At 36.9% G+C, this 56,649-nt stretch overlaps 7 protein-coding genes and 1 long non-coding RNA gene across 12 annotated transcripts; 7 read left to right on the top strand and 1 right to left on the bottom strand.

Moving 5' to 3' along the window:
• Nucleotides 1-1,806: 1,806 nt before the first annotated feature.
• On the top strand, nucleotides 1,807-4,248 carry LOC110751426 (Cyclophilin-like peptidyl-prolyl cis-trans isomerase family protein). The gene is made up of 7 exons (XM_021951898.2): nucleotides 1,807-1,999; nucleotides 2,105-2,367; nucleotides 2,465-2,537; nucleotides 2,648-2,737; nucleotides 3,230-3,269; nucleotides 3,789-3,871; nucleotides 3,943-4,248. The coding sequence occupies exons 1-7, from the start codon at nucleotides 1,844-1,846 to the stop codon at nucleotides 3,961-3,963; spliced, it is 726 nt and encodes a 241-aa protein (XP_021807590.1). The 5' UTR covers nucleotides 1,807-1,843; the 3' UTR covers nucleotides 3,964-4,248.
• Nucleotides 4,249-7,975: 3,727 nt separating this feature from the next.
• KDR (basic helix-loop-helix (bHLH) DNA-binding superfamily protein) lies at nucleotides 7,976-9,245 on the top strand. The gene is made up of 2 exons (XM_021951866.2): nucleotides 7,976-8,496; nucleotides 8,814-9,245. Exons 1-2 carry the CDS (start codon nucleotides 8,365-8,367, stop codon nucleotides 8,964-8,966), a joined length of 285 nt encoding a protein of 94 aa, XP_021807558.1. The 5' UTR covers nucleotides 7,976-8,364; the 3' UTR covers nucleotides 8,967-9,245.
• Nucleotides 9,246-11,878: 2,633 nt separating this feature from the next.
• LOC110751444 (RNA-binding (RRM/RBD/RNP motifs) family protein) lies at nucleotides 11,879-14,013 on the top strand. Of its 2 annotated transcripts, none has more exons than XM_021951920.2 (5): nucleotides 11,879-12,034; nucleotides 12,201-12,336; nucleotides 12,461-12,536; nucleotides 13,196-13,303; nucleotides 13,429-14,013. In XM_021951920.2, exons 2-5 carry the CDS (start codon nucleotides 12,221-12,223, stop codon nucleotides 13,855-13,857), a joined length of 729 nt encoding a protein of 242 aa, XP_021807612.1. In that variant the 5' UTR covers nucleotides 11,879-12,034; nucleotides 12,201-12,220; the 3' UTR covers nucleotides 13,858-14,013. The 2 variants fall into 2 exon arrangements, with proteins under 2 accessions (XP_021807612.1, XP_021807611.1); XM_021951919.2 differs by having other exon boundaries at nucleotides 11,880-12,034; nucleotides 12,184-12,336.
• Nucleotides 14,014-14,513: 500 nt separating this feature from the next.
• Nucleotides 14,514-19,956, top strand: SUT2 (sucrose transporter 2). Its single transcript, XM_021951870.2, has 14 exons — nucleotides 14,514-15,061; nucleotides 15,716-15,781; nucleotides 16,382-16,480; nucleotides 16,566-16,630; nucleotides 16,715-16,799; nucleotides 16,945-16,978; nucleotides 17,099-17,198; nucleotides 17,450-17,525; nucleotides 17,848-18,207; nucleotides 18,371-18,514; nucleotides 18,663-18,896; nucleotides 18,986-19,049; nucleotides 19,145-19,188; nucleotides 19,380-19,956. Exons 1-14 carry the CDS (start codon nucleotides 14,774-14,776, stop codon nucleotides 19,548-19,550), a joined length of 1,830 nt encoding a protein of 609 aa, XP_021807562.1. The 5' UTR covers nucleotides 14,514-14,773; the 3' UTR covers nucleotides 19,551-19,956.
• Nucleotides 19,957-24,291: 4,335 nt separating this feature from the next.
• LOC110751388 (homeobox-leucine zipper protein ATHB-13) lies at nucleotides 24,292-26,489 on the top strand. Of its 2 annotated transcripts, XM_021951848.2 has the most exons (4): nucleotides 24,292-24,438; nucleotides 24,566-24,809; nucleotides 24,894-25,270; nucleotides 25,767-26,489. In XM_021951848.2, exons 2-4 carry the CDS (start codon nucleotides 24,680-24,682, stop codon nucleotides 26,130-26,132), a joined length of 873 nt encoding a protein of 290 aa, XP_021807540.1. In that variant the 5' UTR covers nucleotides 24,292-24,438; nucleotides 24,566-24,679; the 3' UTR covers nucleotides 26,133-26,489. The 2 variants fall into 2 exon arrangements, with proteins under 2 accessions (XP_021807540.1, XP_021807539.1); XM_021951847.2 differs by having other exon boundaries at nucleotides 24,302-24,809.
• A 1,905-nt stretch (nucleotides 26,490-28,394) lies between these two features.
• LOC110751251 (NAD(P)-linked oxidoreductase superfamily protein) lies at nucleotides 28,395-29,238 on the top strand. Its single transcript, XM_021951685.2, has one exon. It carries the CDS (start codon nucleotides 28,516-28,518, stop codon nucleotides 29,110-29,112), a length of 597 nt encoding a protein of 198 aa, XP_021807377.2. The 5' UTR covers nucleotides 28,395-28,515; the 3' UTR covers nucleotides 29,113-29,238.
• Nucleotides 29,239-40,231: 10,993 nt separating this feature from the next.
• On the top strand, nucleotides 40,232-45,145 carry LOC110751391 (transcription factor MYB124). 3 transcript variants are annotated; one of them, XM_021951852.2, is made up of 13 exons: nucleotides 40,232-40,418; nucleotides 40,519-40,959; nucleotides 41,096-41,142; nucleotides 41,284-41,340; nucleotides 41,479-41,551; nucleotides 41,856-41,911; nucleotides 41,992-42,171; nucleotides 42,258-42,439; nucleotides 42,713-42,861; nucleotides 43,216-43,358; nucleotides 43,441-43,658; nucleotides 43,775-43,920; nucleotides 44,381-45,145. In XM_021951852.2, exons 2-13 carry the CDS (start codon nucleotides 40,870-40,872, stop codon nucleotides 44,489-44,491), a joined length of 1,452 nt encoding a protein of 483 aa, XP_021807544.1. In that variant the 5' UTR covers nucleotides 40,232-40,418; nucleotides 40,519-40,869; the 3' UTR covers nucleotides 44,492-45,145. The 3 variants fall into 3 exon arrangements, with proteins under 3 accessions (XP_021807544.1, XP_088103229.1, XP_021807545.1); XM_021951853.2 differs by having other exon boundaries at nucleotides 40,235-40,393; XM_088247103.1 differs by having other exon boundaries at nucleotides 40,232-40,959; nucleotides 42,716-42,861.
• Nucleotides 42,061-44,494, bottom strand: LOC148297838 (uncharacterized). The gene is made up of 2 exons (XR_015832945.1): nucleotides 44,357-44,494; nucleotides 42,061-42,390 (listed from the first exon to the last, which is right to left on the bottom strand). It is a non-coding gene; the product is annotated as an uncharacterized LOC148297838 (long non-coding RNA).
• Nucleotides 45,146-56,649: the final 11,504 nt, after the last annotated feature.

The raw sequence follows: 56,649 nt of genomic DNA, 5'->3' as shown, positions 1-56,649 counted from the left end.
CAACTTTAATGCTGAGAAAGTGAAGTACTTGCGTGTGAATAACTGGTGGTTGAAACTTGAAAGTGCCAATTATATATATATATTTATGCGTATAATTTATTTAGGTCTAGGTCATGTCTTTCTCTCTTTCTTTGCTTGCTTTTGTTTGTTTCTGGTTTTTTTAGGTCAATTTAATGGTGTGGATGTTACCAAACTTTTACGTGAGATGGCATCCATTCTAAACGTCTACCTCATTGCAGAAGTGGGGCATCTTCTGCAGTTTCTTGTCACATGGTCCTGATATGATCGGCTATAGCTAGTGTTTTAGTTGATGAGGTTTCAATTTCTTTGATTAGATGCCCTTTTAAATAAGAAATAAACTCTAGTTAGTTGGCTAAGACAATGCACCCGCTCCATTTACTCAAGTTCGATTTTTCTTCCCGAATATGGTTAGTTTAAGTTAGCTCTTCTTTTCAAAGTCTTTGCATCCAATATAGATATTGGATGTGGTTTTGAGAGGTTTGTGTAACTTGTATTAGAAAATTGAGCAGACAATTTTGATTCTGCTTGGACCTCTTCCTCTTCTTGCCTGATTATGTATGCAGAGAGAGAGAGAGAGAGAGCGTTGAATGCTTTTCTTTTCTAGATTCCCATGGATACCTAAGTTTTTTCTGAAATTGTTTATGGTTCAAGAACATGCGTATGGTCGGCAGGCAATATGAAGATTGACATATGAGAAACAGATGATAATATTCATAGGGCGTTTGATGATAATGAATATCTATTATCTATATCCACCAAACACACACACACCAACACAACACAGGCTGTAAGCAATAGGTGTCATGGACGGAGCCGAAATCATGATTATCAAGTGGAAGAAAATAAAAAAGATAGGTCCAATTTCAATATAGACTTTCGCAGTTTGGCTATAGGCCAATAGCTGATAGCTGTGTGTGCTGTGTGTGCTGTGCTTTATTAATTTATTCTTAATTCTTAATTAACTTTTCTTTTCTCATCAGATTAAACAAATGTGAAAAAACAAAAGTGGGCTGGGCTAGAAAACATGCACGACTGCTAGGGCCTAATGATTTTGAACCCATTTTGGAGATTATGAAAGAAATGTAAGGATCGGATTCTGTGGGGGGGATCCAATTCAATTCATTGATTTTGATTGACAGACTAATGATGCAGTTTTTTTTGACGAGAGATCAAGGAGAGGAATCAATTAGCTAAGAGAGAGAGAGAGAGAGAGCTTTTTTTATTTTGTGTGGATATTTTTTGGATACGTGCATGCATGGCATATTGGAACATATATTCATAGAACAAAAAAACCCCAAAAAGAAAAAAAATCGAATGGATGTGAGTGAGAGCCGTCGAAAGAATAAATGCATTCACAAAGGAATTGGTTTGGTCCAATTGATTTCAAGTCGTAAAATTTGACATTTGATCAAAAGTGTTTGAGAGTCCACTACCACTATGGTGAGAGGCATTTGAAACACAAGTTAGGCCTCAAAAGGTAATTGACGACAGATATTCTTCCTGTCTCGTTGTTGTTCCTGCCCTGCGGTGTGGCCCGGATAGTCAATAAGAGAAGCCCATGTGGGTTTTGACCATTTCAAAAGAAGGCTCAGGGCCGTAGACTTGTTGTGCCCATAGCTTTCATCCACTTAAAAAATATATTGATCAAATCCTTGGTTAAAAGCCAGTTATAAATTCACCCATAGACCTGAGATTTTTACCATTAGCCCAGTCCAGCAACACTTGGGTCTAAGCCCAAATTACCCCAAAACTCTGGAAAAATAAAAATAAAAAGAAAAAGAAAAGAGATCCATTTTGTTTTGGTAGTTGACTCTGAAATCCGATGAAGGGCACATTTGGGGGGAAAATGTTGAACCGTAGATCAGCATTGATCGGATTCATCAGTTGCTTTTGTTTTTCTTCCACATTTCTCAGTGGTAGTATTGTTGCTGCTTCATCTCACGACCCATTACTGGGATCCGCTCGCGTTGTTTTTCAGGTACAAAGAACAAAACATTGAAATGAAGCAGAAGCAGTGCAAATGGTCAAAAGAGCTTTGAATTTATCATCACGCACTCAGATTTTGGTTTGTGTGTGTTTGCAGACCAATTATGGAGACATCGAATTCGGGTTCTACCCGAGCGTCGCGCCCAAAACCGTTGAGCACATCTACAAGCTGGTTCGTCTCGGAGGCTATAACACCAACCACTTCTTTAGGGTTGAGAAGGGCTTCGTTGCCCAAGTGGCTGACGTGGCCAGTGGAAGATCGGCTCCCATGAACGAGGAGCAGAGAAGAGAAGCTGAGAAGAAGGTCATTGGTGAGTTCAGTCAAGTTAAGCATGTGAGGGGCATTCTCTCAATGGGAAGGTGATGCTTGCTACTGTTAAAGTTTCTAGCTTTTAAATTCTGTATCAAATTCAATTTCTGGGTTGTGATTATTTGTATTTGCTTTTGTTTTGGGTAGATATGAAGACCCAAATAGTGCCGCATCCTCTTTCTCAATGCTTCTTGGTGATTCCCCTCATCTTGATGGTCAGGTTTGTATGCTAACTACACTTTGCTAGCACAATTCGAGCACACCAATTCAGCATTGCATTTCATTTCACATGATTGCTAATAATGTGTTCACATAATGAATCCTTTCCAGTATGCAATATTTGGGAAAGTTACTAAGGGTGATGAGACCTTGAAAGCGCTTGAGGAACTCCCTACTCGCCGCGAGGGGATTTTTGTGATGGTATGCTCATATGCATGTGCTTTCACCAGTTCCTGTTTTCGATAGTATTGTTTCAGTCCTAGAAACTTTAGAATTATAATTTGTCCTTCAATGGGTAATCTGTAATCATAATGAATTTAATGGAGTCATCTGATTATCATTCTCTGGTGTATGAATGTTTTATCTTCATGCTTGGATAGGATAGGACTGTGTTACTGTTGGATTGTTGTACTTTGACTCTATGCAACAAGGGTAGTGTTCAATAAAGACCAGTGTCTCTGATATTAGTATTTCCTTCCTTATACAGGGTTCTCATTAGTTGCATGTGGTTAATCAGCCTTGCTTCTTGCTCCAGCTTACTGGTCTATTTATGCTTCGAGTTGTGCTTTTATCATATATGCTCTGTGTCTCAACACTTGTACATCATTTTGATGAAGATTTATCATCACTGCAATCTTGGCTTTGAAATGGTTATTATTCTAACTTTATTTCTTTTGTTTTCTTTTTCCCCAGCCTACTGAGCGCATTACAATTCTGTCATCATACTACTATGGTGAGAATCAAGCACTTGTTAATTTTATCTTTGACTGTACTAGTTTCATATGAAATAATTTTGACGGAATGCGGTGCATGAATGATACATATAGGTAACTTTAACCCACATAACCATTTTGTAAAATTGCTTTGTTTAGTACTGTGCTTGAGAAACTTAATGAGGCTTTGAGAAGGGAGTAAAAGTGAAGGGGAGGGAGGTATAGGACTATACAATTGTAAACAAGCCTGGTTTCATTTAAATTTACCTATTTTGGCTATTTCCAGATATGTCTTGGCACTATTACCTTCAATGACTGGATCAAGAAGTATCAGTAGGTTTTTGAATAGTTTGAGACCAAAAATGCTGAACCATGTATATTGCTGAATTTTCTGCTTCATTACTTGTTCCTTGTTAATACATGTCTTACAAGCGCCAAATGAAGACAGATCTGGCGTTTGTTGCATTAGAGATGTTGATTATCACATTTGAATTGGTTGAATTTACATTGTGTTTATGGCTTGGTCATGTAACTTTTAGATACCGAGATGGAGAGTTGTGAACATGAGAGGTCAATTATGAAGCGGAGGCTTGCTGCATCCGCAATTGAAATTGAAAGACAGGTAAAAGGGAGTTCCATTTAACATGATATTTTCAAACATTATACATGGACTTATCCAGTGTGATTTTGCAGAGAATGAAATGTTTCCCATGATATAGCAAGCAAATATGAGCATGAAGAAATGTTGCGGTTGCCTTCAACCAGCCAGATACCCGTTCTACCCGTTCTTGTATTTTGTGAGACAAAAGTTTGGAAATGGTGAGAAAATATTAAAGACCAGTTCGTAGACAAGAACCCAACTATCTTTCATGTGAGTATCTCAGACAACATTTGTGGTGTCACTGAGTAGATTTATACTGGAACTCCTCTGAAACTAACACTGCTTCTGTAAAATGAATCTCGAAAGCTGAGTGAATTATTATACTGGAAGTTGGTAAATGCTCGCGTGTGATTTTTTTTGGAGACTTTCTCCTAATGTTAGCTGTGAAACTACTGAAAGTGTTTTTCGTGCAAGGGTAAGCCCATAATAGATTTAAGATACAAACTAGGTGAGGCTCTTTAGTTTGGACCGTTAAATGAAAGGATCTGTTTTATAATTTTGATTTGTCTCATGTAAACAGTTGATGATTTCCTTTGCGGGCAGTTGGGGCTGGGCTGCTAGGTATCTTTCTATTTGTAATGTAATAACCCAAGAAAGTAGGAGAGTTTTACCACCATCCCCCCAAAAGAAAACCTTAAAAATAGACGTGTTTGAGGGTGGGTACAAATATTTACTGAACTTACCAGTCGTTGGTTTTCACTGTTTGAGTATGGAAAATCTGTTGCCAAACCGAACCAATTGGCCGTAATTTTGAGATAAAACTGATCTAACTCGGACCGTGCCTACCCCTACTTGCAATAGGAAATATGTCAAACTCGTATCTAACGAACTGGAAATACCTTGACGCTTCTAGATTGTAAAAATTATGGTACATCAAGTCAATTTGGTTGCAACAGTGTGTGTGTGGGGGGGGAAGATCCATGAGTGTTCATCTCCCTTTGACCATAAAGACTTAGACGAGAACAAAACATACAGTTGCATTATTCAATTGTCAGTCAATTTGGTTAAAACGTGTCATTGGCCTTACGGACAAGCATGGAGGTCATGAGTCAGCTAAATGCATGGTGAAATTTATCCACCAAAAACAAAACATGGTCAAAAGTTAAAACCTACTTTACCATGCTTGATCAACAACAACATTAGAACGTGACGGGGGATCATCGTCACGTGTCTGAATCTGTTTGGGTCATATCAATTTCCTCCCATCCCATGTGTTCCAAAATTTCAATTTATTGGAAACATAACATGTGCTGCCTGCCGTTGATGAAGCCGAAATAGGATTTAGTACCCTCTAATTAATCAAGGATTAAAAGGTGTTGGTATGAACACAATTAGGAGGACAGAGTTAGAGCACATGGTCAATTTGGTAGCCGCTGTATTCGGTTTCCAGCATTTTAGGGTTGGCATTTAAACGGTGTGCTGTGTTGTGTTGTGTCCCATCCCATCAACTGGGCTGACTTTTGGGGACGACGATGAAGTCTTAGGATGTTTCACAAACATGGCTGTCTTCTTCAACGGATGGACGGAAAACATGCCCACATGGCTATAGACGCCAACACGAGACGAGGCACAGGTCTATGGAACATGGGTCAATCTTTAACCCCATTATGTAATTTTTATGTTTTGGCCCTTTGCTGCTTCGGGTTCTGCCTCCTTCTTCTTGGAATTCACTCGACCTATCACATGGAGAACCAACGTTTTTATGAATTTTGTTTTGTGGTGCCACTGTCCCATATCAATCCAAGTTCTTCCCCAGCTCTCACAATTCAACTACAGTTGAATGAAAACAAAATAAGTTACAATGATTCGAATCGTCTAATTTTCAAATTTTCGTTTATAGATCATTCGTGATAATATTATGAAACAAATAGATGAAGACGAGAGATAATTGATTGAAGTTAAACATCTTTCAAACTGTCTACAATTAATGTATAATTTTGCATTTCATCTAAGTAAATTAAGTGTGAGATAATTAATATGAGTGGAGTGGGGCCACAAATTAGTAGCGAAAGCCCACCACGCTGGTAGATTGCCAACACAAACTCGTTACTGTCCTACAACTTGTCAACCAAATTGCCTTAAATTTTTCTAGAGGCCGGAGCCTTGGTGACCACGCTGCTATTCCGTAGTTTTAGCTTTCTTCTCTTGTTGGTTGGTGCCTTGGCGATGTCTTTGATCATTGCAAGAATGAAAACAATAAATTTTTGGTTGTTTTCAGGCCACAAAGTTGGCGTTACATGAAAATCCAAGCAAAAACTCAGGCGGGTTAAGTAAGATTCGATCCCAAATCACTTATTCATCACCATGTAAATGTAAATGTATGCAGAAAGTATGATGATTGCTGTTTGCTGTTGCAAGAAAAGACATGTGAATGTATCAGGCTTCCAACTTGCCGTCGGCATGCAAATTACTCCGCTCTTATGTTGGCATTGTGTATGAGTTGTTGTTTTGACAAATTGATATTCTAAATTACTTCCAATCCAATGTATGAAATGAAAAACTCAAAACAAAATGGGACATTTGTCAATCGCACAAGGGTTTCCTCATGTCACGTGAAAGTAGAAGTAATTAATTAAGGTAGCAACTGGAGATGGACATACATTAATTATTATATAATCTATATATAAAAGTAGAATTAATTTTATTATATTGAAAGATAGAGACCAGATGTGATGTTGGTACCAGATCTTTTTGGCTCGTAATATTCAAAATTTTCATTAACAAAGAATATTTCTGTTCATATTTAATATTTAATCAATACATAATGCAATAAAATATTAGTTAAATTCGAAAGGTGTAGAAGCCACCAAGACTGGTATGTGGTATATGTGGTATGTGGGGGTCATTAATTTTGGCTGCTCACTATCTACAACTTCTTCACATGCCTGCGCATGACTTGGTTTTCTTTCGCTACTATAATGCTTCTGTTTACCCTTCTTTTCTGTTCATGTTTAAAATAATAATAATAATAATAATAAAAGATTAGGGGTGCAAATTACGTGCAAACAGTTGCAGTAAAAACTGCAATCAGGATTTACAGCGATGATCCCCAAGCCTCTCAGCTAAACATCGATCGACAGAGGAACTTAATTAGCAGGAAGCACGCCATAAAAAAAGTTGAGCACATCCCGATTATTTGTTTCTTGGAAAAGTAGAAAATCCCGCTTAATTGCAGCTTGTGCTGTGAACCCGCCAGGCTCCAGCCATATTATATTGTCGACAATTACGTATTTATACATGATTGTTGATTACTAGTATGGTTAATAACTAATTAAGATAAATAATATTCTGAATATTTGCTAATTACATAAAGGTTTTTAAACGTGTGTAAAAAGCATACTTAACCTTTCACTTTTTTGTTTTGTTCGTTTGTTTGTTTTATAAAAAAAAAATTGGGGTTTCAAATTGATAAGAAGCATGCTAAAGTGTGATAATTAAAGAATGAATTAGAATGAGTAGAGTAGTTAATTAGATAAATTGTAGCCTAGGAATCCGGTTCAATTTGACAGAGACGAGACCACACGTGCCGAAACATGGAACTGGTCAACATTCAACAATGTCACACTTGTTGGAGCTTTCAAACAACAAAGGTAGAGGAGCCTCTCTTTTTCTCTCCTCACCACTCTCCATATGTTGCCACATATATTCAATTATGTGTCTTGTATTGGAACTACTACTTTTACCTATACCTAGTAGCAACGAGTTTATAGTTTAAGTGATTAAAAGTAATTATTTATTTGTATTCGTATTCGAATTCCCCCCTCCTGATAAACGAAATAATTGATTAATGTTAGCTAGTATTATTTTCAAATGACAAACAAGTAAGTAATAAGGATAACATGGGCTTGCGTGCGGGGACTGACACAAAGAGGCCCGCGTAGTAGGGTGATAAACAAGCACATTTCCCTTAACCCACTTGAACTCTAACCCCAGTTTGGGGACACTATGAGAAAAGACAGTATGGCGTATCTCCATCCCCCCTCCCTCCCTCCTCCCTCCCCAACCCCAGCTTTTTTCTTATGTTTTTTCTTTTATGATAATTTTATTCCTTTTCCTCTCTCTCTCTCTCTCTCTCTCTCTCTCTCTCTCTCTCTCTCTCTCCTCCCTCTCTCTCAAACCCTATTAATATCAACCCTTTAGCCCACTTCTTTCTCCCATGCACTTGTCTCCCTCCCTCCTCCTCATTCCTCTCTTCCTTCTGCCCTCCCTCCCCTTATCTGATCTCTCTCAAAAAACACTTGCTACTTTTTTATATAAGTAGAGTTACTGCCTCTCTCTCTATCTCATTATAACTCATTCTCATAACCCATCAGTTTCTCTCTTTACTTCTCTGACATACTATCTAGCTCTCATTTGTCTTTCAGGGTCTTTTTCTTTCCCCTCGTTCTATTCTAGTATTCTCAGTCAATTCAAGTTCCTTCTTCTGACACACCTCAAGCTCCAGTTCATTAACAATGTCAAGCAGAAGATCCTCTCGTTCGCGGCAGTCGGGTACGTCCAGGAATATCAGCGATGAACAGATCACTGATCTCGTATCCAAGTTACAGCAGCTTCTTCCTGAGATTCGCAATAGGCGCTCCGACAAGGTATACATTTATTATTTCTTGTTTTTTTTTTAAAATTTATTTTATTCTCTTTCTCTCTGTATATACTCTGTCAATATTTACATACACAACATATATATATATATATGTGGTCTTTATTTGCTTAGATAATACACACACAGACAGAGGTAGATAAGTCACACTCAAAGCATGCCCTCTCATTTATTCTCTAGCCACAACTTGAGTTGTGGTGTGGGACTCTAAATGTTCCCCATGCCATCCTCACCAGTCCCTCATATATGTTTCAATGTTTTTGACTAAGGCCTTTGCATTTAATTATTATGTATTACTTTGGTCAGGTCTCAGCATCCAAGGTCCTCCAGGAGACTTGCAACTATATCAGAAACTTGCACAGAGAGGTGGATGACCTAAGTGACCGGTTATCGGAGCTTTTGGCTTCAACGGACATGGACAGCGACCAAGCAGCCATTATTAGGAGCTTACTTATGTGATACTTTTGGAGCTTCCTAATTAATCAAATTCAGTAGTTATTAATATTATATTATTATCTTTTTGGCATGAGCCTTTGATCCTTCTGCCTAGCTACCTACCTAGCTAGGGTTTGCTCATTAGGCCAGAAGAAAGACTATATATATATATATATGTTTTATATATATTGCTAGTTTGGAGTTACTCTCCATGTCGATGGTATCGCTTTTTCAGCGACTTGCACTTGTAGCACGTAATTAACTTATATAATAATAAAATGAACTTTTAGAGAGTTCTAATTCTATTTGTGTGATGATTTAATTTACATTTCTGTATATATATATAGCTATTGTCTTTGTCCCTGAATGCGACATTTTTAAGATTATCTATTATTGTTGAATGCGACACCGAATGAAGTCGAAAAGAGAAGAGCTAGCTAGCTACATTGTGATTAATTATTTTTAAAGGATATCGTAATCTCCTTTATTATTTTTCTTGTACTGAAATCTTAGATATATGTGAACCTGTAAAGGCAGCCTTGAGGCTGACAAACATTTGACTTTACCCCACACACCAATTTCTTTTCATCAAACAAAAAGAAAAAAAATTTGGTAACGAGGTTACTCCAAAATGATTCCCCTGAATTCATATTGTACTAATTAATTAGCATGCATTAGGAGGACGACTATCTCATGACTTTACAGGATCTCTGTGTGTTGTCCATTATAACTCTGACTTTCATTGGATTAATATTTGTTTTATTATATTAAGGTCGTCATTACGACAACTCGTTCTTAAAGCATTGTCATGCATGCTTATCCTCAATTATGAAATTTATTCAAAGAGCTTGGCATGGAAGAGATACCTAATTGTTATTATAACTACTTTTAGTTCTATGTGATAAATCTAACCAATTCACATAATCCGTTAGATTTATCGTCTGATCGGACGTTAAATGTTGATGTAGCAATTACGTGACCCACCACATATTGCTGATTGCCCAGTCCAACTAGTCCCGTGAAGGCCATTTATGGAAAGAAAAAACCAGCCCCCAATTAGAGTTTGAAGTTGTTGCCCCCCTTAACCCAACATCAATTCGATAGGAAAATTCTCAAAGCGTGCCCTAACTCCTGTTGCGAAGAAGAAGATGAAGAAATAGTTAGAATCATGGAATGGATGAAGAGGCACCGATGTGTTGGTGTGAAAAGACTACTACAATTCGAACATCTTGGACAAATTCAAATCCTAGAAGGGCATTTTGATACTGCGCACCCAAACCTCAATAGACTAAAATACCATAACAAGTTGTAGTACCATACATAGCCTTATCTTCAGTTTGGTCCACACAATCAAATATTTAAATGGGAGTGTCGAATTCAAGGCCAACTAGAGTGCGGCACTTTAGCCCAAATTTGGCACTTGGTATATATGTTCCTATATGCAATCTGTAATGATGCCTCTCTCTTCCTGTTACAGCATTACAACATCCCTGCAAAAATTATCAATTTGATAACACAACACAAATATGCACGAAAGTTTTAACTCGCAAAACCTGTTAGTGACTCGTTAAGAAATTTTATTCATATCATTTGATTATTTTCTTTAAATATTTCTTAGAGACAATGTTAATTATAATATGAAACATATCGTCGTATTATACCTATTTTTCTGGCAAATTGTGTTCATGTTTAGATTTTTCCATCCATTAACTTAACAAATCATATTTGAATTGAGCTACTTTTCATGAGGCACAACACGAATTCGCAAAACACGTGTACGATTTGCTGAAAATTTCTGTGCTCATGCAAAATGTCGTACAACCAGGTCCAAATTGAAGGCGTCCATGCTCATGATTAATTCCTTTGGTTGTCAACACAAAATGATGAATAAAAGAATCTGGAAAGTTTGATAGCATGAATTGCGTCTTTAACTATTTGGTTAGGCAGTCATTATTAGACTGTTTTCCATTTTCAAGGACCGAATTATGGAATGGTAATATATTTGAAAAACGTGGATAAGACATTACATTCACATGTGTCTTACAACATGCCAAACGTAATTTTTGCAACATAATCAAGGGCGGAACCAGATAGTGAACTGTAGTCCAGTGATGTTTTCTTAGGGAAAAAAAAAAATATTACACCTATATTTTTAGCCATAACTCTCCAATTTTTAAATTAAATTTTTTTGTATTTATTTATTTGTCTCCAAAAGAAAAGCATTCTTTATTATAATGAAATTCACTCTTTTGCGGATAAATATATGGCTCTAATTTCATTGTTCTTTGTGTTAACAACTAATATATGTATGCCAAAGTTAATTATTTATGTTTTTATCTAGGAAGCTTATATGATTGATGCTAATAAATTTTCACGGACTCAACACTACAAAAAAAAGGTGGCAACAATCACCATTATTTGGTGACATTTGATAGGGTGATTAAAGGCTTTAGTCACTAAAACGGCCTTTTTGGTGACTATTTGGTGACTTTTGTCACTTTTTTTTGTAATGCAAACTGCAAAGGTCATATTTAATTCTTATTATGCTAATGGTTAAATTTTTAAATATTTTCATTTTGAATAATGAAAAGTGCTAGGCATGGCATATTGTGTATCATCTCTTTAATCGAGGTGGACCCTATCATATAAAAGCCGCCCATGAATCTTAACAGCCAAAAAATGATAAACTCGTTAACGGATACAAACACGTTCACATTAAATCCCAAATGGGCATGTAATCAACTGGCTCATGATTTAATATGGAGCTAACTTTTAATCTCTTTATTTCCATTTGGTTGAATGGGTTTATGTAGGTTAGTCCAAAACCTACATAGGGCAGGGCCTTGATAATTTTCTAGATTTGGGCTTTATTTGGGATCATTACCTACACTTTTTATTAGGCCCATTTTAACGGGTTTTCTGGGCACAGCATAGAGTCTCTTCTGCTTGGTTGGTTACCTGTTCAAAAATCGGGTACCAGTATGTAACGAGGACACGCAGCACACAGACTCACAACAAATTACTTGGCTTTTTCTACAACCGTAGAACTTCCTCCGCCTTCTCCTCCTTGATAGTTCTTGATCCACAAACAGGTACTGAGCTGCGTCAATCTATGTCCAATTATATATTTGATGAAATGATGTTTGTGTAATAAACCCATGTCCATGATGGAATTGTAAATTGGAAATTTGAAAGAATAGGTTTTTAAAGAGATTTTACTTGGGTGAAATTGCACTAACAGGGTTTCAATCTTATAAGTTTGTGAGATTTTGGCGATCATGAGTTCTGGTGGGTATGCCGTAGAAGTCACGGGCTTGTCTCCCAAAGCAACAGAGAAAGATGTCCATGACTTCTTCGCTTTCTCTGGTTCCATCGACCATGTCGAAATCGTCAGGTTTCATTTCAGTCAATTCTCTAGATAATTATAGTGTTTTTGGTATTTTGTTATGATATGCTTATAATTTGTTTGTTCTGTTTTTTGGGTCAAATTTTTTTGTTCTTGTTGTGGGGAAAAACAGATTCGGTGAATGTGCATGTACTGCCTATGTGACCTTCAAAGATTCGTATTCTCAGGAGACTGCTTGCTTGCTCAGTGTGAGTATTTCTTGGACTCATTGCAACTTTCAATTCCTGCAATCCTTTGTTTCATTATCAAATTCAGATGTAATGCACTCTGCATATCAGCATAATCAACGTAGGTTCAGTCTTAACCTTAGGCGTCTTAGTTGTTTCCTGTCGCGTGTTCTCTTGTTAACATTTGTGTAGAACTTGCCAAATACTTCTGAGGATAATTTATGCTTATATATAGCAAGAGAAAGATAACACCACCCATTCACCTTTTATTTTGTCCGATCGCCACCTTGTGCTCTTGTAGGAATAACTTTGGCAGAAACTAAAGAATTCAGTTATGGGACTTGGATGCTATTCAAATGTAACCTTAGATTTTTAGGCACAGGCTGAATTCGTGGACCTTAACTGAATAGGCTATTGCTTTAATGAAAGATGTTCCAACTTATCATAGTAGCCTGCCCTTGGTTATATCACGTTCTCACCACCTCCTTTGATCTCTAGTTATAAAGTTGTATTGATCATTGTGTGGTTTGGTAATGTAGTTCTTATTGACTTAACCCGTGTACTGCTCATAGTATCGTACTAATGACAAGATGGATAATTGTTCTTTGGTTTCTTAGGGTCTTCATCCTGTTTGATTTGTGAGCTATTCATGCTTTGTCCTTAATCTGTTGTTGTCTCAGGGTGCCACAATTATTGATCAAGCTGTTTGCATAACCCGCTGGGGGCACTATCAAGATGAATTTGATTTTTGGAACAGGCCCAGGCATGAAGAGGAAACTGATTCATCTGTATGCATACTTATCTCTTTCAATTGTCCACAAAATATGGTTGCTGATTTGCACATTTGCGCACACATATAAAACCATTGTTATGAAAAACATTTTGAGAGTAATCCATCCCCATGTCTTGGCAGCATCCACAAGGAAGCCAGAATGTTCCTAGTGCTGGAGAAGTGGTGACTATGGCTCAGGAAGTAGTCAAGACCATGTTGTCCAAGGGATTTGTGCTGGGAAAGGATGCATTGGCCAAGGCAAAATCAATGGACGAGTCTCACCAAGTTTCGGCAACTGCAGCAGCTAGGGTGACTGAACTGAGTCAGAGAATTGGCCTCTCTGATAAGATTTGTGCAGGGGTTGGAGCCGTTAAATCCGTGGATGAGAGGTATCATGTATCAGAGATCACCAAATCGGCCATATCGGAGACGGGAAGAAAAGCTGCAGAAGCTGCAACTGCAGTGGTGAATAGCAGCTACTTTTCTACGGGAGCTCTTTGGGTGTCAGATGCTCTAAGCCGAGCAGCTAAAGCTGCTGCTGATTTGGGCACTCAGAATGTTAGGCAGTGAGGTGTTTGATAGTCATAAACTCTGTTTTTGTAAATATAACAGAAAATTGGAGCCAGTTAATAGTTTGATACCCTTTTGTGCTGATGGATAATGGGTTTACTCAGAAGAAATAGAAAATGTAATGGGGGTAAATATGGTGGTTTGAATTTTTGTTCATTTTTTTCTTTCTTTTAGAGCTTCTGTTTAAATACTTCAATCCAAAAAAAAAACCAAAAGAGCTTCTAGAAGATGACATTATTCTAATACTTAATGCTGAATTTGATTAAACATGTATCGTTTTCTTGAATAATGAATTGGCTTACGTTAATGACATTTACTTGGCAACATACCAAACTCAAGATGAGATTATTATATTGTTTGTCAAACTGAAATTTCAATGTCATTATACGTTTGGAATTATGTCGGCGATCTTAATTTGGACTTAACGTCCAATTAAAGCAACCCAGATTCAAACGGTCCAGATTAAAGCACATCCTTGACGTTCCACCAGCAGAATCCAACGGCCCAGATTCAAAGTCACCTTTCCGTTGATGCTACGCATGGGCTTACTAGAAATATAAACAACTACATGTTTAGGTCCGAATCACCCGGTGGCCCAAAACGTCACTTTTACTGGGCCTTTTTAAGTTGGCGAGGGCCCACGATGTTGATCAACCGAACGCAGGCGCCGAAGTAGGAACCTTCATGGTGCTGCGATGCAACGTAAATCTACCGCTGGAATGCGATCAGAACCATCGCACACCCGCCCAAATTTTTTGACCGACCTGCAAATCTAACACGATCTATCCTTCTCAGTTCCAATGCTGGGGTTCGATCTACATGCGATGACCTAGATCAGCACCGTTTTACAGTTTGATGCGCGGGAAATTGAACTTCTGAGTCGCAGCCATTACTGAGTCACTGAAACCAAGTCGCCATGGCGGGGAAGACGGACTCGGGTTCCATACGGGTGCCGTACAGGAACCTGAGGGAGGTGGAGGTGGAAATGATGGGAACGGACGAGGCTCATCATCGGATCGACCTCAATTCCTCTTCGTCTTCGTCCCCTAGGGTTCTGAATGGGACCGGCGACCTCTCGCCGCCGCCGAGTCAACCCGGACACAAACACAATACTCTCACGACTCTCATTCTCAGCTGTACGGTGGCTGCCGGTGTACAGTTCGGTTGGGCTTTGCAGCTTTCGCTTTTAACTCCGTATATACAGGTTCGATTTTGAATCTGGTTCATGCATACAAATCATTTTTCTGCATTGTGTTGTAATTTTCTTTTTAATTTTAGATTTTAAAGAAAAACGACGCAAAACATTCATCCCATAGTAATTGCAATTAGCTTGGGAAAATTCTATAGGATTGGTAGCGTTTGGTTATAATCGGGGAATTCGAGCCACACGGTAGAACATTTATAGACGAATTTGCATTTTTTGGTTGTTGCTGTGAAGCCTGTAGATGAACATGAAATATATTCATAATCTACATTTGCACAGTGCAGGGGAAGAAAAATGTTCCATTTAATTCACTTTGTAACTCAACTTCATTCAAATTATAAGCTTCATTTTTTGCTAATTAACTTTTAAACATCTCAACTCAATGTAGAAAATAAAAATGAAGTGAAGAATGTAGTGTATGCCGAATATGAATGCATCTTTACTGCTAATGTGCATAGTGTTGTTTGGGGTGATAGTTGTTGTTATAACCAGAATTTCTTTAACTATCAATAATAGCATCATTTATCTTTTCAGTGTGTATTGTTTCTTGCTATTTCATATTGCAATCATGAATTCTTGTGCTAATTTTGGTTTATTTAAAGCTTATGTAACTTCTTTGGGTTAACTATCCTCTGTTTTGACTTATTGTTGCAGACACTTGGAATAGGGCATGCATTTTCTTCATTTATTTGGCTTTGTGGCCCTATAACAGGCCTTGTGGTAAGTGATGGCAGCTAGGACAATTTTGATTGTAACATATATGTCTTAACACTTATGAATCATGCTGGGTTTTTTTTGTTGGGACACAACCGTATCTCCTAATGGGGTGATTCAAAACTTACCTACTATTGGTGCATGCATTCATGAATTTATTGGCTATGGGAATATTTTGTGAGGTTCAGCGATGCTTGGAGATTAGCCTGACCATTAAACTTTTGGGCCTTTTAAATCGTGGCCAGGCCTGCCATGTAAATATTTTTGCTGGCCCACCCAAATGCAAGCGTGGGTCGGTTACTAGTATTATATGAAGAGATATTTAGTTATATACCTATTCTTAGTACTAAAACTATAAATAAATCATACACCATTTAATTTCTATAAACAAAAAAAAAAAAAAAAAAACTCAAACAATCATAGTTGGCCCTATTGAATTTAATTTTGATTATTAAATTACTTTGATGCCCTATTGAGTGTTTTGAGCTTTTTTATGAGGTTTTGGGGTTGTGTTTTGAGCTTTTTTGTGAGGTTCAGGGTTGAAGCTAAATGGATTTATTTAAACATTTTCTTTCCTTATGTTGTATCAACTTCTATTTTCTTAAGGTTCAACCTTGTGTTGGTATTTGGAGTGACAAATGCTCTTTAAAATTTGGAAGAAGGCGCCCCTTCATTCTTGCAGGATCTCTCATGATTTCAGTTTCTGTAAGTACCAAATTTTTGTACTTTTCCCTTATGCCTTTTAATTAATTTCATGCCTTTATTTGCTAAACTAAGTCTTGTAATTTAGGTGGTGTTAATCGGGTTTTCTGCAGACGTTGGATACTTATTAGGAGATACAAAGGAGCATTGCAGGTTTGTGTTGCCTTCTGGTGATTCTTTGTTTTTTATATTACAAATATTCATTTACTGTTAGCCAACTCATTTGAGGAAATGCAGCACATTCAAAGGTACCCGGACAAGGGCAGCGTTTGTATTTATTATTGGGTTTTGGTTGCTGGATCTTGCCAACAATACAGTGCAGGTAAGCCTTCTAAGACTATTAATGTGTGCATTTTCATCACAACGTAAAAAGAGCACACTATTGTTTTCCAATGACGAATAAAATCGTACTGTTATTGTAATGGTCTTTATGTCTGAGCATCAAGTGGACCTTGTAATTTTTGTAGGGACCAGCTCGTGCTCTTCTGGCTGATCTAGCAGGTGACTCTCTCTCCAATCTATTATGGAACTGGTCACATTTATTTCTAAATGTTTTTGAATTTGTGAATCTAAAGTACATGATACTTTCTGTGATTATTATGTTTCACGACTATATTCTAGGCCCTGAACAACGTAACACTGCAAATGCTGTGTTTTGCTCATGGATGGCCGTTGGTAACATCCTAGGATTTTCTGCCGGTGCAAGTGGAAGTTGGCACAGGTGAAACTCCTCAAATATGTTTTTATCTTTTCGTAATTGAATATTTACTTCAATATGATTTTAAGGTCCTCATATATACTTCTGAATACCCTTCCACTAAACCCTGTTTATAACATTTTGCCTTCTGAACCTAATCCAACTTTTAGTTTGCACTCTCAGAAATCTTCTTCTTTTACCAAAATTGTAGACTCACACTTAACAATTCAACTTCTACAGGTGGTTTGTTTGTCTGACTATTTGTTTCTTGACAGATGGTTTCCTTTCTTGTTGAGTAGAGCTTGCTGTGAAGCATGTGGAAATCTTAAAGCCGCATTTCTTATTGCAGTGGTGAGTTATCAGTAAGCACGGAAGTGCACGTATTTACGAAGTCATCTTCTACAGTTTGAATCATACTAATTTCACTCGGATGCTGAATGATTGACAATTCTGACAGTTGCTTTAAGACATGTTTTTTTCTCGATGGTGTCCATACATCAATTCATAAAGTTGCTGAAATTTTCATTTAAACATCTTCTTGATCACGTAGAGTTGTTCATTAGTTCATTTTACTTTCAAATGAGAATTCAAATATTGCAGTTTGGAGCTGGGGGAATTGTGTGGTATAAGCTACTCTATACAACTCTAGATAATACGTCTGATATGTGTGCAGCTCTTTCTCACTTTGTGTACGCTTGTTACCATATATTTTGCTGATGAGGTTCCACTAACTACGCATGAGCCCAACCGTTTATCGGATGCTGCTCCTTTATTGGAGGATCCCCAACAAAATGGCCTTGATCTTTCAAAATTAAAGCCTGATAAGCAAGTTATAGATAATGCAAATCAAAGCAGAACTGTGAATGACTATGAAAGGGATATACATGTAAAGGAGGCCATCTCAAAAGTTGACGAAGATAAGAATGGTGGTTTTAATGACGGACCTGGGGCCGTTTTAGTCAATCTATTGACCAGTTTAAGGCATTTACCACCAGCAATGCATTCAGTGCTCATTGTTATGGCTCTTACCTGGGTACGTGCCAATGTTATTATGATTCCATTTCACCTTTTTAAAATAGCATTTCGCTAATTTCCTGTTTGTTCATATTTGATATTATTAGGATTTCTTAGTGTTGGTTGCCATTGTGAGGTTCTTCTATAAAGACTTTTCGTTGCAATCATAATCTTACATGCAGTTATCCTGGTTTCCATTCTTTCTTTTTGATACGGATTGGATGGGAAGGGAAGTATATCATGGGGATCCAAAAGGGAGCTTGTCCGAAGTACATGCTTATGATCAGGGTGTCAGAGAAGGTGCATTCGGTTTATTATTGAATTCAGTAAGAACTCAAAGTTGGGAACCAGTACTTGACTTCCAAAAGTTTTCTTACCTATTTTAAATTTTAGTAAGGATCTATTTCATTAATGAATGTGCTAATTATCTTGCCACTAACCTTTTGATTTAAGCTTCTCTTTATCCGGGTGTAGGTTGTTCTTGGCATCAGTTCTTTCCTAATTGAGCCAATGTGCAAGCGGATGGGTTCAAGACTAGTGTGGGCATTGAGTAATTTTATTGTGTTTGCCTGCATGGCAGGCACTGCTATCATAAGTTGGATATCTGTTGGAGAATATTCTAAAGGGATTGAACACGTAATTGGGGGGAATAAAAATATCAGGATTGCTTCCCTGGTTGTTTTTGCTCTTCTTGGCTTCCCTCTTGCTGTGAGTATTAGTGTGCTTTTAGTAAATGTCTATTTTCTTGTATTGCTGCCCCAAAAGTATGCAGGCACTCATTTGGTTGTGTGTTACAGATTACCTACAGCGTTCCCTTTTCGGTTACAGCAGAGTTGACTGCGGAGGCAGGTGGTGGCCAAGGTTTGTATTGTTTTTAGTTTGGATCTAGCATCTCCTTTCTCTGTGTTACTGAACTTAGGTGATTAAGATTCTCAAGTATTTTTACTGTTGTGCAGGACTGGCTATTGGAGTGCTTAATCTTGCAATTGTGGTTCCACAGGTAGTTAGGATGAATTATTACTGTTTTATCCCTATTTAGTTTAGCACAATTTTGTAATGCCGCAACTTATTCTCTGTTTGATTTTTTCTTTCTTTTGTGCGATCACTTTGGTCAGTTCATAGCGTTTTTCCCTTTTTCTTTTAATTTGATGATGAGTGCTGATTTCATGTGTTTTTTGTTGAATTGTTCAGATGATTGTGTCTCTTGGTGCGGGGCCATGGGATGCTTTATTTGGGGGAGGAAATATTCCTGCCTTTGTCTTGGCTTCCTTTGCTGCCCTTGCTGGTGGCGTTTTCGCAGTTCGCAGGCTACCAAACCTTTCGAGCAATTCTTTCAAGTCAACTGGTTTTCATTTTGGCTAATGACAAAAGCAGCTCATCTGTTTGGCAAATGACAAGAGGAGCACATCAGATGATGACCACCCCGGGTGCCGTATACGATTCATACCAACCAGACAGGAGGATTTGCTCTCTGAGGGATGGCTCTGGCATTTTGCGTATGTTCACTTACCAACAGAATTACTCCTTCCGTATTCAAATTCATTCATTTTTTTTCCCCACTTCTTGTGGGTATCTGTATTCTGTACCCTATGTAGAGTGTATATTGTCGGTTACTAGGAAAAGGATATACATGCAAATAATGCTAAAGTTTAATGGTCACTATAAAAAAAATTGTTCATCCCTGCGTCGTCGTCGATGTACTAGAACTGATTTAAGTATCAACATATTTTAGCTTACTGGGTTAAGAGGCTCTTAGCCATTTTCAAAATTGTATATAATTTCATGTGCATGGTTGTTTTTAAATTTTGGGGTATATTATTTAAACCTAGTTCCTCTCATGCACGTAAATTATTATGTTAAGTTAACGTAATTAATTGTTGATATATTGTCCACACGTTCCGGACTATACAATTGATATATTGTCGCTCTCAGCCTGTCTCACCTTGCGGTTTACATTCTGCTGTTTTTGGACAATTTGGGACGTTGCAGGAAGCTCTGTTTAAATACTTTTGTCATGACATTTTTATAAACATGGCCTATGGCTGGCTATGGGTTCCATTGGTACCCAATATTGCTATAGATTATAATAAACTAGAGCATTTTTCATAAGTAGCACTAATTGTTCCAAAAGAGGTACCATTTGATTTATGATATATACAAGAATTAGAAGGAAATAAATCCGATTATATGATAATTATAATAAAAACTAGATGTAGGTAGGTCGGTATTAGTCAAATCACCCTCACTCTCACCCTTCCACTTCTGTTGAAGATCCTCGCGCTGGAGAAAGAAAGATCAACAGAGTGCTGGACTGCGGCCGCAAATGCACATCGTTGTCCATGCAGTCTCTCATATCTCATATCATATTCTTGCGTCTCAAACCCACTCAGTTATATGTTTCTCCTTATTATATGGGGTTTTCAATTTAGTAGTGGTATTAATTAATTATTGTTTAAATAATAACTAAACCTAGCTAGGCTTTTCTGTGCATGCATGCATTCATGCAATGGCAAATTGAATAAAGATAAATCGCTGTGCGCCATGCCCAAAATCGGTTGGCCTGTCTAAATCATGCCCTTACATCTTTTACACTCTAGCTAGCTAAGTACAGTTTAATTCAATTAATTTCTTTTATTTATTTATTTATTTATTTTTGGTGAAAACCAAGGTATTCCCCGTGCGATTGCGGGGACTAACCCTCGAGGTACTGTCGGGCGCAAAGCGGGGACCCCTCCCAACAAAGTCTGCTCTATTCGCAAGCGCATGTGATCGAATCCAGGACCTCTTGTTTAAAGGATCCAACCCCCTTTCACTTGGACCAACTCCTCCTGTTGGTCTTTTATTTATTTATTTATATACAAGAAATAGGTGGGATTTATTTGTTTCTTTGTTTCTCTTTTTCCGCACCATCTTTGCCCCCTCCAATTTAACTCTCACGTCAGCATCATCAGCCTATATCAGTTCAGTGTATCACTTACGAAATTCCAGATGATGGGTCCTGCAGCAACGGATGGCTCCGATGAATCATGGGAGGCCCCACCTCACCTCACTCACTATATCAGAAAGATAAAGCCTAAACATGTCCACTCCACGACCTACCATCGAGCTGGGAGGTAAATAAATAAATTATTTCAACAAAATAAATATAAATATCGATGTTGTTTTTTTATATAAAAATATAACTGAAGCATGAGTGGTTGATGAATCACTATCAACGCATATCTCCTTGCCCAAAAGCAAATCCCTGAAAAACAATAACAAATTCAACAAAATTTTAAAAAATAGAAAGAAAAAACCTCTCAATTTTAAACAGTTAAGAAAGATTTTTATAATTGGAGTGAGTGACGTGAAGCAATGCAAGGAAGGGCACATGAACACACCAGAAGCCATGAGCGCATGTGGAGAGGAGAAGATTCAGCTCATTTTTTTAATCAACACTCACCAAGTTTGTTATTATTATTTTTTTCTTTCATTCTTTTCTGTGAATTAAAAAATATATATGAAAAAAAAGGAAAAACAAAAATGGGCAACAGATAGATATAGCTAATGTCCTGAGCCTAAGGAGTGAGAAAGGAACATGGATCCACCCCATTCCATTGGATTTGGGGGCACACAGCACACTCTGCACAACTAAATGCTAATAGAAGGCATGTGATTCAGCTTAAACCCTCTTGTCTTTGCCAAATGTTAAAGCTGTGTATATGGTATTAGTGGGACCTCCCCGTGTCCCTTCATCACCAATATTCTACAATACCAGACGCTCTTAATTTTATGTGATTTTCAACCGTTGATGCATTATAAATTCTACATGCACCAACGGTTGCTCACGTGTAAACAACTATATTCATATTTGTTCCAACGGTAAACGACTATATTCATATATAATATATATATATGAGTGATTTTCAACCGTTCATGTGCGCAACAGTTGCTCATGTGTAGACGAAATCCTATATCAGAATTCAAACTGATCCCCTAACAGAAAAAGGCTGCTGGTGATTTCTTCATCCAAAGCTCCGCTTGACAACTTCACACACCTCTCCACCATTCTATCAAATTAAATAAACAGCCGCCTCGGATATACCTTACCTCCATATCTCCATAACTCCATCTCCATCTCCATCTCCATGCGTGTAATCTACTGTTTTATTAATAGCTAGCAAAGCAAGCAAACTACTTTGAGAAGTACTTTTTTTTTATTCTTAGTTGCAGATGAAGATTACCAATGAAAAGTCGGGGTTGTATGATTGCACCCATGAATAGGTACCAAAAATCATGTCATTTAATCACTTGAATGACGTGTGATCGGACAATTGTGAAGCAATTTGTGTGCGTGTTGAATATTTATGGCCAACGTAACAAGTTTTGGATTAACGGGACCTTATGGTTGGGGATACTTTAGTCTTTTCATGGGGTCCCCTGTTTCTCTTTGATTACATTTTTATGCTAGAGCCGGAGAGCTTCATAGTTTCTGATCAATAATAGAAATGAACTAATAGTCAAACACATGTAGCAAAGCTAGCTAAACTAGGTAAACCATTCATTCTTGTAGAGGTAGCCCCTACTCTGCTCTGTGCCCTTTTTCTCTTTTTTGCCTTTTGTGAGATAATGCATAAAAGAGCAAATGTTGCTGCATTTTTTTCCCATATTAACTTTGTCACAGAGGTCCTTTCACCATATGATGTGATTTGATAATACCTCCTTTAGGCTTTTAGGCTTCAAGTTGACAAATTATACAATGCAGCAGCCCCCACACCAAAAATGTCCAGCAAGGTCATGATTTATTTTCTTGTTCATTTCAAGTTTTATCCAATGAGAAAAAAAAGACAAGGGTTGGATGATTTTGCAACTGTGTTCTGCAAAATCATAAATACCTTACAGTGATTTTAATATATTGATCACTGAATTGAAGAGGTGTATATATACACTGTGGAGGGATGATGACATGTGCCATTTGGGAATTGAGGTTGGTGTGACAGAAGAACAGAGGAGAGAGGAGCAGTGGGATATATAGACAGAGATGGAGAGATGGAGAGATGGAGAGATGGACACAAACATATATGCATATGCATGGGTGGGTGCGCAAGGACAAAAAAAGACCAGCTCTAGTAGGGTTAATGACAACAGCCTTTGCTTGGGCTTTTCAAACCCATTAGTTTTCTCTCTCTTTCTCTTTCTCTCTCCTTCACATAATCTTGCATTGCAAATTGCAATGCTGCAATGCCCACAGTAAGAGGCATGAGGAGGAGGGTTGGACACTTGGGCAGAGAAGTAAGTAACTGATGGAAAGAAAAAAAGAAAGGATAAATGGATGATGGGAAAGAGCTTCGTCCTAATCCACGATGCCTGTTGGTGGGTTAGGTAGCAAACCCTGCCCCCCGTCATTGGACCCATCCCCTAGATTCCTGCCCCCTCTCTCTCTCTCTCTCTCTCTCTCTCTCTCTCTCTCTCTCTCTCTTTCTGGACTTAAAGATACAGCCAGCCAACTCATTTCTTATTTTTCTCTTGCAAGTAACCTCTTTTTTCTTCACATGAATTAATCAGTCACTCATATATTCTTTGTTCATTTTTCTAATACAATACAACCCAGAAAGTCTTTCACTTTTTTATAGGACGCCCCCCAGTGTTCCCAACCAAACCCATCTGAATGCTCTGATGATTTTGTGATATTTTTACAATGATTTAAGGGCCATTTCTTTTGTGTCCAAAAAGAGGGACATTTCTTTTTTGATCTCCAATTCACCCACTTCACATTGAAAGAAGCATAAACATGAACCACCTGTGCTTTTTTACTTTCGTTCACAATGGAATCAATCAAGCTAGTTGAAAAAGCACCCCTTTGCATTTCTAAAATTAATCTTTAAAGACAACTGTCTTCCTTAAGAAAATAATCACTATCTTTTGTCACATCCCTCATTTAAATTCTTCTATTCAAATTGACCTAAGTAAAAGTATGACATATTGTACACTCACTTACATGAGAAAGACCAAAAAGTCTTTATTATTGCTTTTTATAAAGTAAAAATAAATAATAAAAAATCAATCCTAGCTATGAGAATGCTCATATAAAAAGAGAGAAATCCCATCCTACAAAGAGAAGTATATCAGAATCATACACTCTCTCCATTCCCACAGCGCTCAAAAGATACTGTGTATGTGTGTATATATATATATATATATATATATATAGAGAGAGAGAGAGAGAGAGAGAGAGAGAGAAATACATAAATTCCTAGAAGCTGCTGATAAGGTATATAAGCCATCCATTGCAATAATCTGTGCATCCCCTTCCATTTGAAGAAATTCATATTCCCTTTTGATCTTCAGCAAAAGATTTCCTTTGTCATAAATTAAGTCTTCTTTTGCTTCACCAACAGATAGATTCTGTGCCACTTCGAGCCATCTGCTATCTTCTTGTCACTCTTTTAATATGAAAGCCAGATCATCATCACAACAGTTCTTAAGATTGGTGGCAGGAGCTTAACTAAGTCATGACGGGCAATGGGATGGCCTTCTTCTCAGCAAATTTCATGCTTCAAACCCCTCACGATCATGATGACCATCAACCTCCCACTTCTCTCAATCCAATGTTGCCTTCCTGCACACCTCAAGATTTTCATGGTACTCTCTCTCTCTCTCTCTCTGTGGCAGAAAAACAAATCTTTATCCTTAATGGCCTTTATTAATTTGTGGTGTTTTGTGCAGGTGTGGCATCATTTCTAGGAAAGCGATCAGTGTCATTTTCAGGGATTGAATTGGGTGAAGAAACTCATGGGGAAGATGATTTATCAGATGACGGGTCACAGGCAGGAGAGAAGAAGAGGAGGCTTAATATGGAACAAGTGAAAACACTTGAGAAGAACTTTGAGTTGGGGAACAAGCTTGAGCCTGAGAGAAAAATGCAGTTGGCCAGGGCTCTTGGCTTGCAGCCAAGACAGATTGCTATATGGTTTCAGAACAGGAGGGCAAGGTGGAAGACAAAGCAATTGGAGAAAGACTATGATGTCCTTAAGAGACAGTTTGAAGCAATCAAAGCAGATAATGATGCCCTCCAAGCTCAGAACCAAAAACTTCAGGCAGAGGTTAGTTCAATTAAATAATGATTGATTTTAAAAGTACTTATTTAACCAAATTCTGCATTTTTTTTTAATCATAAGAGTTTGTAGAAATGCTTCAAAGTTTGCATGGTATTGTGCCTGATTCTATGGAATATAATTTGGAAATTAATCATGATCTCCTTTTCATTACAAAGGTTTTTGCTTTTTTGACTTTTAATTCTTGTATCATGATCTTCAGAACCTTTATATCTGTTGATTGGGGTCCCCTGAATCAATAATCTCTGATTACAAAAAAAGTTGCTTTTCCAACATAGATGCAACTTTTTTGATGCCCTGATTAATTGATCATAATTTGGGTAAAAGGGTAATCACGACTCTCTTAAAGTACAGATCTTTTTTACACATCTGAGCTAGCTCTCTCATTCATCTATCTGTCTGTCAAATATTCATGTAATAAACAGAATTTAACTACCTATGGCTATTTTTGCTTCAACTTGACTGGTCAATTTGATGGCTGCAGATATTGGCATTGAAAAGTAGAGAACCAGCGGAATCTATCAACCTCAACAAAGAGACAGAGGGCTCTTGCAGCAACAGAAGTGAAAACAACTCAGATATCAAGTTGGACATTTCAAGAACGCCAGCTATCGACAGCCCTCAATCTACTCATCCAAATCCAACCAGCAGAACCCTCTTTTCATCCTCTCTAATAAGGCCTTCTTCTGGAGTGGCACAGCTCTTTCAAACCACATCAAGGCCTGAAGTAATCCAATGCCAGAAGATTGATCAGATGGTCAAAGAAGAAAGCTTGACCAACATGTTCTGTGGCATCGATGATCAGTCTGCAGGGTTTTGGCCATGGTTAGAAACACATCAATTCAATTGAGCCGAACCCACCAAAGTGTTAAATTGAGCCAAACCAAAATTACCATGTTTCTATATTGAGTTTTTAATTAAAATATTCCATGTTTTGGTACTTAGATTAAATATCAAGTTCAATTTTCAAGTGGGGGCTGGCAATCTTTATGGACGAATTAATAAAGGGGTATGTTATATGTGTCTTTGAACTAGATACCATGTTTTCTAGAGGTGATGGGGAGAAATGTTTGCCTTACCAGATTGGTTAAACTTAATGGGATAAAAAATCCAGAGAAATTGAATTACATTTGGTAGCTAGTGACTGTATGTTACAGCTCCTAGCATTAGCATGGGCCATGAAATAAAAAAGGGATTCTCTCCTTCAGTTGTTTGTTTTTTTTCTTACTTTGGCATCATGCCTTTGTACTGTCTCAAAGAAAAATGCTTGCAAGTGCCTTGAAGAAAAGTTCTTGTGATGATATTTTTTTCTTTTTTCTTTTTACTTTTTAATTTTGTTGTTGCTGATTTCATCAAATGCAGTACCAAATGGTGAACAAAATCTACTTGAAGTTAAAAAAAGAATATAAAATTGAAAGGGAGAGAGAGAGAGACAGAGAGAGTATCCAGCACACATTCCAAGAGGAAATGAAGACAAGGAGATAGAAGAGTGGAGAAAACAGAGTCTGGAAAAAAAGGTCCTTCTCGTGAAGGGGACGTTGGCAAGTTTTCATTTCATGTAATGACAAAGGAGGGAAATGGACAAAAACCCAAGTATATGCCTTCTCTGCACCACCACCTCTTCTCTCTCTATCTGTATTTGTATGGAGAGGAGGAAGAGAAAGAGAAGAAGTCATGTGAACTCACTGTCACCCACTTCCTAACATCCCACACACAGTCCTTTTTCAACTTGCTTTTAAAATATGCATCTCCCTTCCCACATTTTCTATCTACCCTTTCTCAATGATGTAATGCTTTACTTCCAACACGTCATTTCTGGAACAGTTATTTTCAAGTGATAGCAACAAACCATTTATCCTCATCTTCATTTGTCACTGTTTTCCAAGATATTTTGAGCTCAATCAAAATCAAACGCTAGCTTCACACATATATAATCCTCCTGCATGCAAAGCCTAATAATGCCGCATTTGTTTTGTATATGGGTTAAGTTGCAGGCATGCATGCATTTGAAGAAGAAATCCCATATTTCCTAAATTCCTAATCTAATCATGGGAACCCGGGCTTATAGATTTTACAGTTGCTGCTAGCTAGCAACTGTCATAACAGTAACAGATAAATAGATTCTAATTATTAGGCAATAACAAGCTTAATTAACTGAAAACCAGCCAGTAACTATATACATTATAAGAACAAACATGTGACAGAATCTGCATAACCTTCTCTCCATATATATCTAGTATATATGAAATTAAGTTGACATGAAACTGGAGAAAGAAAGCTAGCTAAGCACGCAAAAAATATTAATGCGCCGTCATGCTGCATGTTGTTTTTTAATTTTTCTTAATTCATGGGATCATGTGGTGGAAGCAGCAGCAGCAGCATGGCTGGAAACTTCGGCATTTTGCTGACACTTTGAGAGGTGCCAACTTTTACAACTCATATAATATTGTGTAGTGGCAAGATTAACAATTCCCAGTTAATAACAACTCGTTAAGTGGCCACGTGCCTTTGTGGCCTCACATTCACACCTTAATTAATATCAATTAAGCAAAACATTTGTTATATTGGATTAAGATAACAGCAGAATAAGAGAAACCCAAAAGCATGTTTGCCATTTTTGAGACCATAGCTTGAGGATTGCATGTGCAGAGAGCTATAGGTATAGCAACATACAATTATTGCATTTTTATAATGTTTTAAATGCTTTAGGCTTGTACGTGTTTTACCATGGATTTGAAGCTCTCTGTCAACGGTTAACATAATATTTTTTTCAGTGACTTTTTTGGGTGATGACTTAAATTAAATATATGGATCAATCATTTTTATCTGGGTTCGAAGTTGATCCTCACCACTTTGGATAACAAACAAAAAGAAAAAATTGATGAGAGAGAGAGTGAGTAATCCATCACGTTGTAAAATAAATTGATGGTTTCATAACTTCTTTATTTTTTTTTGGCATTTTGATGAGCTTAGCACTGAATTGGTCCAAGTAGAATTGATTCTGGGTTGAGCCCAAATGAGCCTACATAGATAATGGCCCATTCTGTTGAACTTTTTTTTCTTTTTTCTTGGAACCAAATAAAAAAACTCCATCTGTCTACTCTAGCTCTAGCCAATAGAAACTCAGAGAAATCTGAAACACACAATTTTCAGCTACCAACCACCCAATCCAATATTTGACACTCCTTTCCTGTTTCTCTATCTTCTCTTTCTCAAACTTCAAGCAAGCCCAAATGGCCTCCACTCCAATTCTCTCTCCCACTCCCACAACCACCTCTTTAGTCCACCATCACCACCAATCTTTGCACCTCCCCTCCAAACTACCCTTTCCCACCAGACCCACTACTTGCAATAACAACAGACCACTCACCAGACTCCACGTGTCCACCCCAACCAACAAACCCAACACCACCACCACCACCACCACCTCCAAGAAACCCACGACGGAGGCCATCTTCTTCGACGGCGGAGCCCACTACGGCGACCTCTTAGCCAACCTTATTCTGGGCTTCACTCTTCTCTGGCTGCCGTTAACTCTGGCCGCCATTTTCAGGGCCTTCTTTTTGAGGTACAGGTTCACCAACCTGCGGGTGACGGTGATCTCGGGATTGACGGGTCAGGATAGGACCGATTTTTCGTACAAGGTGATCAAGGACGTTCAGGTGGTGCCACGTTTTATCGGTGAGTGGGGTGATATTATCATAACTCTGAGAGATGGTACGAAAGTGGACCTGAGGAGTGTGCCTAAGTTCAGAGAGATTGCCAAGTATTGCCTCTCGTTGGCTGATAAGCCTGCCGTTTTGAAGGAAAAAGGATCTAAAGGCTTTTAATTATATAAGCTTTTAAATTTCAATGTTTTATTATTTTTCTCTTTGTATAAGAAATTAAGAATTCAGTTGAAGGATGCAAAATCATTTTTTGTAGATAATTAATTAATTCTTGCACTTTTTGCTTTTCCTTCCTGTGTTTTTTTTGGGGTCACTAATTCTTGCTTAATGTTTCAAGATTGAAATTGGTATGGTTCAAGCTATCCTTGCTTATGTTGAATATCTAGGGCCTAATTTCAACTTGCAGCATAGTCCTAATATACTGGCCTCCAGAATTTGATAATTCAACGACTTGGCCTGAAATTGGGCTCTGTTATAGCATTAAAGTTAGGCCCAATTTATAACCCAAGCTTGACCTGCCCGTCTGGTCCTACATCGATAATACTGTCACGTAGTATAAGCACGGATGACATGATTGATTAATACATGCATAATATTATAAATAAGTTTATTAAAGTTGAAAGATTTCCCGTAAGTTTGTGAAATAGACTGGGATGCATATCCTCCAAGGAGGCCATGGTAAAAAATAAATAAATCAATCAAATTTTATTAGTGACAAAATATTATTTTTTAAAAAATTGAAAGAAAAAAAGCCTCAGCGATGCTTGGAGATTAGCCTGACCATTAAACTTTTGGGCCTTTTAAATCGTGGCCAGGCCTGCCATGTAAATATTTTTGCTGGCCCACCCAAATGCAAGCGTGGGTTGGTTACTAGTATTATATGAAGAGATATTTAGTTATATATCTATTCTTAGTACTAAAACTATAAATAAATCATACACCATTTAATTTCTATAAACCAAAAAAAAAAAAAAAAACACTCAAACAATTATAGTTGGCCCTATTGAATTTAATTTTGATTATTAAATTACTTTGATGTCCTATTGAGTGTTTTGAGCTTTTTTATGAGGTTTTGGGGTTGTGTTTGTTTTAATAAATCAATTGCAGTTTTGTAATTTAAAAGAAGTTAAAAGCTTTTTTGTTATGTTGTAAATGAGCTTTGGCTGTGTTTCTTAAGTCCATTTCATATAGGGTTTTTTTTTTTTTTTTTTTTTAAATAATATTTTTTTATATATAGAATTTGGGCTTCTATATTAGGCATAATAGTGAATCTTCCTTATATGAAACCTATGTTTCATACGCTGGAGGGGTATGCTGGTATTCTATACTCTAATACGCTGATATGGGTACAATACACCTGCTATACGTATTCGATATGGATATAGGAGTATCATTGACATTTCTGAAAGTTTGACCTTCCAATACTTTAAGGGGTAATTTTGAGATATTTAGTCATATACCCATTCTTAGCACTAATACTATAGATAAACCCTACACAATTTAATTTCTATAAACCAATAAAAAAAAACTCAAAAAATGATAGTTGGCCCTATTGAATTTAATTTTGATTATTAAATTAATTTCATACCCTATTGAGTGTTTTGGAGTTGAGTTTGTTTTAAGAAATCAATGACAGTTTTGTAATTTAAAAGAAGTTAAAAGCCTTTTTGTTATGTTGTAAATGGGTTTTGGGTGCGTTTCTGAATTTAAGGATTTGATCAATCCTATGGGGACTTATATTTTGTGTTTTGTTTATGGAGACTTGTATTTTGTGTTTAGTTTTATGTTTTGAACTTATGATGAATGATTATAACATGATGGATGCAATATTAGTTTTTTCTATTTATATTATTTTAATTGTTGTATTGGTGCCTTACATGTATCATAGTTTTTTGAGTTTTGATGTATCAATGAATTGTATCGTATCATATTAGCGTACCCGTGCAACATAGTATGAAGCAAAAGATAATAAATCAAGTAAATTACGCAATGGCCATTGTCGGCAAAATAAAACTCGTTGATGGGGGTGACCAGCATTGCCATTAGGTCGAGGTCCTATCACTTGAATATTTCTTTGTTTTTATCTTATCTTTTGAAAAATAAAGCTTCTTTAATTCTGTCACTCTATGAGACTCAAGAGTCTTTCAGCTAAATCAACTTTGGCTCTTTGGTGTCCATGCATGTCTTTACCCACGGGCTATCAAATTTTGTAGGTAGGATTGTTTGTAGGGTCAACCAAACTTATACATTACCAATCTTTATTATCGGAGGACACTAATAAACTATTGTGTCCCACTTGCCACTTGGGGATCTTAAGCTTTATGACTTTTGTATGTTAAGCTTACCCCTTAAGCACAACTGATTAAACCATGATTAAGCACTGATTTTCACTTATCACAAATAAGTGAAGTTGATTTGCAATAGATTTGTAGCTCAAGTGGGTAAGAACATTTCTCCTTACATCCCCGATATCCTCTTGTATAATTTTATTTTTAAAAAGTTGACTGTGAGTTGGATTATAGATGATTACACCACACCAAATCTTTGGCAGGACAAATAAGATGGCCTACGCATGGGCTGGTAAGTGGAGCCCAAATCAGCTATTCATATAAACAGGGCCTGGACATCAATATCCCTAAGCCCACGTGCATTTCCTAGCCTCTTCTTGTGGGCCACTTTGTTTTTATTTTTTCTTGTTTGTTCAAGTTGAGAGTTAGGTAAGGTGCAAGATTATAATGGCATGTGACACGACACCTAGGGTTGGGTTAAGCATGAGCTCCTTTTTATTTCAAATTGCATATGTTTGGTTTGCAGAGGTAGGTAATTGGTTCAAGAAGAAAAGGGACATCAACAACATTGAGCTTGCAACTTGATTGGGTGGTGTTGTGTGACACGTCACTTATTATATTACTATTAGTGCTGCTTGGGGGACCCATGGGGACTTTGCAAGAAAATCATTCATGAACTTCAGTTATATAAAAATTAAAATAAAAGCCTCAATCAAATAAAACAACCTGGCTACTCAATTATATATGGAGAGCTAAAATAAGCTATGGATTTTAACACTTCACGTTCACAGGCTCTGACAAAACTCTTAAAAAGTTTGACTGTAAAAGTGAGGAATCAATCATCGAACAAAACCTAATAATAATCGTCGTATCCTACCAGATTGTCCTACAATGCGTTCTTTGTTTGTGAGCTTTGCCTGTCAGCCAGCACCACTACCTTTAGCTCAATGGACTTTGTACACACCTTCCCCGAAGTTTCTGAATAAGTTCTGTGTTTAGGTTCTAATATCTCATTACCTATATATTCCGTATCTTTACATGTAAGTTCAAACCCCCCTCTTTATAAATTATATTAATTTAGAATAATTTAAACTATCACTTTGTATTAGTAAAAACACATATAGCAGACTAAAACGAAATCGACCCTCCTTATCTTTGAAGAAAAATAATCGGCACACTTAGTAGGTTTTGCTAGGACAATCGAATTGGTCCCTACGCTCTGTAAAAAGTTTTGAGCACGGAGTATGATTTTTGAGATTTGGTAGGAGGAGGACTGGACGGACTGACACAATTTGCAATTGTTCCATTCAGTCCCATACTTTGGTTATTTATTTATATTAAATATTGATGTCATAATCCTACACATGCTCGGGCAGAGAAAAAGAAAAGGAGAAAAATGGACCAACAAGAAACACCATCGAGTCACAAAAGGAACTGATCGTGAAGCTGGGGTTGCTGCTTCATTGGAAAAACTTTTGACCATACATTGTATGTATATATCTCACTCATTTTCTCTTCTTTTTCTGCCATTTTTCTTAATTTCGTTTCCTCAGAAAAGGCAAAGACAGGTGGTAGTGTGAGTTTGGGGGGAAGAAGGATCAGAAAAAATTGAAGGTGGTGTCAAGTCACGAGGCAGAAGGAGGCCCCCTCCCCAGTTAGGTGAGCAGAGCTCCTCCTATCTGTGAACCCATCTTTATAGAAAGAAGCTAAAGAGAAAGCCCCCATTCTTAATTATGAGCCATCACATAGAGACTGTGCTTAGCTCCCTCAGGTCCCCTTTGGCCCTTTGCAGGTTTTGTTATACTAATATGATCACACTTGACACCATCCCCTCTGGCTCTGGCCCTGGCCCTCCCCAAATTTCAATCAGTGTTACAACTTATAGAACCTGTTTACCCATTTTGAACCTAATTAAAGAACCATTTTTAATATCAGTAACTTGTTTCTGAATGTAACAGTAGCTTCCCATTTTTTGATGAAGACCAACTTCCTAAGCTCAATATTGTTTGCAATAAAACATGGATAAGTTCATTTGGTTCAATACCATTACAAAACGCTTAATCCCGGTGACTAGACTAAGAGAAATTATGGTGATGTCTTACAATACGAATAATTCTTTAATGTAACAGTTACGCTGCCACGTAGTGTTACTAATTCACTCATATTATAACATGTATAACCATGTCGTCCACTCATATTATAACATTTGAATCGATAACACCACGTAGCTAACATGTCATATAACTAATCCACACGTATAATATATAACATATGAATTAGTTATTAATAAATCTATTGCCGCCTAGCTAGAACTAGAAGTAGCTAGAAGTCTACACTCAAATGCCACATCAATGAAGAAGGCACACACACGCACGCAAGCATGCATATATAGGAGTATTATTTTAATCAAATACTCATTAGTTTGTCAATCTAGTACTTTCCAAGTTCCAAGCCCACTTAGCCACACTAATCATACAACATTGTGGCGGGAAAATTCGAGTAGTGGAGCTGTGGGCATGGCTAGAAGACCAATTCCCTTTTTGATTAATATAGGAGTTTCCATGTTAGATTACAATATCCTCATGTCATGACAGGGGCCTAAGCTCACATCAAACTGCTATTAGTCTTCGTTTAGCACCTAATCTTCTAGGTATCTTAAACCCTCGAGGTCGATCAATAGGCCCTCAAGCTTTCACGAAAAGCTCACAGGCCAAAAACCTATGATTATCATGAAATAAATGGTCAAAGCGTTGAATTTGACTGCCCTTAGATTAACGAAGTTTAAGATGTGAAGAAAAACAAGTTTTGAAAAGAAGCCAACATCAAAAACATGTATAGAAGAAACGGTGCTTGGGAATCTTGCAATCTGAAAAGGGACAGAGCAATAAGAACCAAACAACGGGAATATAAGGAAGGAAGAGGGCATAGGATTCTCATAAACCTTTCTCTTTACAAGAAAGCAAAGCATCTCTAGTTTGTGTTAAAAGATACGGAGGAGAGAAAGAAAGTGAGAGGGCGAAGATTTTTAAAAACAAAAACAAAAAAGAGTCCAGAGGCTCTTCCTCGAAAAGGTGGCTCTAATATCCAAAATGTGGAGGGTGCCCACAGCCCACAAGCATTGTAGGAATCCCAAGCAAGAGAACCCCAACGTCCACATAAAGCTAAAAATAGATTAATTTTTTACATGAGCTCCAACTTTTCTTCCACACGTAGGGCCTTTGCTCCTCTGTTTTTTCTTTTCTTTTCTTTTACATGGGATGGGATCAAGTCATCAGTCGAGGAATATTTGCCACCCACATGAAATTAATTGTACTAGAAATTATATAACCCTAACTCATGTCAACAAAAAAGAAAAAAAAAATGGGAAGAGAGGAAAAAAAAAGCATGGAAATTATTGAAAGAACTAAAAGGAAGGAAACCGGTCTTAGATGGAATGTCACTAAGAATATTGCTAATTGCAATGCTTAGTTTCGATTATATCGATCCTTGTCTACATAGGATTCAAGGGTTTTCTTGATATGTGCATTCAAAGTTGTATATTGAACCCGCGGCTGCTACTCATTACCAATTGGAGACAGTGCAAATATATTGACGTAAATAATTAAGAGGGAGATTTGTGAAGAAAAATGGGAATATAAAGAGTGAAAAATATATAAAGATGAATTGTAAAAAGTTGTTTTGTACTCTTTCTTGTGCTTTTGTTGATCAAGTGTTGAACAACATCAAACTTTATTTGTAGGGTAAATCACCCTCTCTTTTTCAGCCTTCTTTTTCGACCCTCTTGTCCTCTTTTTGATAAGTCTAGCTTGATTTAGAGAAAAAGATACAATGAAGGAGCGCTAAGCAAATCCCAAATTGGGCCCGCTACACAAACAACAAGACAAATTAACAAGTACTTAGCAAAAAATTAAACAGGGTGCATTCGATTGAAAAGGCATGCAGCTTGGCCAATAAAGTTGTTTTAGACAAAATTACTTTCCGAAAAACACTCGGACCGAGTGACAAATCGGAAGATAATGTTTGAATACACACGTCTTTCCTCATGATGAGGGGCCTAAAACATGTTTAATTATAGGATTAAAATTAACTAAGTATATTATCTATCTATATCCAAATTATTAACTAGTATTTGGAATGGATTGAGCTAGGGGTTGGTTGTTTTTCTCTTATATATAAAACTAAGTTGTTCTAGAAAAACTTTTTTTTCTTCTTTCTTTTTTGGTATTTTTTTTAACTTTTTAAAATTCTTTTCCTCCTTCCTTTTCTTTTCTTGCCGTTTCTTTTTCATTCTTTGAAAATGTGGACTAAAAGGATTGATTATGGACCCTTTTCGTGGGGAAATTGTAGGAATTCTTTAATTAAAATGAAACTTTTTCACCTGTAAAGGGTAGAAGAAAAATTCGGAGATGTACTTGGCCATAAACATGCTCGAACAAACCAGTTAAAGCATGTAACTACACGTTTTGATCCGTTCCAAAGTTAGTACAGGTTTTTTATTTTTTCCTCATGGGTTCAAATCCTAGCATCCGTGTAGTGTGTGTGAGTTTAGTATGTTATCGCTCCTCTCAATAAGAAATGTCCTTAAAAATATTACTATATATATAGACCTAAATATCTGGACTTGGTATATATAATTATTTTACGTTCATCTGCACCATCAATTTATTTTAAAATGGTATAATATTTTTCCAAAATTTGGTTATACATTAAGTTGGTAGATAGAATAAGTAACAAACATGATAAAACAAAGGAGAAAAAGGAGAGGGTGGCTTTGGCTTACCCTACAAATATAGCATTCTTTTAATTTAAATAAAAATAATTAATTGGCAAAAATAAACGAAATGATGAAAAGCAGATTAAGTTAAAGTTAGAACAGCTTCCGTCTAAATAGCATAGCACTGTAAGATAAGGCCAACGCAAAAGTAAGTTATGATAAGCTCATTGAATATTTAGTAGCTAATGATTCACCAATGCCCCTTTTGTTGAGAATGGGAGCCTCTCACCTAATAGGCCCATGTTTTTCATTTTCTATTTTATTTTTTGCTTTTAGAAAAAGATCAAAAAAAAGGAAAATCAGAAAATGAAAGCAAAGGGAGGGAGGGAGGGAGAGCGGGGACACTTGGCGCGGCGTAATTGATTGGGCATTGACAAGTTGGGATGGATGATGGATGATGAGAATTGAAGTTTAATGAAAAGAAAATGCTTAGGCAAAGGCAGGTAGCCCCTCCTTCAGTGGCCCCCACCCCATCTAATCAAATATCAATCTCTTTGGGAACTTGGGCCTCTCTCTCTCCCCACCTAATTAAGCTCCACTGCAGACAACATTATGCCTTGCAATATTTTGGTTTTGGATTTTTATTATGGTTAGTGCTTTAGGGTTTAGTGGGATGAGTATAATTGCATGGTTTAGAGTTTAGTCATTAGATAATTAACGTTTGTGGTCACCCTCATGATCATATCATAGGCCTCATCCTTAAATTCCTCTCAAGTGTCTTATTATATATCATTACTTAGATTAATTTTAATTTGATTTCGGTATATGATTTATGTAGGTAATTTAATAACATAAACATTATATAGGTTATTTCTTTTGATCTTCGAAATTTATCTGTTTTTAATTGACTATTTCTATTTATTCGTTTGATTACGGATGTGGGGAAATGGTTAGACTTTGTCCAATTGATATTGTTTTTTTTTTTGGGTCCAAAGTCCGCTAGGTTGGCCACATAGCATTGACATCGTTTGGGAGGGAACGTTTGAAATGGTAACCAATTAATAAACACATGTCGACACACAGACCCCATGTCCAAATTTATTATGATTCTTTAAAATCAATTATGCAGTTGTAGGTCGCTACTATGATGCACGAATGGTTTAAAACTGCATATATATATATAGAAATTCTGGAGATAGAAGGGCTTAAAGTAATATAGAAACATATGGATGTGATAATATTTATATCCATATGGGACCAAATCTGACTTGTCAAAGATAAAACCGCGTGACATTTGTCAAAGATGACGATCTGCTTAACATGAAAATTACCTGCATTAGTAGCCTAAACTATAAAGCTAGCTAAGCGTTAAAAGAAAAGAAATTAAAAAAAAGGTGATATATATGGCCAGACTAGACGCATTCAATCAAAGCTGAAAAATGACAAATTTAAGGCATAATGAGTGGAGGAAGGAAGAAAACGGAGGCAAGTTTTCTTTTTGAATGATAAGGCTTCATATGCATGGTCATGGGATATATATATATATCTACGTATTTGTTTTCTTCTTTAAAGCTTTTTAAAGTTTCAAAAGGGTGCATGTGTGTATTTGCTATTGCAGCAAATTAGCTTTTGCATAGGGTTCCACAAGGTCGGTCTTTACTTTCTTTTTCCTGCTCTTGCCCTTTCATATATGGCACCTGTAATGGGACACATTTTTCATTATTATTTTTCTTTTATACACAGTATTATTGAGAAAATACTTTGTGTGCATGAATAACTGCTGTTAACCACTTGAGTCACAAATCCGTTACATATATTTTGAGACGAAGACCCTCACCCCACAACCAAGAACACAATCCCTCCTTTTAATCTCTATCTAGCTACGGTAGCTATGGTAGCTACTATTTCTCTTTTTCATGAACATTGTTTGTTTGGATTCCCTCTCCAAAAAGCACATGTTTATACTTTATACTATACACACACAAAATATATATTTTATATTATATATATATATATATATATATATATATATATATATGATACTTGTCACTCACATTCTCATCTCTGAGTCTGATTGCATCCTTATTCACGAACGGTATGCAGAGGGAGTAACATGGGCTTTCTTGCTTGAATCAGTAGCCTCTTTTTGGCGGGAGACTTCGCTGTCAAGAAAGAGACCAATGAGATGCCCATTTCTGGTTTCTTGCCGTTTGGAGGGCTCCACCAATTGAAGATTTTAAAAAGGTCGACAGGATTGCGCGTTACTCTTCCTATTGGGCCACGTGGTGGATGGAGGACTTACCCACCTGGCAAGGTTAACGAGCTAGATATCTGTTTGGTGGAGGAAATATAAGTAAAAGTTTTTTTTTTCCATTTTTTTTTTTGGGTTATAATAATACGTCAAAGTTTATATAAGACCTCTTCAAAGAAAGCTGAGAGAAATGCTAATATACACTAAATAAAAAAAAATAGATTCTTTGGTATAAAAAAAAGAAAAAAAGAATTTATCATAGCCATAAAAATAATATTGAAATATAAATTAGGACTTAGTAAACCCTATGCAACTCCATGTTAGAACTGTGAAAGTTTGGTTTAGTATTTTCCTCCGTAGTTAATATAATTACAAGTCAGCTAGTTTAAGGCCCACACGGATTATTAGTCTAATCCAAATTAACAAGTTTAAATCTAAAATTAAATTTAATATAGTTAGGTTTCTGTCACTTCGCCGAGAGAAAATGTGGGGTTACGTATTCCTCTCCTAATTTTCTCATTGTGTACACTAATGCTCAACAATTTTGAATTTCTGTGGACAGTTAGTGTTTGTCCTCTCATTCATGGAGTACGTAGAAAGGGTCCAACATCGGCTTGCTGCCCTTTGTCTTTGTTTGATGAAGACCCCTTACTGTTTTTTCTTTTTGACTTCTTTTGTGGAGGAGGTTTCCCAATTTCTACATATATAGTACCATATTAATTATTAAGTTAATACGATGCAGACTATTTGTTTCAATTTACACGAGTTTATCATTAATATATCATTAATAGTTCAAAAGGACTGACTTGGACGCAACTCCAATTCAATTCAACCCGAACTACCAAATAAATCTAGTAGTAAGATAAGATCTCACCATGAACAGGTTGAAAGTATTTTTTGACCTAAATGGAATTAGCCCTATTGTATTTGAAATATAACAAATTAACAAAGATCTAGCAATATAATTCAAAATGATTCCTAATCTAGAATTAAAAAAAATTAAAAAAATATAGAATTCATGAAGCATGCGTGCATGATACATCTAAACAATAGTGAGTGAAGCAGTCACATGACAGTATCATTGATAACCCAAAAAAATAGAAAATAAAAAAAATTTCAACTTTCAATTTTGAAAAACGAATTCGTGTTTCCTACGAATGTGAAAGTGAAAACAGCATAAGGAAGGTGCCAGACCACCGTGAAGATTGTCGTGCGTGGGGGAGTGCGGCCAACATCCAATTTGAGTATGAGACTCGGACCCATCACATAAGTACACGTGGCTGTGGGGGATTGGCTCCAATGGCAACCCCCTCATTTGATTTCATATACACGTGGGAATGGAGAAAAGCCGCCCAAGCAAGCACAATGAAAAATAGAAAAATTCAAACAAAAAACAAGATTAATGTGATAGAAATGAATTAACCAAAACAGGCATTGAATGGAAATGGAAAATATATTAGGCTCTCCTCCGCCTCATTTGAGTGATTGTGAAGGTTAGGTCACGAAGATAGTCACTTCCCCTTTAAAGTTTATTAATTTTCAAACCCACAAAAAACAATTTCAAAATTTTTCCTAATACAAGTAAAATATTTAGGAATTCGAAGACAATATCTCGGATGAAAACCCATTGCAACATATTGAAAAGTTTTGAACCCACCAAAATCAAATGCCGATATGATAAATAATAATATCAAATACCATATACAACAAATATACATGATGGTGCATCATGCATGTGCCACAGCCAATCATATCAATTTTTCTTTCATCAGATTTAAAAAACACAAAAATATATTATTCATCATTATATGAATATCATTATAAATATTGATAAATAGTGTGTGGCCCTGTTGGCATAGTCTACTCCACCATCATCCATTAATGTTATCTCATGGAATTCAGCGTTATTTTTCAAACTTCCCCTCATACCCGCGCACTAAACTATAAAGCAACCAAAAACAATCCGTTAGTTTTATTTATATATCCAATTTTTTTTTAATTTTAAAAATATATATTCTAGACTTTGCAGAAGTCCTTACAAGTCATTGGTTGTAAAGAAGACAGAGAAAGTTTCAAAAAAGGTTTCAGCTTATTACTCTTCTACACCTCCTCTGTTCTGTTCTGTTTTGTTCTCTCCAGTCCCACCCCAAACTCTCACAACCCTGATCGTAGTTTTCAGCCTAAATCTCTGTAAGCTGGTGAAAGTTGATACCAAGTACAAATACCCAGATCCAATCTAATCTCTTTTTTCAAGTATATACACTGTTTGAGCATATATTTGGTATATTGGGCTGATGTCTTTTCTCTTTCTTCAGTTCTTATATGTTTCAATTCAGGGGATAGTGAAACTTTGAGAAAGAGTAACTCCAAAGGTGCGTTTGAAAAGTTAGAATCCGAGGCAAATCAATCGGGTCATCGTTTGGACTGTGCTTATGGTTCCGTTTGAACCCAACAGTATCTGTAAAGATTATTAGGAAAAAGAGAGGGAAGGGTTTCTCTGCTTCTTTTGGGGTCTGGCCATTTTCTTTATTATATAGCTCAAAAAAGACTTCGGCTTTAGTTGTATTATGCAACTTGGTTTTGATAAAGGGATCAAGGAGCGTCCAAGGCCAAGAGAGAGACTGAGAGAGTGAGACTGGTGAGAGAGAGGTGAAATTAAAAACCCAATGCCGCAACAGGAGCCAAGGAAGAAGCTTGGAAATGAATATTCTAATTCCAAGAAGAAGGAGCGCCACATAGTTACCTGGTCTCAAGAGGTCCTTTTTATTTCTTGCTCACCCTTGTTTTTCATTTTGGATAAATAGATAAGAGTTTTAGTTTTGATTAATACCAATACCCCCAGCAATATTTCTTGGTTTTCTGACATGGGTTGGTTCATTTCGTGTGTTACAGGAGGATGACATTCTGCGCAACCAAATTAGCGTTCATGGAACGGACAAGTATGTTTCTTGGTTTTACTTGACATTAATTCAATTTCATTACCTTCTGTTTGCTGCTGCTGCATCCTTTTTTTTCTTTTTCTTTTTCTTTTTCGTAGAAAATGAACTGAGGGCTTAGTTTTGTGATCATTTTGTGTGCAGTTGGGCTATCATTGCGTCTAAATTCAAGGATAAAACAACGAGACAGTGCAGGAGAAGGTATTTTTCAAACCCAATAATTAATGTTGAATTCAACTTTTGCTGAGCCATCCTCTGTTTTCTTCCACCTAATTATTCGGCTATAGTTGTTTTGACTACTAATCTGTTTTTATATGAATTTGGAAAATAATGTTGCAGATGGTACACATACTTGAATTCTGACTTCAAGAAGGGAGGGTGGTCACCAGAGGAAGACATGCTCTTATGCGAGGTAAACTTCTGAAACTCCAGTTTATGCATCCTAAAATGGTGAAATATATACAAGGTTAGTTTTAATGAAAAAACTTTTTACCAAAAACTCGATCTAGGAGAAGCTCTTTCTTTTAATGACTCGAATTACTTTCTTGAATCTCGGTTATAATAAGACCAAGTAGGCCAGACCTATTGATTGCATAGTCTGTCTTCCTAAAGTTCAACAGAAAAACCCACCACAGTTCATTCAGCATTTTACATTATTGCCCAGATCATTGGATGTGGTAACAGCAACCTATAACTCAAGGTCATCTGATCTGCAGGCTCAAAAGATATTTGGTAACAGATGGACAGAAATAGCCAAGGTGGTTTCGGGAAGGTATAGTATCTTTCTTTTCCCCCTTTGTGCAATAAGGCAGGTCTTTGTAATGACGCGCTTAATCTGTGCTACTTATGCAGAACTGACAATGCTGTGAAAAACCGGTTTTCGACCTTGTGCAAGAAGAGAGCCAAATATGAGGCCTTAGCTAAAGAGAACGCTACTTCATACATCAATTCAAATGACAAAAGGGTCATAATCCGAAATGGTTTCAATACAGATGGAACAACAGAAACTACAGCACCTTCTCAGAAGATGAGGTAGAGTAGAAATTACATCTTTATGTACAAAAATGTTGATTAGATTACTACTCAATGTAGTAGAACTCATTCTTTGTGCGAAACAGGAGAACCCACATCCCTAATCTCTCCGAAAATTGTAACTCTGGGGACAGACTATTTGAGCAGTGTGGAAAGATGAATCAGCAGCTAAGAGCTCCATTTACTGTGTTGATTCAGAATTTCCACAATGTAGACAACCTGCCAGACCAGCATAATGTCAGTAGCACCAAGGAAGTCCCTGGGAATGGTAAATCACCTCAAATAAAAATTTGTTTGAAAACTCATCAGATTGCTATTACAATGCCTGAGAAGCACATTGCATGAAATGTGTGAGAAAATAAGCTTTTTAAATTTTATTTATTTATTTATATAAAATGAAAACATAAGCGTATTTTTGTTCTATTTAGCCACCAGAATGTTGGCCTATTTATCAGTTGAAAATACAAGATGCGGTGATTTATATGTTTTCAAATATAAAATTTCAGGAGAATCTAATTCCATTCTTAATGTCATTTATCAGCAGCACAAAATAGCAAGTTTCAAGGATCATTTCTCAAGAAGGACGATCCGAAGATAACTGCTCTGATGCAACAAGCAGAGTTGCTCAGCTCATTGGCACTAAAAGTTAACACAGAGAACACAGACCAGAGTCTTGAAAATGCTTGGAAGGTGAGATTTAATTTTTCATTGGTTGTGGCCTCAGCTATCAACATGTAATTGATGTCAAAATATAAATATGACTCACATTTATAGCAACCAAATGAGTACAATTCCCAACATCAATCAACAGATGCCATCCTTTCCGTAAGATAGTCCAGACCATTCCAACAGTGAATAATGTAGTTATGAGACTTGGTTGAATGTTTATTCGTCAATGTTAGATATCTAGCTTTCCTGACATAACTATCCATAGCATGACATCTGAGGTTCCCTTAGTACTTGAATTCCCTCCAATCAAAATTTTAAGTACGGTGCAAAATTGAGTCTGCATATTCTCTAACATATATCAAATGTGATATCCAGGTGCTCCAGGATTTCTTGAATCAAAGCAAAGAAAGCGACATCCTCAGTTATGGAATTACTGATTTTGATTTTCAACTCGAAGATCTTAAATATCTGTTAGAGGACTTAAGGAGTACTAATGAAGGAAGTCGACCATCTTGGCAGTAAGAAAAGTGACCCGGACTATTCTGATTTGAGCATGCTTAAATCACCCTACATCATCTAATTGATGACATATTATTGTAGGCAACCAGATCTATACGATGAGTCCCCAGGAAGCTCTGAATACAGTACAGGGTCAACTCTCCTGTCCCAAACAGAATGTTATGTGGAACAAAACGAAGCTGAAATAGGTACACTGATTGAGGAGATTCAACCTGGATCACAATCCATTCCTATTGGAGGGGAAAATGATGTTCGTGAATGTGAGAAAGGGATTGTTTCCAGTGGAACCAGAAAGCAAGGTAATGGATTATCATATAAGATATATAAGCTGATAATAACTTTACTTGTGAATTATATATCATAGTTTCCAGCTTAATTAGATTTCCTAATAACGTATCTAATCTTATTTCTGCAGAGATATTTCCATCTTGTAATGAAGGAACAAAAACTGATGCAGTCATTTCTGTATCGTCAAATACAGAGTTCAGTTCTCCTAATCAAGTTACCCCGTTGTTCCGATCTTTGGCAGCAGGAATTCCCAGCCCAAAATTTTCTGAAAGTGTAAGTTCCCTCAGGAGCTCAAATCTTTCAAATAATAAGTTATTTGAAACATCCTTCATTGTATTAGCAGCACCTTCAGTCGCTATCAAGTCACTAGTAGGCTTCTCAAATTACTTCATTGAAACATTTGTAAGACTTCTAGTCTTCCGAAATCACTAGTGGTATTAGTAATGATGGCTCTGGTTGTTAGGAAAGATTGACCCTGCAACATTTGTATGTAGGACTCTCTTAAGTCTACTGGTGATAAACAGCCATTAGGACTGAACTCATTAAAAACAGGCCAGGCCAATAATAGTTGTAGAGCCAGAGAGTAGAATACTATCGTGTTTTTTGCCTAGTAGTTATTACTTTTTTCAGTCACATATTCTATTTCAGTAAGTTATGTAATGGCTAGTATAAAAAGCTTAAGTGCATATAGCAGGAGAGCAAGCCTAACCAGTTATGTTGTTGGATTTTTCAGGAAAGGAGCTTCTTGCTCAAAACGCTTGGAGTGGAGTCTCCTTCTCCTTACCCAAGCAACAATCCTTCACGACCACCACCCTGCAAACGAGCCCTCCTTCAAAGTCTATAATCAACCAGCCTTTTTGATCCACCTTATACATAGAAATTTTACATGGCTTAGTTGCCTTGCCTATTGAGTTCATGTTTTTTTGAATTCCTTTCCTCTTTGGATTGCAGCCATTCCAGCCTGAAATTTTACCAAAAGGCAGGTTAAGATCTGCTTCCCAAAACCCAGATCTAGAATGTTACGGTGCATTCTAGCATTTCCAAAAGTATCTAACAAAGTTTTCTGCATTCTTTTGTCCCTCAGCAGAGTTACCACCCTTGGAGTTCCTATCCGGTACTCACATTCTGCCTGCTTGGTGTGTCATTCTTTAGTTTGTCTTGGTGTGTTCCATTTTTTGGCCTTTGATTTACCAGTTGTACAGAACCTGCTACATCCCTAGTCATTCAGAGTGTAAGACTGTAAGTATACATTGGCACCTCGCCTATATCTTCAGCTAGAGTATATGTTGAAAAGTAAACAGAGAGAGAGAGAGAGAGAGAGAGAGAGAGAGAGGATTAACCAGTTCAAGTGGATTCCTGTTTATCGTTTTTTGGTGTGCAAAGGTATAGCATAGAATTAAGTTCATTTTTTTCTTCTTTGCTTTGGTTTCCCTCTTGATTTCTGATGTAACCAAACTTAATATAATTGGAGTGAAAATGGTTTTGGTTTTTGTGTGCACTTGTCTCCTTTTGTCTAGTTTGCTTTCTTTGAATTAAGAAATGAACTGATGAACACATCTCCAGAAAGTGCAAAAGAAAGGTTAGAACATTGAGCATCAGGAAAGTGAGACTCAACTGGCACACAGATGTAGGAATGCATGAGTTTCAAAACAAACGCACAAGAAACCCAAAAAGAAAATGGCATTAAAGTTGACAGAAAATTGTAATTGATTGGTTTTACTTACCGGAGGGTATGGTTTGAAGCATGAAGGAAGCTCCCTCAGTTCTTCTCTTCTCTCTTGAGACTTGAATATCGTAAGTAGGGAAGAACTTAAGAAGGGTTCCGAGAAAACTGTGTTATATTGAGTTTCATGGATGGTGGAGGTGGAGGTGGAGGTGGAGGACAAGTATGATCATGACGAAAGCAAAAGCAATTGGTAAAAGAGGGAGGGAAGTCTCTACAAAATAAAGTGCACTAAGTTATTATCAGCTGAAACTTTCTCGAGGAAAGGTAAGCACAAATTGACACTTTTGACCACTCAACTCCCATAGAAAATTGCTTGACCTCAAAGGATAAACTTGTAACAAAGTGCTCTATTTCTTCCACACTGCTGCTTTGCAATTTGCATTAGAGAAAAAGAAAGCAGAAGATTACACAACTGTAAGTTCTATATCACATGTAATCTATAAGCACTAACCTTGAGAAGCCATTTAGAGCAAGCACAGCAACAGCAGCAAAACCCACGAACTAGCCTTGGTCTTCCTCTCTCTATGCACTCTAAATCTCTCCTGTATGGGTAGGAATGTGAGTCTGTTTTTCAGTGCATGAGAGTGGGGACCGAAGCCTTAGTTTTATATGGTGAGTGCCTTGAGGTTCCTAGCCCATAAAGGATTCCTCAAGGCTTATCCTTATCACCTTAAGAGTCCATAGCCTAATATAATAGATATTCCACAAGTGAGATAGAGCTCCAACTCTATCTAACTTATCCGTGTATATCCAGCTTATCTCTCCCTTGTATCCCTGATCAAGTTGGATTCCTAAACGGATGTGAACTCAAATAGAGTTCTTACATTCTCCCACTTGAGTGAAACATCCATTTAAAACTCTTCTTTAAAGATCAAGGATCATAACCTTATGTGCACAATTTGGAAAGACAGCTTGATAACAATATCTATATCAAACTCACTGTCAAATATTACCAACTCAAAGGACTATAGACACGATAACCATTTCATGGTATCATCCACCTATAATCATAGCAAGCAATAACATATACATAGAGTACCAACAAGCTATGTTCAACATCACATGATGAATAATCAAAACTTTGAAGTTATTCATTCATCATACGAATGGTCCTCTTTATGATCAATATGTTTATACATATGATCTTACCTGTAGCTTAAATAATTTTACAACTTGAATTGTAAACTGTAATCATATTGCAAAATCAATGAAATTGAATCAATATTCATTTAAGAATCTAAAATGTTCAAGAATAATTTAACTAGAAGTCAAGACAAAACACTAGCTCAAACAACAAACAGAAAACTTAAACAAAATAGCTGAAATGAGAACAAGTCATCAACCCCCACTAGACCAAAGAATCTTCGAAACTGGACAGTAATCCCATATTGGTCACATGCCTATGAAAAGCATTGTTTGGAATTGCTTTATGTAAGGGATCTGCTATCATTTCTGTAGTGTTGATATAATCAACAGTGGTGAAGCCTTCTCGAACCTTCTCTCTTACTAGCAAATACTTCACTTTCATATGCTTGAGTCCAGCAGACCTTTTATTGTTCTTGCAAAAGAACATCGCTCCTTTATTGTCACAAAATAGCTGAATAGGCTTCTCTATAGAATCAACTACTTTTAGGTCTTTTATGAAATTTTTCAACCACATAGCATGTGAAGTAGCTTCATAACAAGCCAAGTACTCAGCAAACATAGTAGATGTAGCTATAGATGGTTGTTTTGCACTCTTCCAAGCTACTGCACCTCCTCCCATCATGAACACAAAACTGGAAGTTGATTGAGAAGTGTTTTTGCATCCTGCAAAATCTGAATCTGTGTAACCAACCAACTCCAAGCTATATGTTCTTTTGTAGACTAACATATGTCCTTTTGTTCTTTGCATATATCTCAACACTTTCTTTGCAGCCTTCCAATGTGCAATGCCCGGATCAGATTGATACCTGCCTAATACACTAATGGAAAATGCTAGATCAGGTCGTGTGCACACCTGTGCGTACATGATACTTCCTACTACAGAAGCATATGGTTTGTCCTTCATTTCTGCCCTTTCTACGTCATTCCTTGGACAATCATCTTTGCTTAGTTTGTCTCCCTTTGAAACTGGAACCTCAGCTCCATTACTTTGAAGCATGTTAAATTTCTTCAACACCTTCTCAATATATGCCTTTTGAGACAAACCTAGCAGCCCCTTTTCTCTATCTCTGTGGATTTCGATTCCTAATACATATGATGCTTCTCCAAGGTCCTTCATCTCAAAACTTATGGAAAGAAAACTCTTAGTCTCATGTAAAAGACTTTCATCACTACTAGCCAGCAAGATGTCATCTACATAAAGGACTAGAAAAATAAATTTACTCCCACTGAATTTTAAGTATATGCACTCGTCTAATCTGTTTTCTACAAAACCATTTGAAGTAATGATCTTGTCAAACTTGAGATACCATTGTCTAGAGGCTTGCTTCAAACCATAAATTGATTTCTTCAATTTACATACCAAATGCTCACTGCCTTCTTCTATAAAACCCTCAGGTTGTTGCATGAAAATGTCTTCACTCAAATCTCCATTTAGAAAGGCTGTTTTCACATCCATTTGATGTAAAAACAAATCAAAATGAGCCACAAGTGCCATTATGATCCTAAAAGCATCCTTGGTTGAAACTGGTGAGAAAGTTTCATTGTAGTCTACTCCTTCTTGTTGTGTGAAACCCTTGGCCACTAACCTTGCTTTGTGTCTCTCAATGTTGCCCTTAGAGTCTTTCTTGGTTTTGAACACCCACTTGCAACCAATAGGTTTGATTCCTTGTCTCGGCTCAACTAGCTCCCACACATTGTTACTTTGCATGGATTCCAACTCAGATTGCATAGCCTCAAACCACTTGTTGTGTAGATACAGCTCCACCAAAATGGATTAAGCTGCATCCTCAACTTGTGATACTCGCAAGTGCACGAGCCGTTGGTAGTTTAGTGTATGTAAGTGCGAGGTCGATTCCACAGGGATTGGTGATTGAATGATCCAACTCAGTTTTCCTACACAAAACATAAATGAAAAAGAAAGGAAATAAATAAAACAAGAAAGAAAGAAAATAACTAACTCAAGTAGATAAGTTCCCAAGTTCAATTAGATTAATGGATTGGTTCTAGCTAAAGTATGATTAAGCCATGGTGTGTGGTCATAACCTTGTGTTCCTAATTCCCTAATTTGATCATTTGTTGTCTAACCTAAAATTAAGCATTAGGAACCCATTAAGCATAGAAGAACAATTTAAACAACCAAGCATGTATCTAATCCCTGTTGTCGAATGTCCATACATACTCTTCCTATTCATAGTTCAATTCGAATTAAAGCATGGTGTCTACTCTTAATTCAAACCAAGATAGCTAACATGCAAGCCTAAATGGTGATCAATCATTCAAACTAGCATATTAACTTATAAGCATAATGAATAAGAACAAAAACCATAATTGAAACTTGGAAACTAATCAAACTTGAAACTAAAGAAAAGAATTTACATAACGAAAAGTAAAGTGGAACTAAGAAAAACTTAAGGAGAATTTCAGCACAAAGATCTCATTATAACAATTGAAAACTAGAAAGAGAAACTAAGAGAATTTGAGGGAGAGAAGGGAAGGGAGCTCTAGAGAAGTGTTTGAGAGCTCCCCCCCTTGGGGTGTGTTTACAATCTTAGAGAACTTCCCTATTTATAAGCCTAGGGGAAGTGAAAATCTGAATTCAATATGGCTAATGCATACAACACTTGTTTTATAAAATCTGAAATGGTTGATGCACTTGTATTAGAAAATCTAAATTGGGTGATGCACTTGTATTAGAAAATCTTGAATTGGTTGATGCACTTCACCAATAGATCCCACCAGCAGCCCTAGCTCATCTTCATGTCACCATGACCAAGCTTCCAACCAGAAATGATAGCTCATACCTAGCTCACCATGACCAAGCATCCAACCAGCACATGCTGAGGTCAGCATGACCAGCAACTTCAAGGGCTTACAACTTGGGCTTCTCTTAATCAAATTAGGACTTTAAGCACTCGAAATTGAAGTTCAGAATGTCTTCTTTCCATCCATATTTTATTTGGGCCAATCCAAGGTCGGAGGAAGAAGTTAAGGCCAAAACAAATTGCTAACTCATTTTGCGCGCTGATAAAATCCATCCTGAGCATGGCTCTGTGTTTGCTAGGTAACAGACTCCATATTTATCCAATGGGGCTGAATTGTGGATATGTTATAGTACACACCCATTGGAACAACTTTCATGAAGAATGCTGCCTCATCCGAGCTGTGTAGGTTGCTGAAACAAAGCTTGCAATATGACCTACGGAACTGGACTAGCAGGGGGCTGTAGCCAAAATGAGTTTGTCTTTTAAGCTCTTCATCCATTCATTCAAATTAGGCCTTAACATGCTTGAATTGCATGAATTATGCTCTCTTGCTCTATTTGCCTACAAAACACACAAAGGGAGGCAAATAACTTAGAAATCTAAGAAACTAAGCAAAAGAAGTAAGTAAATAGGGCATGTATATGTATGAAATTATGAGCTTAACACCACTTCACAGAGTATTCACTAGACATAGCATGTTTATAATTTGAAGGGTCCTCAAATTCAATACCGTCAAAATCAGCTTCATTCAAATATACAAAATCTGGCAGCACAGTTGGTCTTCTATCCCTTGTAGACCTTCTCACCTCTTGTTGTGGCACCTGTTGGTTCTCAACTACCTCAGGTTCATTCTCTTCCCCATTCAAAACCTCCATATCTTGATCATGAATCACAGGTTCAGTTGGTGCATTAATCTGAGAAAACATCTAATTTAATGGTAAAGGCAACACTTGATCTGTGACACTTACAGGTTCAGTTCCTATCTTTCCTTCTTCTTCAAAGACAAAGTCTTTATTAACTCCTTCATTGTCATCATGCTCTATAAACCTTGCCTTGCCTGTCTCCACAATTCTATTCACATAATTAGGATAGTAGAATCGAAAACCTTTTGATCTGTCAGCATATCCAATAAATCTGCAGCTCACTGTTTTTGGATCAAGTTTAGCAAGTTCAGGATTATAGACTTTGGCTTCAGCTCTACAACCCCAAACATGTAAGTGATTAAGGCTAGGTTTTCTCTTATTCCACAACTCGAAAGGAGTCTTAGGAATTGACTTGCTTGGACATCTATTTAGAATGTAGTTTGCAGTCTTGATTGCATCACCCCACAAAATTTTTGGAAGATCAGTGTTGCAAATCATGCTTCTCACCATGTCCTTTAAAGTTCTATTTCTTCTCTCTGAAACTCCATTCTCTTGAGGTGTTCCAGGGTTTGTGTATTGAGCAATAATTCCACAATCTTGTAAAAATCGTGCCAATGGTGAAGGATGTCTGCCTTGCTCATCATACTTGCCATAATACTCTCCACCCCTATCTGACCTTAAAACTTTAATCTTTAAATCTAATTGATTTTCTACTTCAGTTTTAAAGATTTTAAAAACCTCAAAGGCACTAGACTTGTTCTGGATTAGATAGATGTAACAAAACCTAGAGAAATCATCAATGAAGGTGATGAAATACTTATGGCCTTCTATGGTTGGGACTGGGAATGGGCCACAGATATCAGTATGAATAATCTCAAGAAGGTTTCGACTTCGAGTGGAACCTAATTTTCTTGAGTTAGTCATTTTTCCTTTAATGCATTCAATGCACTCTTCAAAATCTGAAAAATCTAAGGGAGGAAGGATTTGTTCTTTCACAAGGTATTGCATTCTTTTCTTAGACACATGGCCTGGCCTTTTATGCCATAGCCTTGCTGAATTTTCATTGTTTTGAGATCGTTTTTGACCTATGGAATCAATGGCAAAAACATTGTTTGAACTGGAACAGTTTAACTTAAAGAGACCATCAACTAAAACACCATTGCCAACTTCACTTTTACTAAAATTCAAATTGAATCCTACCTCAGAAAAAACAAAAATAAATTTCTCCCTAACCAATCTAGAAACTGAAATCAAATTCCTTCTCATGGAAGGTACATAGGCAACATCTTTTAAAACTAAAGAAAATCCTGAAACTAGTTGAAGTTGGACTGATCCTACAGCAAGAACTGCCACCTTCTTGCCATTTCCTACGAAGACATGGTCATGATCTCTACTTGGTTTGCTCTGGCTTATAAAGTCCTGCAAAGAATTGGCAATGTGGATTGATGAACCAGTATCAATCCACCAAGAATTAGAAGGTATATTGACAGAACTAGACTCAAAACAAACTGAAACAGAATTTGATTTACCTTTAGCCTTCTTTTTCTCTACCCAACGCTTATACTTATGATATTCCCTCTTAAGGTGACCTGCCCTTTCACAGAAATAGCACTTAAAAACATTGGTTTTGTTAACAGCTAGAGCATTGGAACCTTTGGGTGGAGAGTTGGCCTTATTGGCAGCAGCAGATGAGTTTGGCTTAGGATGGTGCCTTTTTGGAGCATTGGTTGTGAGATGGACTGTGTTCACTTCTTTCTCATTCTTCATTCTTTCCTCCTCTTGAACACAAATTGAAATCAATTCATTGAGGCTCCATTTGTCCTTTTGAGCATTGTAGATCACCTTTAGTTGGGCAAACTGAGAGGGAAGTGAGTTTAGTGCAAGGTGAACTAGAAAAGGGTCAGCTATAGGGATCTCAAGAGCCTTCAGCTTGCTTGCAACCTCTATCATGCTCAAAAGATAAATCCTCATGTCCACGACACCATCATACTTCATGGTTGCAAGTTTGGTCATCAAGGTACCAGTTTTTGCCTTCTCGGATTCTTTAAACTTCAGTCCTATAGCCTCCAAAAACTCCTTAGCATTCTCAGATTCAGTGATGCCTCCACAAATAGTTTCTGTCATGGATTTCTTCATGACAAGTAGGCATATCCTATTTGCCTTCTCCCACTTCTCGAGTTTCTGCTTCTGTTCAGCATTGCTATTGGCAGTGACCTCTGGTTTCTCTTCTCTCAGTGCTAAGTCGTGATCTAGAAGACCTAGAACTATCCCTAAGTCTCTCTTCCACTTCTTAAAATTGCTACCAGTCAGTGGTTCAATTGAATTGAAAGCAGAGGGATTCACAACTGAAAACATAGAATTTTGCAATACAATTAATCTTTACCCCAAAAACTTTATGCACATATGACACACATCTGTGGACAGTATATCAAAATGCCTTTAATTTCCTTCACAAGTCCAGCAACATGAACTGTGTGATTTTCCTTTATCAAAACAATTTACTGTCTGTGGACAGTAATGCTTGATCAATCACAACAGCTAATGAACCCTCTTGTTCTATCATAGAGCACAAACAATTGGAATTCACACTTGTAAGCAGAGAAAAAACAATTGTTGTACCCTATGACACAATTTTGCCATTGGTATTTTGAGATGATAAATAACAATCAATTAATACTCATCTGTGGACTAAGCAATAACAAATTGTTCTCTATCAAAATATGGCAACACTTTATGGGATGTTATTCTTTATGGGGAATCATAACATATTTTATTAAGGAAAACCAGATCTGATTTCTTTTATCCTAAGCATACTTCTATCAAAATTTTGAAACAACAAACAACACAATCATAGTCCAGGATCTCGAAACAAAATGTAAGATTGATTTATTGACATGCAAGCCTGAAACAATTTAAATCAACACATAACAAATATGCATGCGTCTCAATTTTACTTCTCAATTTTATCCCCTTTTTAGACCTATAGATGCATATGACTGCTCTGATACCACATGTAAGTTCTATATCACATGTAATCTATAAGCACTAACCTTGAGAAGCCATTTAGAGTAAGCACAGCAACAGCAGCAAAACCCACGAACTAGCCTTGGTCTTCCTCTCTCTATGCACTCTAAATCTCTCCTGTATGGGTAGGAATGTGAGTCTGTTTTTCAATGCATGAGAGTGGGGACCGAAGCCTTAGTTTTATATGGTGAGTGCCTTGAGGTTCCTAGCCCATAAAGGATTCCTCAAGGCTTATCCTTATCACCTTAAGAGTCCTTAGCCTAATATAATAGATATTCCACAAGTGAGATAGAGCTCCAACTCTATCTAACTTATCCGTGTATATCCAGCTTATCTCTCCCTTGTATCCCTGATCAAGTTGGATTCCTAAACGGATGTGAACTCAAATAGAGTTCTTACAACAACAACCCAATTTTGAACAGAGAAAGAGAGAAACCACTTGATGATCAATCCAACTTGTGCTATCCAGTTCGGCCACATCTAACGTTGACTCTTTGACGACTATGAATGCCATTATACATTTATTTTTCTTGCATGCTTTCTCTACTCACTTCTACATGTTTATCCGTATCAATGCATATTTTGACTCAATTCACACCATTCTGTAGAAGATGTATGAATGCTTCGTGATTTCTGAAACTTGAAAAGAAGCAATACGAGATGAATCTATCGCTCAAACTCAAAGAAGTTATTGCAATGCAAGTCTTTTTCTTCCACTTGTTTCTAGAATAAATTTGTCATTGTCGTAAAACCCTCATACCTATGTATCTTGTTTCTAGTATGGTCATGGTTTGGAGTAATTAAAGCAATGCATCCTCCTAGAGTAATTAAAGCAATGCATCCTCCTGGTCATTTTAAACAACAGAGCCGAGTAGTTATGTTGGATCTGCAACCTGCTTGCGGTTGGATTAAGTTTCTCCCGTCACTTGATGAAGATATCTCATTTTGTTTGTGCTAGTTAAGCAATATGGTGCTTTCCAAATAAATTTACATGGGATGGGTTTAATAATGAATATCATTCTATCCCCTCTGTTATTCTAAATCTATTTCTTCAAGTATTGGCAAAGAATTCTAAATGTGTTGATTTATGAACTTGTTAACATATGCTTCAAAAGAGAAGGATTTCTTTTCTGATAATGATGTGATTTTCCGGGCTAAAACCATCGAAGAATTAATGCTCTTGTAAAAGTTCTCAAATGTGTCTCTCTTGAGGAACCTTAATTGAGGACAGATCGCAGCCGTTGGATAAAATTGGACGACTGGATTAAAAGAGCAACTTAAGTTGCAGCTGGGTTGAACCAAAGACCCAAAGCTTGACAAATCCCATTGAAATATACAACTCAGCTGGCTCTTCGTTGAGCTTGGACAAGATTTGAGGGCAGTGGCGGATCCAGGATTATGTGGCCAAGGGGGCTTAGTGTAAAAGTTTCGAAATTTTTCTACAAAGAAAATAATGCTAAAAAGATTTTAAAAAAAAGGTAATGATTTCCCCACTCCCTTTTTATCCACTTACATTTCTTTTTTAGTTATAAAATGGAGTGTAAGTGGATAAAATTGGAGTGAGGAAATCACCACTCTAAAATAATAGTACTTCCATTCATAATTCATAACAAAACCAATAATACAAGTTACAATTGTCCACGATGAGTTTGCCTGAAGATTAGCTAATATCTCATCTACTTCAATTGGTCTTGCATTTGAACTACCCTGATCCGTAGATAATTTTCTTTTATAGAATCGTTCCATAAATCTACAAATCAATTAATTCAATCAATCATTAATTTTTATCCAAATTATCATATGAATATGAAAATGTCAATAACCCACTCTCAATATTCAATATACCACCTAAACCCATATCAATCAATATTCAATATACCAAATTATCATATAAAATATCAATCAATATTCAATATACTCAATCAAGCATAAACTCAATCAATCTATTATCCATCAATATTACCCCCTAAACCCATATCAATCAATATTCAATATATACCAAATTATCATATCAAATATCAATTAATATTCAATATACTCAATCAATTCATATTATCAATTAAGCATAAACTCAATCAATCTATATTATCCATCAATATGATTCATATCCATAAATTTCATTACATAAAAAAAAAAAACCAATATCAACAATATATATTATCACTATAAATTTATTAATATAAATTTTGCCATGCTTACTTGTAGTTGAAAAAAAGGGCGGCGGACAGCGGCACAAGGTGGTGGTGATCGGCACTGGGCCACCGGCAAAGAGTTGATGGAGGTTGTCGGAGGTTGGGAGGTTAAGGTTTGAGAGGGTGGGAAGAGCTGTGAAATTGGGACTGAAGGGTTTGGAGGTGCTGTGCAGAGTCGGGTGGGTAAGTGATGTTGTGTTTTTTTTTTAAAAAAAATAATAATTAAAAAAAAAAATTTAAAACCTGGCCCAAAACAACTTCGTTTTGAGGCCTGGTCAATTAAAAAAAATTTAACTGAGCCTTGGACCAAACGACGTTGTTTGGCAAGGCTCGTTTAAAAAAAAAAAAAAGACGCGCAGCGCAGCTACGCAGCAAAGGAAGCAATGGCCTGGGACTTTCGTCAAGCACTTGGTGTGCATACAAGGGGTCGTCCAACAGCTGTCCAAGGGGGCGTTCATGGAGTCCCTTGCCAACTTTCCAGCCTTACAAGGGGTCGTCTGAACCCCTCTTGTCCCAACGTCAAGCACTTGGTGTGCATACAAGGGGTCGTCCAACAGCTGTCTAAGGGGGTGTTCATGGAGTCCCTTGCCAACTTTCCAGCCTTACAAGGGGTCGTCTGAACCCCTCTTGTCCCAACGTGAATCCGCCCCTGTTTGAGGGCAAACTCATCCAATTTTTTTCTTGACTTGCCTTGGTCGTACAGTTTGCGACATCATATGAAGCTCAACTCGCCTAATTTTTCTCAACTCACCTTGGGAAGTGCATTACTAGTAAGTGATTATGAACATTTTGTAGTTTTTAGTCAGAATTTGGTTTTGGAATGTTTATGAATTCTGGCCTATGTGGGTTACCCAAGGGTGTGTTTCAGTTTTCTTTGGTTCCTTGGTTTGTTTGGTTGTGAAGCAGTAGTTTGTGCTGTCTCCTCCCTGTTACAAAAATATAGTTTTCCTTTTCCATAAAGCCAAATACAAAAACTTTATATTATAAATAACATATAAATAAAATTGGAAAGCTTTTAAGGTACAATGAAATTGAAGAAAACAAATTATTAGGTAAGTAAAAACAAAATAAATAATAAGTAAGAAGGTGAGTTTGGTACGGTGAAGCACGTCAAAGACATTGTCCTAAAGCCTTTGTAGCCTCCCTACGTGCAGGTACTGATGGTCTACAAGACTCCAAAATACGACCCCTTATACACAAACTCAGGATCCACTATGAGCACGTTCATAGACGGATATAGGTATCCAAGTCACATAACCATTGCCAAAACTAAAAATATAAGTAGAGAA

The sequence above is a fragment of the Prunus avium genome, chromosome 1 (genome assembly GCF_965620075.1).
Source record: "Prunus avium chromosome 1, drPruAviu1.hap1.1, whole genome shotgun sequence".
NCBI lineage: Eukaryota > Viridiplantae > Streptophyta > Magnoliopsida > Rosales > Rosaceae > Prunus > Prunus avium.
The sequence above is the reverse complement of the archived record's forward strand: the minus strand, read 5'-3'. Positions and strand labels throughout refer to the sequence as shown.

Excerpts from the sequence above, each read along its gene's own strand:
- LOC110751426 (XM_021951898.2), top strand. The coding sequence starts at position 1,844 with ATGAAGGGCACATTTGGGGGGAAAATGTTGAACCGTAGATCAGCATTG. Across the intron at positions 2,000-2,104 it reads CCGCTCGCGTTGTTTTTCAG|ACCAATTATGGAGACATCGA; the intron begins GTACAAAGAACA and ends GTGTGTTTGCAG. Across the intron at positions 3,270-3,788 it reads TCTGTCATCATACTACTATG|ATACCGAGATGGAGAGTTGT; the intron begins GTGAGAATCAAG and ends TGTAACTTTTAG.
- KDR (XM_021951866.2), top strand. The coding sequence starts at position 8,365 with ATGTCAAGCAGAAGATCCTCTCGTTCGCGGCAGTCGGGTACGTCCAGG. Across the intron at positions 8,497-8,813 it reads GCAATAGGCGCTCCGACAAG|GTCTCAGCATCCAAGGTCCT; the intron begins GTATACATTTAT and ends TACTTTGGTCAG.
- LOC110751444 (XM_021951920.2), top strand. The coding sequence starts at position 12,221 with ATGAGTTCTGGTGGGTATGCCGTAGAAGTCACGGGCTTGTCTCCCAAA. Across the intron at positions 12,537-13,195 it reads AGACTGCTTGCTTGCTCAGT|GGTGCCACAATTATTGATCA; the intron begins GTGAGTATTTCT and ends TTGTTGTCTCAG. Across the intron at positions 13,304-13,428 it reads AAGAGGAAACTGATTCATCT|CATCCACAAGGAAGCCAGAA; the intron begins GTATGCATACTT and ends ATGTCTTGGCAG.
- SUT2 (XM_021951870.2), top strand. The coding sequence starts at position 14,774 with ATGGCGGGGAAGACGGACTCGGGTTCCATACGGGTGCCGTACAGGAAC. Across the intron at positions 15,062-15,715 it reads TTTTAACTCCGTATATACAG|ACACTTGGAATAGGGCATGC; the intron begins GTTCGATTTTGA and ends TTATTGTTGCAG. Across the intron at positions 17,199-17,449 it reads GCAAGTGGAAGTTGGCACAG|ATGGTTTCCTTTCTTGTTGA; the intron begins GTGAAACTCCTC and ends GTTTCTTGACAG.
- LOC110751388 (XM_021951848.2), top strand. The coding sequence starts at position 24,680 with ATGACGGGCAATGGGATGGCCTTCTTCTCAGCAAATTTCATGCTTCAA. Across the intron at positions 24,810-24,893 it reads CACACCTCAAGATTTTCATG|GTGTGGCATCATTTCTAGGA; the intron begins GTACTCTCTCTC and ends TGTTTTGTGCAG. Across the intron at positions 25,271-25,766 it reads ACCAAAAACTTCAGGCAGAG|ATATTGGCATTGAAAAGTAG; the intron begins GTTAGTTCAATT and ends TGATGGCTGCAG.
- LOC110751251 (XM_021951685.2), top strand. The coding sequence starts at position 28,516 with ATGGCCTCCACTCCAATTCTCTCTCCCACTCCCACAACCACCTCTTTA.
- LOC110751391 (XM_021951852.2), top strand. The coding sequence starts at position 40,870 with ATGCCGCAACAGGAGCCAAGGAAGAAGCTTGGAAATGAATATTCTAAT. Across the intron at positions 41,143-41,283 it reads AGCGTTCATGGAACGGACAA|TTGGGCTATCATTGCGTCTA; the intron begins GTATGTTTCTTG and ends TTTTGTGTGCAG. Across the intron at positions 43,659-43,774 it reads CAGTGGAACCAGAAAGCAAG|AGATATTTCCATCTTGTAAT; the intron begins GTAATGGATTAT and ends TTATTTCTGCAG.